Source organism: Eulemur rufifrons, chromosome 9 (genome assembly GCF_041146395.1).
Source record: "Eulemur rufifrons isolate Redbay chromosome 9, OSU_ERuf_1, whole genome shotgun sequence".
NCBI lineage: Eukaryota > Metazoa > Chordata > Mammalia > Primates > Lemuridae > Eulemur > Eulemur rufifrons.
Window position 1 is genome coordinate 11396573 of NC_090991.1, and position 71195 is coordinate 11467767.

The 71195-nt window shown below is 42.6% G+C and overlaps 3 protein-coding genes and 1 pseudogene across 7 annotated transcripts; 1 reads left to right on the forward strand and 3 right to left on the reverse strand.

The window, feature by feature from the left end:
- Positions 1–542: 542 nt before the first annotated feature.
- Positions 543–14042, forward strand: ZFP3 (ZFP3 zinc finger protein). Of its 2 annotated transcripts, XM_069483414.1 has the most exons (4): positions 543–618; positions 5013–5300; positions 6576–6701; positions 9517–14042. In XM_069483414.1, the coding sequence occupies exon 4, from the start codon at positions 9525–9527 to the stop codon at positions 11034–11036; it is 1512 nt and encodes a 503-aa protein (XP_069339515.1). In that variant the 5' UTR covers positions 543–618; positions 5013–5300; positions 6576–6701; positions 9517–9524; the 3' UTR covers positions 11037–14042. The 2 variants fall into 2 exon arrangements, with proteins under 2 accessions (XP_069339515.1, XP_069339516.1); XM_069483415.1 differs by lacking the exon at positions 543–618 and having other exon boundaries at positions 4701–5300.
- Positions 14043–21003: 6961 nt separating this feature from the next.
- Positions 21004–21539, reverse strand: LOC138392558 (large ribosomal subunit protein uL18m pseudogene; annotated as a pseudogene).
- Positions 21540–28041: 6502 nt separating this feature from the next.
- ZNF232 (zinc finger protein 232) lies at positions 28042–32952 on the reverse strand. 4 transcript variants are annotated; one of them, XM_069483419.1, is made up of 4 exons: positions 32915–32952; positions 31488–31775; positions 30971–31124; positions 28042–28850 (listed from the first exon to the last, which is right to left on the reverse strand). In XM_069483419.1, the coding sequence occupies exons 2-4, from the start codon at positions 31752–31754 to the stop codon at positions 28090–28092; spliced, it is 1182 nt and encodes a 393-aa protein (XP_069339520.1). In that variant the 5' UTR covers positions 31755–31775; positions 32915–32952; the 3' UTR covers positions 28042–28089. The 4 variants fall into 4 exon arrangements, with proteins under 4 accessions (XP_069339520.1, XP_069339519.1, XP_069339518.1 ...); XM_069483418.1 differs by having other exon boundaries at positions 31488–31875; positions 32915–32937; XM_069483417.1 differs by having other exon boundaries at positions 28042–28823; positions 31404–31875; positions 32915–32937.
- Positions 32953–50180: 17228 nt separating this feature from the next.
- ZNF594 (zinc finger protein 594) lies at positions 50181–60851 on the reverse strand. The gene is made up of 2 exons (XM_069483098.1): positions 60794–60851; positions 50181–52192 (listed from the first exon to the last, which is right to left on the reverse strand). Exon 2 carries the CDS (start codon positions 52170–52172, stop codon positions 50181–50183), a length of 1992 nt encoding a protein of 663 aa, XP_069339199.1. The 5' UTR covers positions 52173–52192; positions 60794–60851.
- Positions 60852–71195: the final 10344 nt, after the last annotated feature.

The window sequence follows — 71195 nt, forward strand, 5'->3', positions numbered from 1 at the left end:
CTCACAGCAGGTCTCCCTTCGCCACCGCCAACGACCGGCCAATTCCTGGGATCTAGGAGCCTGTGTTTATCAGACTCACGGAGCTGGGGAAAGAGAGTTAGGGAATAAGAGAGATGTAGGTAGGGAGCGTTAAAGGGGTCACGCAAGCTGTCTTAGCAGGAAGACGAAGTGGATTCCCAACTTCTCCAGAGCAATGACTGGGGAGCGACACCAGCGCGCAGAGCGGCCAGTCACGGGGCGGAAGTTCATTCCTGGAGCCGTTCTAGGAAACCTGGAGGACCCAGCTCGTCAATGATCCTGGAGCTGAAGTGGGCATCGCCCAGTACTCAGGGCCATTCCAGGGAGCCGCCTAGGCAGCCGGCGGCTTGGCGAGGCTTGTGTTAGGTTGACGGCCGGCGAAAAGCAAAGCTGGAAAAGGCGAGGAGGCGTTGGCGCGCTGACCGCATGTTCCTTCTACGGAGTACTGCGCGCGCTGATTGGCTGGATTGCTGCCGGGTACCGGAAGTGGCCGATGCCCGTCGCCCGTGACACCGAGACAACAGCTGGCCGGTTCTGTGCGAGCGGCCTAGCAGCGCCGGGAGCCCGAGCGGAGTGAGCGTGGGGCGGTAGCGGTCTGCGGTGAGACCTCATTCCGTCACGGCGAGGGGGAGGAGGGCGCTGGGCTCCCAACTGCCTAGTCCGCGATCCGAGCGGAAACCCTACGTGTAGGCCCGTTCATGACCCGGGTTCGCTGTGTGACCTTGGACTTTATGGCCCCCCTGGGCCTTCATGTTCCCACCTGCACACGGAGTGTGGGGTCTGGACACTGCCAGGGACCGTCCCACCTCCGGTCCAATGCCTGTCAACTGTGGGGTTGAGAGAAGCAGGGACACCCGCTATGGTCCAGACGTGGGGACCGATGGGAGCAGTGGTTTTTCTCAGACATTCCACCCCCTAAGTAAACCGCTGGGACGAAATGGCCGGTAGTGTCAAAAGCTTAAGTCTCCTGTGGCAGATTATACCCTGTGCTGGCCGAAAGAACGTTGGTTTATGAGGGTTAGTTATGGAAAGGAGACAGGTTTAAGCCGCAGAGTTAATAGAACCCTCTTGATTATGGGTACCAGAAGGAAGACAGAGGAAAGGTGGATAACAGTGCCTTAAATAAAATATCATCCAGGTTGGGAGAAGAAACTTATTTTTACAAATAGTTATTGACACCAACTATGTGTTAGACACTGTCCCAGGGTCTTTAGCTACAAAGGTGAATGAAATACCCAGTTAGCCCTCAACAGTACTGAAGATCATTATGTAGATAAGAGAGTTACAAAATTCACTTAACATTTGCCAGGTATTTAAAATGGCGCTAGGCACTGGGAATACCAAGATGAATAGAACATCATCCTTGTTCACGATCTAGAGAAGAAAACAGACATGACAGTGAACTAACAATACAGTGGGGTACTGCTACAAGATGAATATCTATCTGTCTTAGGGCCCAGAGGTCAGGGAAGAAAATGGAGGGGACTACCCATGCTCCAGCTGAGATGTTTGTTAAATGCACAAGGTGGGCAATAGTATTTCAGGAAGTGGGAATGACTCAAAGGGAAAGAAGCTTTAAAGAATAGGAAGTGTTTGAATTGTAGAACACTGAGCATGACTGCAGCTTCCAACAGTTAATGGAGAGTGTGGGACAGGAGATAAGGAAGGGAAACAGGCCTCATCATGAGTACATATGAGTCATGTGAAGAAGTTTTTATTCTATAGGCCTTGGGGAGCAATAAACAGGAAGTGATGTGATGACTATAGTATAGAGAAAGAGGTGAGAAAAGGGCTAGTGAAATGCTGGTTCAGAGAACCTCTTTCCTGCAGATGTTAGTGAAGACTTTGGGGGAGGAGGTGGTCCTTGTACTAGAAAATGAGAATTTTGTAGGATTTTGCCTTTTAGAAGTTAAGGGAAATCATGAGTTAAGATGCTTTTATCTACCCAGGTGTGGTGGCTCTGTGGCTGGAGCCTGTGGTCACAGCTAGTCAGGAGGCTGAGATGGGAGGATCCATCAAGGCCAGGAGTTTGAAACCAGCTAGATATAGTGGGACCCCATCTTTAAAAAAAAAAAAAAAAAAAAGCTTTTATCTGTAAGTAACAGAATCCAACTCAAGCTGGCTTAAAAACGTGCAAGTAAATAAGCTCTCATAATTAGAAGTCAAGAGGTGTAGCTGTTTCAGGACTGAATTCATCCAGTGGCTCTGGGCTCCATTTCCCCTTGATTTTCTCAGCTTTACCTGCCTTCATCCACAAGCTGGTAGTGAGATGGCAGTAGCAAGTCCAGGCAACAATATATAGAAGTCTCGTGGTTCTCTCAGGATGGCAGAAGAAGCTCCAGAAAGCTCCCAGAAGCTCCCAGAAAACTTCCTCAAAATATTGACCCAGATGAAGGCATATGTCCATTTCTGAACGAGGGATTTCTGAATCCTTGCTGTTTTTCAATCAGTCACTTGCAAGGGGGATAGTATTTATTTGACTGGGTTAACTCAGTTGCGGGGTACTGCTGGAGCTCTTGGATGAGGTTAGATTTCTGGCAAAGAGAGTGAGGCCACTGCACACATTTTGCTTGAATACCTCTTAAAATAACTTTGGAAGCTTTGTGTCCTCTTGCAATTGTAAGACATACAAAATGTTTCCGTTTCTCCTTATAAATTTTAATAGTTTAAAAGGATGTTATTTTTGATGTATTAAAATTTTGACATTTCAAAATAAAACCTCACCCCAATTTCCAGATCCCTTCCCTTGGTTCCGTGTGCTTACCGTATTCTTCACCCTCTCTGTAACCTCCATCTGTTAGCATCCCACTTTTCCCTGCCCTGTTCATTTGCATCCCATCTCAGTCATCTCAGCCATGTCCTGGCTAACATTCCGAGTCCTTCACTACCTCAGTCTTCCACCACGCACATCTCCCAGGATTCCCAGGCTGCCAGAAGCATCGCTGGAGAAAGTCAGGAGAGCGTGATGATTGGCTCCTCCTCACACTGTTGGTCTCCAGCATGCTTGTCTCATAAGGAGGTTGTGAGGGTTAAACAAGGTAATATCTATAAATTGCTTAGCACATAGTAAGCGCTCATCCCTACTCTCTACCTCAAAATGTCAGTGCATTCTCGTTTATTTTCTCTCCTTCCATATCTAGCTCAACCTTGTACATTCTACACTGAAGTCACAATGTTCTCTCTGTTTTTCTTACTCCTCCTGTGCTTCCTGGCCTCTGAGGCTTTGCTTGTCCGCTTTCTTCCCAGAATGCTGTAGTGCAGTAGTCTTCAAACAGAATATGTGACAGGGGTACACACATGCTTTCTGTAATGTCTATGGGCAGATTGTTGAGTGGAAATCAATTTCTAGGTATCTGACTTCAGTTTATTTCCTTGCCTATGACTGAACTGCTTGAGAATGCGGCCTACAGGTTTCTCTTTTCTCACCTCCTCTTTCACAATTGCTCTTTTCCTCCTTGATAAAGAAAGACATATTTCTCACCACTCCCTTCTTAATTTTTACTTATTTTAAGTATAGTACATCATTCTGGGGTGGAAAAACCTCTGGAGTGCCATACAAAGGGACAATTTGTTGAAGAAGTGAGTTTCTTGAGCCTTTTGTAACACAAGTCCCAATCTTTGCTTTCAACAAAATTTTAAAAAGACCTAATCAGGCTGTCAGTTAGCTGATAGATCATTTAATAATTCTTAATACAATCACAGTGTGGTTTTTGGCAGATAAGTTCAAAGAATTAAGTGATTTGCTATCACAAGAGATTGCTATAAACTTGGATTTAGGCAATTTGAGCAACACCAGGTCCAGTCACAGTAACTAGTCAGTCTGATAAGCATAACAAAAAGGTGGTTTTTAATTCAGAAAAAGAGTATCTAGTCAATTGTAGTATCTCTGCCCTGTCTGCTTTCAGAACTTTAGGGAATGGGAGGGGTGATCTAGATGGAGGATAGGAAAAAAAGAAGTCAAAGAACTGGCAATATATCTGTAATCCTGCTGTTTGACACGCGTTGATCTGCCTGATAGGCCAGACCTTGGGTAGAGAAAGATATACCACATTAAGAGTGGGATAACTCCTGTCATTAAGAATTTGTAACAGTGGTTTTCAAACCTGGCTGGGCATCAGATTCGCTTGGGACGCTTGTTAAAATACAGATCCCTTGGCCCCCCCACCCCGAGATTCTGAGAGGTTTGAGGTGGGACCTGGAAATTAGTATTTTTAACAAATGTCTTTAATTTAATTCTTATGCACCTAGCCTAGTTCTAGGCCAAGAACCATTATTTAAGAATCGTTCATCTAACTATATCTTCCTGCTATGATTACAGGCCTACTAAGGAATTTCCAGGGTTTTATGTGGCTTCCCATGTAGATTTTCATCTAGGTAGTGGTCCTTTAGAAGTTTTATTTCTCATTGTTAATTAATAGGCACATGGTTTACACATCAGTATTTTGTGAATGAGAGTTTCTGAGCCTGCTCTCCTAAGGTGCATTGAAAAGACATATCCAGGTCTGCAGAGTTGCAGATCCTATTCTGGACCCAGTAGAGGTCTGCCTGTTGTCCCCCATCTGAAGACCAAGAATAGTTAACCCCCTCTCCTTTGGTGGCACCTCCATCTTACCTCTCTCCAGAAACATCTAATTTTAGATTTAGAAAAGTAAAGAAGTGAAAGACAGAAAGATAGAAAATTGTGTTTGGCATTTGAATTTAGGCTATGAGAAATGAAGTGTTTCCACATGAGGATGAGACCTACTGTATGGCCATGGATGTGTGTGTGGGAAAATCAACCAAATGGAGACTGGCTTTGGTTTGTATTTCAGAAGATACCTATAAAGCAGTATTTAACAAATGACATTAATATGTGTCACTGGCAGAATGCGAAGTAAAAGAATGGTCGAGTGGGGTCAGATACAGTTGGGGACTTTCTGAATTTGAGCTTTGAACCAGGTTTTGAAGTGGGGGACAGATACATACCTAATTTCTATTGTATCTTGTTTTACTAGGTGAACAAATTATTTTGCACTTGGTGTGGTACAGATGTAGGTTCTACAAATGCTGACTTTGAAAAGAACTAGATGATGTAAAAGAAGCAACTATAGGAGACATGAGGATGAAAAAGAAAGGCCAGACAGGGTTGGAAGTAGATGGGGACTGAAGTAGCAGCTTGTGGAAGTTGTTTTTGCCTGGGTATTAGAGAGAAATTTATTTAAGGCCGTGCTTCCCAACTGAGATGGTACCACAGATGAAGAAGATAGCTAAATTCTTTACAGCGGATCCTTACAATTATATAGGTATGTATTATCTATTAATATAATTTTCAAAGATTTCAACAAAAAGGAGAAATCTAGCTTTTGGGTTCCCTCCCTTACTCCATGGGAAAATTAGAGAAGATGCCAAGGTGGGGAAAGTTGAAAAGGATTCCAGCTCATTTTGAGAGGTAGCACAAAGAGCTTCCAAGACTCCAGGGTTCCTGTGGGAGATCAGGTTCCTTCCAGGTGTCAGGGGAGGGGGCATTACCAGGGCTGCACTGATGAGTGACTAGAGAGGCCCCAGGGTAGGATGGTAGTAGTGACCAACATCCTGCAGATGACTGGAGGCTGGGCAGAGAAAAAGGGCAGTACAGAGTCACCCCCAAAGTTACCACTTTCCTCTGGCCTTACCACGTGAACCCCAGTCTCTTCTGCCTCTCAGGGTCTTCATTTCTTCAGTAATCTAATCTTTTCTTCTCTTTTAACCCCTCTCTCTCTACTAATACCATTCCTTCTAATATAAACATCTTTAAATCTCTTCCATTAGAGAAAATCCTTGACCTGAGCTCATGTTACTGTCCATCTTGGTTTTCTCCTTTCATCCACTTTTTTTTTGAAAGATGCAGCAAACTTCTGCTTCTAAAATTCCACTGAATCTGTTCTCACAGGTCATGATGACCACTTAATTGTCCCAGTAGACATTTCCCATTATTATCCTACTAGATCTCTCAACTACATTGGATCCTTTTTTTTTTTTTTTTTTGAGACAGAGTATTCTTCTGTTGCCTAGGTTAGAGTGCAGTGGCATCATCATAGCTCACTGCAGCCTCTCACTCCTGGGCTCAAGAGATATTCCTGTCACAACCTCCCAAATATCTGGGACTACAGGCATGTGCCACTACGCCCGGCTACTTTTTCTAGAAAAAGTGGGTTTCACTCTTGCTCAGGCTGGGCTTGAACTCCTGGCCTCAAGTGATCCTCCCACCTTAGCTCATTTGATATTTTTTAATTCCCTCTGCCATTGTTCTGGTGACTTCTATGACAAAGTTCTCGTTCTTCACTAACCATTCTTTCTCTTCTTTGCAGACTTCTCTTCCTCTACTCACCCTTTTATTATCAGGGTCTGAATAGGAAACAGCTCACTCAGATTTATTCACAATGAGATTAATTATAAATAATGTAGATGTGAGCAGGGTATTGAGGAGCCTGGGGCTGGCAACAGTCATCAGCCCTGGGCCAGAAGAAACAAGAGGGAGTAGAGGTTACTGGAACCCAGATGGTAAGACAATGGAATAATTACCATCTCTCAAATCACAGGAAGGAGCCGGGAGAATAAATACCCTGACTGCCTTCCCTCTTCGCCCTGCTTCTGGTCTCCTGCTCGGGCTCCCGTTGGTGGAACACAGCTAGAAGCCTGAGGGCCTGTTGATGAGTTCCATACAGGTTAGCCTTCCGGGGCAGAGAGCAGGGTGAGAAGGGTGGAAAGAAGATGTAGAGGGGAAAATGGAAGATAACTGGAGTACTTTTGAATGTTAGCTTTGACTCCAAGGTTTCTGTCTTCAGTTTCTGATAGTTCTCACACTATACTCATGCTGAGTACTCTCAAGTCTGCATCTCTAGTCTTGACACATTAAACTTTAGACTAATATATTTTGACTGATTGCTTGATACATCTTTGTGGATATCTTGAAACTCATCTTGTTCAAAGCAGAGTTCATCGGTCATCTTCCCTCCTAAACCAGCTCCTCCTCCAGTACTCCCAATCTTGGTGGTGCCATCCTCCATCTTATTACCATTTCCCTCAAATTAAGTGAGATCTGGGCACTTTTTTTTTTGACTCCTTCCTCTTCCTTACATCTGTATCCAGTCACACACCAAGTCTTGCAGAATTTGACCTCTTAAATCTTTGTCCAGTCTGTCTCCTCTTCAGCCCCACTGCTCCTGTTGCTGTAGTTAGAGTGCATCACCACTTGCCTTGATGACTCCTCCAGCCTCCCAACTGATCTGCCTATGGTCAGGCCTACTGCTTTCTAGTTCAGCCACTAAATGGCCACTAGTGTGCATCTACCTGAAATACTAATATGACCATGGACCATGTCACTCCTTGGTTTAAAAACCATGCCATGACTGCATTGTCTAAAAGATGAAATTCCATACCCGTCCATCGCCTCCTTGAGAATCACATTCCACAATTAACACTTTTACTGATGGGAGGGCTATCTTTCTCAGACTTGCTGTGGTACACTGCCCTGGGCAAAGGGCCACTTCAGTGTTAGCACCAGGTTGCTCACCACCCGAACAGAGGTTAGGCTCATTCTCTCAGCATTTGGACACACATCTGTGATGGGACAGCTAAATCTCCAGGGCAGGTGTCTTAGTTAGGAATAGGTTTGACCTCATGGAACTAAACAGAACAGAACAGAACATGATGGCTTAATCAAGGCAAAAGTTTATTTCTCTCTTAGATAAATGAAGTTGAGAGGTAGGCATTCCAGGACTGGTATGGCAGTCTTCATAGACCCAGGTTTCTTCTAGCTCTGTTCTTCAGTCCTAGGGTATGCTGGTATACTCATGGTCCAAGATGGTACTCCAGCTATCAAATCCTGTCCCAGGAACAGCATGGAAGAAGAGAGGGAAAAATTATATCCCCTCATCCATTATTCCCACTAGCACCATGTGCTTTCATTTACATCTCACTGTCTCATTGGCCAGAATTTGATTACATGGTCAATGCCAGGGGCAAAGAAAGCTGGGGACGTGTTTCTTTAGCTAGGCTCATTGCCACAGTAAGTAGATTTATTATTCTGTTGTGAGGAAATGGGGAAGAATAGATATTGGGGTAGACAACTAAAATTCTATGCCACAGCGTGGCCAGGCATGCTCATGCCTGTAACCCCAACACTTTGGAAGGCCGAGATGGGAGAATTGCTTGAGGCCAGGAGTTTGAGACCAGCCTGGGCAGCATAGTGAGACCCTGTTTCTACAAAAACATTTTAAACAATTAGCCAGGCATGGTGGCACCTGCCTGTATGTGCCTATAGTCCTAGCTAGTGGGAAGGCTGAGACAGAAGAATCACTTGAGCCCAGGAGTTCAAGGTTACAGTAAGCTATGAGCAAGCCACTGCACTCCAGCCTGGGTGACAGAGTAAGACCTTATCTCTATTAAAAAAAAGAAAAATCTTTGTTATAGTCTTTTAGAAATTAAAAAAAAGTGTACTCTTTAAGATTTATAAAAGTATTAAGAAAACTGGACATGGTGATGGGCTCCAGTAGTCTCAGGTTCTGGGGAGGCTGAGATGGGAGGATCACCTGACCCCAGGAGTTCAAGTTCAACCTGGGCAACACAGACCCTGTCTTTAAAAATTAAAAAAATTGCAGCTGTAAGTGAAATTAAAAAAAAAAAAATTAAAATTAAATTTTTTTAATTTTTAAAAAAGTATTAAGAAAATTATGTAAAACAGCTGATTACAAAGTTAATATGTAATGATCAACAGCATTGCTATATATAGAAGTAATAACCAGTTATAAAATTTATATTTTATATATTTCACTAAATTTTATATATTTCACTAAATGAAAAGAGATACAGAGATACAATGGACATAAAAACATCAAGAAAAGTTTGGACTACAAAATTATACTAAAATTTATTTGGAAAAATATGAGAATAGACAGGAAATAGCTATAAAAGAATTCAGAGGTAATTTTTTCTAACATATCTTAAAAATTTTAATAAAGCTATAGCTGGTCAAACAGTTTGGTATTAGAGAAGACATAGATCAGTAGAACTGAAAGCAATGCAGAAATTGACCCAGATATATTAATATATGGAAATTTAGATGATGGTATAAGTGGCATTTTAAATCAGTAGGGAAAATAATTATTTAGTAAATGTTAGATACAATTCACAAATGGCCACCATTTTTTCCTAAACTTTTTCTTTACTAACCTTAGTTTTCAACCCAACTGTTAATATTATGGAACTTTTTATCAGCATCTCTTTACCATTCATTTCCTATTTTTCTCTTTAAATCTCTTCCTCTGATAATTTTTCTCACTCTTTTCAGTCAGTATTTGCACTTAGCCTGTCCACCATAATCTAAAATCTGTGTTCTCTTCAGCAGCATCCTGTTGTTTCACTGGATACTAAGACTGATTTTGAGCTATCAGAACTAAGTTAAAGCTCTGTGCTCCTCTAGCGTTAGATTCATTTAAATACGATATAGCCACTTCACATGCTTACCCTTTCTCATTTCAGATTGTGAGATGGGTACTGAGAACAAGGAGGTGATTCCCAAGGAAGAAATTTCTGAAGAATCTGAGTCACATGGGTCAATATTAGAGAAACTTCCAAAAGTGGTTTACCAAAGTCATGAGTTTGGAGCAGGATGTGAAGAAGATATATCAGAGGGACATTTGGGAGAGTCCCCAGAAGAGATTATAGGGCAGATGTCTCCTCAGGAGAAAGACTTTGCATCAGGGTTGATTATTTTTAAGAAATCACCTCCAAATGAGAAAGATCAGGAGAATAATGAGAGCAAAAGAGGCTGCAATCCCAGCCCAAATCTGATTACATATCAGGGAGATACTATAGCAGAGGGAGTTAGTACATTTGCTACCTCTGGCCAGAACTTTGTAGAGAATTTAGAACCTAACAAAACACAGAGAAGTTCTGTGGGAGAAAAGCCTCATACATGTAAAGAATGTGGGAAAGCCTTTAATCAGAACTCACATCTCATCCAGCATATGAGAGTTCATAGTGGAGAAAAACCCTTTGAATGCAAAGAATGTGGAAAGACATTTGGAACTAATTCAAGCCTTCGAAGGCACCTGAGAATTCATGCTGGAGAGAAACCCTTTGCTTGTAATGAATGTGGGAAGGCCTTCATTCAGAGTTCACATCTTATCCACCATTACAGAATTCATACTGGAGAGAGACCCTATAAGTGTGAAGAATGTGGTAAAGCCTTCAGTCAGAATTCAGCCCTTATTCTACACCAGAGAATCCATACTGGGGAGAAACCTTATGAATGTAATGAATGTGGGAAGACCTTTAGGGTTAGTTCACAGCTTATTCAGCATCAGAGAATTCATACTGAAGAAAGATACCATGAATGCAATGAGTGTGGCAAAGCCTTCAAGCATAGCTCAGGCCTTATTAGACACCAGAAAATTCACACTGGAGAAAAACCATACCTGTGTAATGAATGTGGGAAAGGCTTTGGTCAGAGTTCTGAGCTTATCCGGCATCAAAGAATTCATACAGGGGACAAACCCTATGAATGTAATGAATGTGGGAAAACTTTTGGCCAGAATTCAGAGATTATTCGTCATATTAGAATTCATACTGGTGAGAAGCCCTATGTATGTAAGGAATGTGGGAAGGCCTTTAGAGGGAACTCAGAACTTCTTAGACATGAGAGAATTCACACTGGAGAGAAACCTTATGAGTGCTTTGAGTGTGGAAAGGCTTTCAGGCGGACCTCTCACCTTATTGTTCACCAGAGAATTCATACTGGAGAGAAGCCCCATCAATGTAATGAGTGTGCAAGAACCTTTTGGGATAATTCCGAGCTGCTTCTCCACCAGAAAATTCACATTGGAGAGAAACCTTATGAATGTAATGAATGTGATAAAACATTTAGCCAGCATTCCCAGCTTATCATACATCAGAGAATTCACACTGGAGAGAAGCCTTATGAGTGCCAAGAATGTCAGAAGACCTTTAGTCGGAGCTCTCACCTCCTCCGACATCAAAGTGTTCACTGTATGGAATGATCTGCAAGATAGGAAGGCTTTTTGTGGAAAGGCTAAAGTCAGACTTACTCATTTGTTCATAATCTACACCCCAAGTTCTCAAATGAAACGAATGGACAGAATGTCCTCTGTCCTTGCACTGATTTTTATTTAAAGAGTTGGTAGAAGAGGATGAGGCACTTTTATGAATTATTCGTTGAGAAGTTTCAATGTACTGAGTTAAATCATAAAAGCTGTTTCAGGCCTTAATTCTCCTCTGTCCCTCTTTCCTTTCTTCCTTTCTTCTCCCTGAGTGGATCACATAACATTAGGGCTGTGTACCAGCTATCTGTCCTAAATTGTTACTCTTTAGGAAAAGTGGGGGAACAGGATTCCACCACCTCCTAAAAATGACAGAGCTGACTCATTGAATGTTATCCCCTGAAATGTTAGACAGTCATGACTCAGAAGACACACCTCATTCTCCTGTCTACTATTTAGCATTGGGATAATTTAGTAGGCTTTTATTACCCTCCAAATCTTCCAGCTGTACTATCAAGTTCTCTTAGAAGATGGCAGCATTAATGAAGCAGGAAGCTTGGGTCATTTCACATCTGCTAGGCATCTTTATTCATCTGAAGAGGTTGCCATGGAGGAGGAACTGATAGGCAACTTATAGGATTGTAAGCGCAATGGTCTTAGAATCCAGAGGGGCCGATTAGGCAATGTCAGGGGATAAACAATAGAGGCTAGACTACTCAGCATGGGTAGAAGTGGCCCTTTAGTCACTATCCCCACGTCATGGCTGCTCAGACCGACTGTTCCCAATGATTCTGGATTGAGTTTTGGCCCCAGCTCCTGCCACTTGCTGGCAGATCTTGTGTAGCAGAGTGGTTTCACCTCCATCAGGCATGTGGCCACAGTGGTGAGCTGGTTCATCTGACTGGTCAGGGCCTGGCCTTGCCAAAGCCCTTAAGCTGTCATGATGTGGAGCCCATTGCTGGAGGCCCTGGCTGATAGGCCAGGATGTGACAGCCTCTTCTTGGTTTGCTCCTTGGCCTTGAAATTCTTTCTTCAACATCTCTGCCTATATTTCCTGTGTTCTCCTATGTGTTATTTCTTCTTTAAGGAAACACATCCTCCATTTTTCAAGTGTGCATGTTTCTGAGGCAGTGGGTGGCAGCAGGAATCGCACTAAGGGGGTTCCAGCAGGCCTGGGGTCTGGTCTTAGAGCTAAACCTTGAATAAGGCACTTCGCTTGCTGGTCTCTAATGTTCTCATTTGTAAAATGAAGGGAGTTCAGCTAAATTATCTCTGAAGTTTCAACCAGCCCAATAATTCCTTAGTTGCTTTATAAAAGTTTAACTTTACATATCTTTATTCTTTAATCTCTTCTTTGTTACACTAACACTAATCACTAATATTTATTTACTGTGTGTTTACTATATGCCAGGCACAGTGCCAGACAGTTTACATTTTTGTTTTCACAGCATCTGTATGATATGGGTATTCTTTTTTTGAACAGCTTTATTGAGGTATAATTTACATATCATAAATTCGCCTGTTTTAAGTGTTGAGTTGAGTGATTTTTAATTTACGGAGTTGTGCAACCATCAATGATGTGGGTATTCTTACCCCAGTTTAAAAGATGAGGAGGGGCAGAAGGAGGATATTAAGTAATTTACCCATAATCACACAGCTAGTAAGAGCTAGAGCCAAGACTCCAACCCTGGTCTATGCTCTTAAGCACAATGCTGTGCTGTGGAAAGGCAGATTCATTATTAGCTTATTTGAAATCCTTTGCAAATTTTCTATTACTAATTACTACATAGATTAGAACATAATGAAATTTAAGTCATGTCCTTGGAAACATAACTGGTCACAGCCAAATCCACAAAGTGGGTTTATTCTGTACCCCAATATAGGTGTCTTCCAGGCTCAAACCCTTGGTTTGAGAGCAGGGCTATACAAATAAACAGTTCATGGCACGGTTCCGTATCTTTCCAGGTACCTCTGCCTTTAATAGTCAGACTCTTAGCAGGGGAAGTTCTTTGACTTACCTCTTCCTTCAGGGTGATTACAAGTATAGCGTGCTCTCTCATTCTTTTTTTTTCATTGCTCAAGCTCTACTTGAAATTGTACCCGGACCACATCCTTCTCACAAGAAACCTGGATGTCACCGATCGCTTTAACATCTGATTCCTGTATTTGTATACTTTATTTCCACATTTACCTCTTGCCAGCCCTGACAGGGAACTCGGCACCTCTTCAAGCTTCCTCCAAAAGAATCTACTTATACAAACACATCCATGAGTGTACACACTTCACTGAAGATGCTGTGTAAGAGGTAGAGAAGGGTTCACGTTGTACATCCTATTAGACATGGTTTTTTTTTCCTTTAGAAGTCCCTTCTTGGTCAAACAGCCAATGAAGGTTTTTATTCTCCCCTCAGGGCTCAGTGATCTCAGCTCCTTTTCTCTTGCCAGATATCAAAACCATCCCTATTTCCTGTCCCCAGCTTCATCACCTTCTTAAGTCTACCACTACTGAGCAAAAGAAAAAGTCCTTTAATCCACTCACTCAAACATTAGAAGGCAACTTAGTGACCTGTTGTGCCTGAGCACATTCTTAAGAGGGGGGATCTCTCACACCTCATTCCCAGAAGAATATTCCTACATATATAGTGCTTTCCCAGGAGGAATTCTGGTGAATGAAATTATCTGCATCTCCTTAGGTACACTGTACACAAATCCTGTAACCTCATTCCCTGTTCTTTTCCACCTCTCACCCAGTTATCTCAGGAAGATTTCTCTCTTTTTCCTTCTGTTTGCCTCCCTCCCTCTTCACCTTACTTGGGAGTCAGTGTCTGACCATGATTTTGACTGGTAGTCATAATTTTGTGCAAATAGAATACTACCAAGGAAAAGACAATTTATCTTAATTTTAGACTTATTTTTTAAAAAAACCAACAAATCAGCAGGCCTCACAATTTTAAAGTCCTACCTAAATACCCAGAAATATCCTTCAGAATTTTTGAAGCTATACCCATGTACATTTTCCTCCCTAATTAATTTTAACGGTATACTAACATTTTAGGTAAATAAAGCATTTCTTTACAATTTTACTCACATTATGCCTTTCTAATGTTTATTATTCAAACTGCATTGTGTTTCATTATGGTTTTAATGTGACTTTGTATACCAATTTCATCTCCACCCTGTAAGTTCCACCCTCACTCAGTTACCCAAACATGCCATGCTGTTAGCTCCTGGTTTTTTCGTACACTGTTCTCTCTGTATCCTTGATCTTCTGCTTTGCTTCATGAGATGCTTTACCTTTCATAACAGAGTGTTACCTAGTGTGTGTATACACATTTCTCTTCATGATTAACAACTTAATGTAAGATTCTGGATCATCTGTATGGTCCAGTATTTCCTTTTAATCACCTTATTACTGAGATTTCGGGGCTGCTACTGCTGATAATGATTATTGTCTACGATTCAGTTTTTATAAGTGTTCTAAGTGACTCCTGGTCTAGAGCAGGTTCTTAATGCATTTAAATCAGGAATCATTTTTAAGAATCAGTAAATTTCTGACCAGAAAAATGTACATGCAATTTCAGGGAATTCAGGGACCTCCTGAAACCTATCCTCCGGTCCCCATAGTCCTTTACATGTTGCTAAAGGCAAAATTTTACCTTAAAAAAAAAAATTACCAAGTAGCTTCCGCAATAACCTCTTCACCGCATTCCTCAGCTTTTGGAATGAAGCTATGTCAAAACGACCTGCCTGGGTGAACCCCTGGAAATGGCGGGGACAATTCTGGTGACAATCCGGGGAAGCCAGCCTCAGCAATGCAGGTCGCTATCTAGTCATTAACCACTTGCTGAGCGACTGCGGCATGATAGCACCTGTACTAGGCGGGAAGGGTCAGCGCGGAGACTCGTGGGTGGCTGTCATTGCTGCGAAGCAGGAGAGAAAGCTTCAGTATTTTAATTAGCCGGGTAACCATGCGGCGCCACTTGTCCCTGAAGTTCTGAGAGCTGGGATGGGTACGCACAGCAGGGAAGGAGGAAGGCGGCTTGAGGCAGCGGCCAACGGGCCAGAGCCCCTTTTATGAGCTCTGGGATCTGAGCTCTTCCCCTTTCCAAGTCCCTGGGCGTCCTTCCCATGTCCCTTCTCCCAGCCCCCAGAGTCGGCCGCGACTCCAATCCCCACTGCTGTACCAGCTGACAAGAACTCTTATTTTTTTACTTGTTTATAACATGTTTTCAACTGGTGGACCCAACTTTGTTGGCAAAAAGTCACCAAATGCGCTTGGCTGCCCACACAGCCAGGCACCAGGCGGTAGGACACTCTGAGGGAGGCGCCACCCCCGACGCGGGCGGAAGCGTGTCTACTACAGGGGCCTCTCCAGGAAGCCGGGAAGCCCCCTCGTTTGCGCGTGACCCTGCGGCCCGGGGGCGGGGCGCCGCGCGCTGATTACTTGAGTTCCAGCGGGCCTTTTCGCCAGTGACCAATGGGGTTGGGATGCTAAGGGCGGAGGGATTCCCCTGGGCGAGTTCACTGTCGCGTGCGAGGATTCTGAGGCGCCCGCGGAGGCTCCTGTGTCAGCGTGCGGCGCGGCGACGGCCAGGGGCTTTTGCCGTTTTCACCCCGCCTGATGGGATTTGTAGTTTGTGAGGACGTTCCCCATCTCAGGGTGGGATTCATTCAGCCATTCCACGGATATTTATGGAGTCCTTGCCGCGGCCCACCTTCTTCTGGGCATCCAGCCAGGCCTAGTAAGATAATTATTTAATAACTAATTATTACAATTTATTTTTTTTTATTTTTTTTTTAATTTTTTTTAATTTCTTTTTTTATATATTTTTTTTAGCTGTCCATATAATTTCTTTCTATTTTTTAGTAGAGATGGGGTCTCGCTCTTGCTCAGGCTGGTCTTGAACTCCTGAGCTCAAACGATCCGCCCACCTCGGCCTCCCAGAGTGCTAGGATTACAGGCGTGAGCCACCGCGCCCGGCCTACAATTTATTTTTAATGAGAAAGAATGGACAAGGTGCGAAAAGCAGTATTGGCTTCAGAGAGAAAGCACTGTCCTCAGACGGAGGAACTAAGAAGATAGATGTGGAAGTTATGAGTATTGGGGGGCAGCGGAGTTGATAATTTTGACGCCTGTTGCTAAGAGAGAAGGTGGTTATTTGTTGGGAGTGCGCAGAGGTCTGGGAGGGCTCCTGGGCAGATTATCCAGAGAACCATCAAGAAAGCAGAACGCTTTTGTGCCCTGGGTCAGCTGGTTATGTCGGGCATTCTCTAAGCTGGATTGTGGGTGGGGGTGAAGAGGAACTTAAGTCCGTGTAGGCCCTATAATCCACACATCATTCCGTTGACTCTGAAGTGGGGGGAATCCCAGGAGTGTAGACAAGGGAAAGACCCGGGAGATCTTCATGTTCGCAGGTGGAGATAGTGACCTGCATTGCTGAGGCTGGCTTCCTCGGATTGTCACCAGAATTGTCCCCGTCCCTTCTCGCCGGGCTTTTAGTGAGGCCCACCTGCCCGCCCCGCGCCATTTCCAGGGGTTCACCCAGACAGGTCGTTTTGACATAGCTTCATTCCAAAGGCTGAGGAACGCGGGGAAGAGGTTATTGCGGAAGCTACTTGGTAAGAGCTCACACTGGTGAGAAACCTTACTAATGTAGAGTGTAGGAAGACCTTACGATGGAATTCTCACCTCGGAGTTCATTGGAAAATTCACACTGGAGAGGCACTTTGAATACCAATGTGAGAAAAACTCTGGTCAGAGCTCTTACGATCAACTTTAGCATCAGAGCATCCACAGTGCCCAGCGATCTGAGAATTAACTGACTGTAGGACACCCATGCTCACCTGAAACTTTGCTCTGATCTTTCCTCTTCTTCACTGAGGTCAATAATTTTGTTTTGCTCCATGAGGACAGGGCTAACTCTTGTATAAGTGTTCAGCCCAGGGTTGCCACTCAAAAATTAATAAATGAGGCCAGACGCGGTGGCTCACGCCTGTAATCCTAGCACTCTGGGAGGCCGAGGCGGGTGGATCGTTTGAATTCAGGAGTTCGAGACCAGCCTGAGCAAGAGCGAGACCTCGTCTCTACTAAAAATAGAAAGAAATTATCTGGCCAACTAAAATATATATAGAAAAAATTAACCGGGCCTGGTGGCGCATGCCTGTAGTCCCAGCTACTTGGGAGGCTGAGGCAGGAGGATCGCTTAAGCCCAGGAGTTTGAGGTTGCTGTGAGCTAGGCTGATGCCATGGCACTCACTCTAGCCTGGGCAACAAAGCGAGACTCTGTCTCAAAAAAAAAAAAAAAACAATAATAAGTGAATGAAATAAGAGGCAATAAAAGATGAACTGGACATTTCAAAGGTAATTAACTGAAGGTAGCATCATGATGCTTTTTCTGTCCTTTATTTTTCTATGCAAATCCTTCATTCCCTAAAATGATGGTGATGGCATTAAAGGTCTATGTTGCCAACCTGATCTGTGTGACATGTGGGCAAGTAAAATATTGAACAGATGAATCAAAACCTTTCTTTAGTTGAGGGAACTGATCCGCTATACCATTTACTCAAAAACAAGGTAGCCACAGGTTGCTTTAAATACACACCCCTTTTCCTTGCAACATTCAACCCTGGAAAAAAAATCAGACCTTTTGCCTGTATCATCCTCAAAAATCTTAATTTCATAATGGCCTTTATGTCTTGATCTCATTTATGTTTTTCACACATTATTTCCATCTTCCTGGATATAGTTTTTTCTTGATGTGAGCTATCTTAAATGTAAGTAATTATTGGAGTTTGGTGGTCTTATTTTTGCAGATTCATCATCACCACAGGCTTATGTTTTCCTCACATGTATTAATAGGCTCAGGATAATTTTGAAAATTAGTTTTAAAATGGCTTGTTATAAAAGGATTGGATTCTACTGCAAGACAAACCATATGCTGGAAGCCCAGCTGGCTGGAGCAGAGTCCTGTCAGAGCTGGATATTCTGTCCTTTGAATACAGGCACGGCCACTTTAAGTGCTTTTCTGGTTCCCTCTTTGTTTTACCCAGAAGTTTTGCTCAGAATATTTGCCTAGGTACCTCAGAAAAACTTGTCCTTTTTTTTCCTTCCATATTATGTGAACTCATTTACAAGCTAGAAATAAGATCAAATCAGGCAAAAAAAATAGCAATAATGCAGGAAATCCAACTGAATCAAGGAAAAAGTAGTCATTTATTAAGACAGCATACTAAATAACCAGTGCCACTAGCCTGTAAAGACCTTGAGCATGCCCAGAAATCCCCTCAGAATTCAACATGGATTATATTTATCTTGGTTTTTCCCTGAGTTTGTTTCCTCATCCATAAGGGAGGGAAAATACCTACCCTTCAAGGGTGTGGGAATATAGTAATACATAACGAGGTATCTGAAAGTTCAGTACCTGGCTTATATTAGGAGCCTAATAAGTGCAGTTTCTTTTTCTCCTTTATCCATTTTCCTTCTCCTCTGATTTACTCCAAGGATGCTTTCTCACAAGCATTAGAGTTCAAAAAGAGAATAAAAATTACTTCTTACCACTGCCTTGTACTAATTTTTATTTTCTGTTGTGTTTTATCTTAAATGTACATTATTTCATCTACCTTAAGGATGCTAAGTAGCCCTTTTGAGTTGACTTGGGAATTTCATTACCATTTATAATAGTTTCTTTGTCAAGTCTAACCAGTGGACTTAATGAAATTTCTGAATGTAACATGTTTAAAGTCTATTGTAGAAGGCTGCTTCTTCTTCTTCTTCTTCTTCTTTTTTTTTTTTTTTTAACAAAAGGGAATTCCATTGTGTAGTACTTATAGTCTGTAGGTTTCCTGAAAAGTCAACATTTCATTCTACTTCTTATAAAATTTTGCCCTTGTTTCTAAAATAAAATTCCACACCTGGGCCAATAATATCACCTTATGTATTTATTACTGGTTTTAAGCAATTTGATTGTGATAGTGCCTGGGTGTATTTTTCTTCATGTTTCTGCTACTTGAGCTTCTTGGATCTGTGGACTTATGGAAAACTTTCAGCCTAATGTTTTTTTCTGTTTTCCTCCTTTTTACCCCCAGTACTCCAATTATTATACATGTATATTAGGTTGATGATGCTGTCCCATGGCTCACTGATGCTTTGTTTAAAATACTTAAAATTTTTTTTTAAATATCTGTGTTTCATTTTGGATAGTTTCTATCCAGTATATTTTTTATTTCAGACATTTTATTTTTCATCTTTAGAACACAATTTGGGTCTTCTAAGTATCTTGTGTCTCCTTTCATGTTCATGTTTTCCTTTACCTTCTTGACTACATGGAGTATAATATCTGTTTTTAATGTCCTTGTCTACCATAAATTCTATCATCTGTGCCATTTCTGGCTCTGTTTCTATTGATTTTTCTCATTAACAGTCATATTTTCCTGTTTCTTTGCATGCCTTTAATTTTTGATTGGATACCAGAGACTGTAAATTTTATGTTGTTGGGTGTTTTTTTTTTTTCTTAATTCCTTTAAATATTTTTGAGCTTTGTGCTGGGATACAGTTAAGTTACTTGGAAACAGTTTCTTTTGAGGTTTGCTTTTAAGAGGAGCCTTTAGTGATTTGGACCCATCACTGAAGCAATACCCGTCTGAATACTTCACCTGATGCCCTGTGTATTATTAATAAAAGGTTTCTCCACTCTGGTTCTTTAGAACATAAACTATTCACAGACCTGCTACAGCTCCAAGAATTCTACTGACTCCTTTCCAGTGGTTCTTTGCCCAGCCTCAGGTAGCTTCCTCACACAAATGTGCTGATCAGTACTCAGCGGAAGAACTGAGGGAACTTCCTGCAGAGCTCTGGAGACTGCTCTCTGTTCAACTCTCTCCTCTCTGATGCTGTTCTACCTTAGCATCTCTGAATTCTCAAGTCTGTCTCCTCAACTCAGGGAGCCTGCTGGCTGTTTGGGTTCCCCTCCCCACACTGCAGCCTGGAAACTCTCTCCCAATAGTAAGCTAGGCTAATGCTAGGATTCATCTAATTTGTTTCCCTTAGTTCAGGGATCATTGTCCTGCACTGGCTGTTACCCAGTGTCTGAAAATCATTGTTTTATATATTTTGTCTGGATTTTTAGTTATTTAAGGTGGAATGGTAAATCCAGTTCCTTTTACTCCATCATGGTTGGAAGCCGAAGTCTTTTCTCTATTTATAGATTTGTTCACTTGATCTGTAAGTTTTTGTTAATGCTGATCTTGTAGGTAACAGGCCTCTTTCAAGGCTTTCAGTTTTGAAATAAAGACCCTCACTTCTCATTGTTCCATTATGCAATTAAGGTGACAATTTAATTTTATATTGGTCCCTGCACAGTAGAGGTAGTCAAGTCACCAGACCCACCACCCACCTGTCTGGGAAGCAGTGCTGACTACAACAGTGAGTTTGGTTCTCCCTGCCCCGGAATTCAAGTCAGAAATGCAAAAAGCCCCGCTTATTCTTCCTCTTCCTCACAGCTTTGAATAAAGAGCACTATATGCAGAGGCTCTGAAATCATACTTAGGTTCAGATCTTGGCTCTGCCATTTACAAACCATGTGGCCTTGGGCAAATTATTTCATCTCTTTTGGTTTCTTTCTTCATTTGTAACATTGCAATATAAAGCCTACTTCTTTTTTTTTAAGAGTTCATAATACACCTTTATTTTGTAACTTACAAACAACTTTTGTCTTTGAAAAGTTAATTATAATTGGTGACTGCTTTTCTTAGATATGATACTTCTCTCATGTCCAAGAGAGGGGAAGATTTTAGCCCTTGATTTAAAAAAACACACACACAAGGGGAAGGGGTATGACCTTCACTACAAATAATATTGCATTGTGATATTATTGCTATAAACTTCCAAGCTGGTTGTTCTTCCAGATGTTCTTTTGGTGGCTGTAGCAGCTGATAGTTTCATCACATTCAAAACAATTAATGCTTCTATTTTATTCATAGATTCTCTGAGGTTCCTGTAGAACCACACCACCTTGTCATAGCACTCTGTAGTTGTTCATCAATTCTGCGGCTGCCTCCCAAGGAGTTGGTTGGTAGATCATGAAGTTGATTCCTGCCTCTAAGCATCTCTCTGCCAGCACTCATCTTACACTCTCACGAGCCACCACATTTTTGGTACTATAAAGGTGCTTTTTAATAGCTCATTCATGCATGGATGCTGAAACCACAGCTGGCCATTTCGATGCTCAACAAGTGCTTCTATATGATGCTGAGTCCTCATAATTCGCAACCTGTGCCAGAACTCATGAGAAGACCACACTGTCCCTCAACCCTGCTCTTTCCTGGCTACAGCTAACAGCTCCAGATTCCAGGGGTTCTAGTTGGTAAACTCTGGGGCTCAGCTTCATTCTCCTGAGGGTCTACTTCAGGTTTCACTGTCGGCTTGGAACTGGTTGAGAGGGCTGTGAACCTACATTCAGGGTTTGTGCAAAACCAACAACTCCCAGAGCCGAGACCGAAGTGCCATTGCTGACATGCGCTTGGGCAAAGCCTTGCCTCCTTTTCCTCACGGGTGCCTCAGTGGCTGCCAGTCACAGCCATGTTAACTCTGAAACCTACTTCTTAATGTTATTAATGTGACTGAAACACTGTCAGTAATTTTCAGGTACCTGGAAGAAGAGGAGAAAACAAGTCTCCAAGGCAGACTGACTCCCTTAACTCTAAGTCCAACCCTCTGCCATAGGCCAAAGCCTTCCCCTTCTATGTGCTCCCTGGTGTGCAGCTCTCCTTCCTCACCCTACGGCTTATGGTCCACACTGTCTATTGGGCAGCCACTGTGCCACCTCTGGCTTTCCAGGCCCAGGCAGCTGCTCAGGGTCCCCTCAGGTGTGTGCAGAGGCAGGTGCCTGAGAAAGGCCTGCAGAATGGGGCTCTTGGACAGAGCCTAAGGCTCTTGGGAGGGAAACATGGAGCCATTTGCACTCTTTGGCTTGCAGCATAAATAGAAATAGAGTCCAGAGGTAGGGTGGGCTGGTTTCTGCCTGGCAAAGTCTGATCTGCTCCCAAAAGTCCTATTGATCTTGCTGCCATTCGTACCTTTCAAATTTGTCTGCTCTTCTGCATTCCCACGGGCACTCCCTCAGTTTAGGTAACCATATTATGGAGGGTTACTACAACAACCTGCTATTAAGCATTTGTTTTCAGTTTTCCACACTGTAGCTTAAGTGATCTTTCTGAGGTGCACAACTGAACATTTGATGGTGTCACTCCCCATTAATGGCTCCCCACTGCTCTTAAGTTCCAAATCCCTTATATGGCCTACAAAGCCACACCATCAGCTAAACTTCACTTCATCTCTCCAGCCTCATCTAACGCTTCTTTCTTCCTCCCATTTTATATGACAGGTGCACTGAAAAATGTGCCCTCATCTTTCCTGGCTTTTGCATGTGTTGTACCTTCTGCCTGGAAGCTCTCTCCCGATCCTTTCCCTCCATGCCCTTTCTTCTTTGCTGACCCTCCATATCAATAAGCACTGAGCTCGGACTGTACCTTCTCTCAGGTGAGCCCTCACAGCAGCCTGTTGTTGGGACACAGACTCCAGTATATAGTAATTCCCTGTTACCTCTTCCTCCATCTCCCTCCCCTCATTCAACAATAAACTGCTTCAGGGAAAGCACTGTGTCTTTTTCGTTATGATTTGTCCCAGTGTCTGGTACATAACAGGCACTTGGAATTTGCTGAATGGACATAAAAATCTATGAATACATTGATGCATGACAGACAAGAGAGCAGGTAGGGATTTGTGGCTTTCTTCACAAATTAGTGACTTAATTTTCACTTTCCTCCCAATTCACATCTCTTTGCTTATTTGATGCTGCCTAATTTTCATAGGTTGAGGTCCCTGGGAAACATTTTGAAATGGAGTTGTGTGCAGGAAGTTTACTGGGGAATGCTCTTGGGAACACCTGTGAAAGAAAAGAGGCCACAGGATGGTTAAATGGTGATGCAGCTGCAACAGAAGCCTCCACCAACACCACGAGACCTTCAGAGATGGTTCCCATTGAAGCAAGGTGGCCAGGCCTTTGAGCCCACCCCTCTCTCACCCCACCCTCTCCTGGGAGGGAACCTAAGCTTGGCTGAGGCAGCTCCCTTTTAGCCTAAGGCACTTCTTGGGGAGAGACAGTTATCAGCAGGCAGCACTCCTGGAAACTGGGGGATCCTGGCAGTGCACCGCAGCATCCAGTACAATGATTAAGACTTAAGACGTCTCTTCCATATGAAGGCAGGTGGAAGAGACCATTTGCCTTCATATAAACAGGAATGTCAAGGACCTGGTACATAGGAGGTGCTTATCAAATACTTTTTTCTTTCTCTACTTAACCTATCCCCTGGGTGGATTTTAGATTCTAAAACATTCAGACACACTTGAAACACTGCTACCTTTCAGCAATCTCATAATATAAGCTAACATTAAGTACAGACCTGTTCCTGTCATTGGGGTAGGTGTTACTGCATTTAATCTCCATGACTACCTAAGGATGGATACTACTATATTATTTTCCCCTTTTTATAGAGGAGAAAGCTGAGACTCAAGAGAGATTAAATGACTTATCCAATGTGCTACGGGCTGAAATGTGTTCATGCCACAAAATTCATGTTGAAGTCCTAACCCCCCAGTACCTCAGAATGTGACTTTATTTGGAGGTAGGGTCTTTAAAGAGGTAATCAAGTTAAAATGAAGTTATAAGGATGGAATCTAATCCAATATGACCAGTATCCTTATAAGAAGTGGAAATTAAGTCAGAGACATGCACAGAGGAAAGACCATGTGAAGAAACAGGGAGATGATCATATACAAGCCAAGGAGAGAGGGCTCAGAAGAAACCAACCCCGCTGACACCTTGATCTTGGACTTCTAGCCTCCAGAATTATGAAAAAAATAAATGTCTGTTGTGTAAGCCAAGCAATCTGTGGTACTTTATTACAGCAACCCTAGCAAACTCATACACAAGGTCATCACACCTAGTGAGTACTATATTTGAGGTTTGTACTGGCTGTCTCAAGAATCCACATGCTACTGTTTTTTTGTTTTTTTTTTTTGAGACAGTCTCACTCTGTTGCCTGGGCTAGAGTGGTGTCAGCCTAGCTCACAGCAACCTCAAACTCCTGGGCTCCAGTGATCCTTCTGCCTCAGCCTCCCGAGTAGCTGGGACTACAGGCACATGCCACCATGCCCGGCTAATTTTTTTTGTACATATTTTAGTTGTCCAGCTAATTTTCTTTCTGTTTTTAGTAGAGATGGGGTCTCGCTCTTGCTCAGGCTGGTCTTGAACTTCTGAGGTCAAACGATCCACTCACCTAGGCCTCCCAGAGTGTTAGGATTATAGGCGCGAGCCACCGTGGCCGGCCCACATGCTATTGTTAAAATGATTACTGCTGCAAAGATGGTTTCTACCAACTAAAGCACAGTGTGTTCATTAAGTGGAGACTGTATAATGCAAAGATTGCTGCTCAACAAATATCTGCTGAACAGAACAGAAAATGCTCTCTTTTAAGATGTTCAAGGAGAGAACTATTGAGCTCTCTCTACCCCACCCAACCTTCACAGGGCAATTTCTGAAAGGGCTGTCCTAGTCAGTGGCCCCACCCAGGAAACCACGGTGCAGGGGAAGCCTGACAGCAGGAAGATGGGAAGGGAGAGGTTCCTGCTATACCACATGTTCAAACTCCCTGGCTCAGTCTGCAAGTCCCTTCACCAGTGGCTTCCTCCAACAGTCCATATCTTCGTTCCAGGCAGGGCTATCTTGCTTCTTGCTCCTCCCTACATCTGAAATTTTTCTGGAGCCAAAGAAATAGATATTATAGAAAAGTATTCACCTGAAACTGTAAGATCTTATAAATGAAATTATTCTAACTGCACTTATTTCATGACTTTGGTTTTATTATATTAAAAGACTTTGCTCATGATCCCTGAAGAGGAGTCCAGGAATTGACTGAAATTTGCACAAACAATATTTTTCCATTGGGTATAAAAGTGCCTCGCTTACATGTATACTTTGCATTTTCCTTTGATGAGAGAGTTTCCCCCACAGGTGTAGGTGAACAGATAAGAAGCTCTGTACCTTTTAGGCAGAGGATGATCCATATTTCTTATCAACCTCAGTGGTCTCTGCCCTCAAAGCACCTGGGTATCCACTTCCTCCAGACCAGGTCACCAGTATCCACTACAGAGTATTTGTTGTGAAATCTCTATTAAGGGTGTTTATATGGCATCCCTAGGTTGCCCACCAGCAACCAGACCAGGAACATTCAGTTTCTCCTGCTATGGACAGAAGATCATAATCTTGTTAACAGGTTCTTTTGCTTATTCAGCTGCAGAGCTGGGAATATCCTGCTGAGTGAATTCCAAAACGCATGTGAACAAGGCACTTGTACATATAGAAATAGGACGAGATTATTATACAAGTATGGCAGCTGTGACTCCCAGGACTCCCTCAAGAATAAGGAACTAGTTCCTATAACATAATCAAACTAGGCACACAAAACATCTGTTGTCAGAATAGCTTCTTCTGCACTAACAAATACAAAAGGGAAGGTTTTAGGTCAGTATTTTGCCTACAGTATTTTTCTGATTTCAGCTGTCCTTAGAATGGTTAAAGGGCACTGCACAATGATGGCTATTCCTGTAGTGACTGCCAAAAATGCCAGAGCTCTCATCCACACCTTTGACCTCTTGTCCCCATCCTCTGCTTCCCAGAATCCTCCTTTGCCCTTTTTGGGAACTCTACTTTCCTGGTCAACCAGCAGCACTGGGTTGCAGAAATGGGGAGATGTTTTATGGGGTGAAAAGATGACAAATACTCATCATCTTCCCACATTTGTTCTCTCCTCCTGCACAGTAATTTAACTGGCCAAATGCTAGAGGTGTTTTCCAGCTCCCTAGAAGACAGATGTGGCCATGAAATTGAGTTCTCCCCAAAGGGCTGGGCCACCTCCCATGACACTTAATGGAAGGGAAATCACTTGTCCTTGTGACTATTACTTCAATTTTCCTGTGAGTTAGAATATGCATATGGTAATGATCCAGCTTCAAGCCTATGGACAAAAACAACATCCTAGCCTAGGGGATGGAGCAGTAAGATAAAAAGCACATGGGCTCCTGAAATATCTGGTGAAACCAAACTGGGTTGCCTCCTTGACCAGGTCTTGGCAAACTTTTCTGCAAAGGGTTAGATAGTATAATAAATATTTTAGGCTTTGCAGACCACATACAGTCTCTGTCACATATTCTTTTTTCACAATACTTCAATAATGTAAAAACCATTTTTAGCTTGTGGGCCATACAACAAGAGGCCTTGAGCTAGATCTGAATTTGGATGGCTGACCACCCGCTTACCTCTGGACATTTATGTGAGCGAGAAATAAACTAGTATGTCAGAGTCAGGAGTCTTCTCTGAGGAGGTAACATTTAAATAGAGATCTAGATAAAGGAAGTGACTTATGTAACTATCTAGGAGGAAAGCATGGAAGCAGGGGGTGGAGAACTAAGACAGGTCTCCAGTGGAAATGAACTTAAAATGTGCACCAGTTATCAATTTAGTGCCTCCTATCTCCAAATCCACCCTTCTTTGTCCTACTTTATGATACTGGAGCTGGACCTGTAAACATTCCCTCTTTGCCAGGTGGTACAATGTTAGGCTTTGCCAGTAAAGGGCACTGGAAGGACAAAGCAAAGGGGCTTCTTCCTAGTTCTGGCTGTTGCTGTCTTACTCCTACAGCGTAGCTGCCAGTGGTGTGCGGGAGAGCCAGTGGCACTCACCCTCTAGTGAGTTTCACTGGCACCTTAACCAGTGGCTTCCTGCTGTCAGCCGTGGCCTGCAGCACCTCAGTGAACTTCACCATCCAGTGGGCCAATAGCCAATGTTGTGTTGGTAAATATTTAATAACTAGCTCAAAAACAAAAAAATCTGATTTGTTGCATTTGCTGACTTCCATGGTGTGAATACTTCCACTGCGGCTAATTTCAATGCAGATTTGAGAACAGATGTACAAAACTGGCTCTTGCAAGCCTATACAGATTAACTATGGTACATCACTGGAACAATCACATCCTGTCCAATCTTGAGGTCTGAATTTCAATACTGGTCGGGGTCAGGGGTACCCTCTTCTAAGTCTGCTTCTTCCTTGAGAATTCTCCCTCAGCCCTAGTAGCTATTTCTATATTCCTTAGAGATCTCTTTACCTCCTTTAGCAGAGAATCTCTTTTTATTATTTAACACTTCTTTATATTAAACTTTCCCTGTTCAAATTATTAGTGTGATTTCTGTGTCCTGCCTGGATACTTGCAGATATGACCCTGTCCAAGGAGGTAGACCAGTATGGGTCTGAGAAAGGGCTACAATCAGAGACCCATTCACAATAAATACTAATATAACTACCACTGCCTGAGCAGCTGCTTTGTGCCAGGCCCAGAACTCTTTTTTTTTTTTTTTTGAGACAGAGTCTTGCTCTGTTGCCCAGGCTAGAGTACCGTGGCATCAAGCTCACAGCAACCTTAAACTCCTGGGCTTAAGCAATCCTTCTGCCTCAGCCTCCCAAGTAGCTGGGATTACAGGCATGCGCCACCATGCCCGGCTAATTTTTTCTATATATATTTTTCGCTATCCAGCTAATTTCTTTCTATTTTTAGCTGAGATGGTGTCTCAAACTTGCTCAGGCCAGTCTCGAACTCCTGACCTTGAGCGATCCACCCGCCTCGGCCTCCCAGAGTGCTAGGATTACAGGCATGAGCCACCGTGCCCAGCCCAGGCCCAGAGCTCTAATGAAGCATCACCAGACCTATCTTATTGGTGGGCAAACTGGGCAGCTCAGAATCCTGCTCAAGGTCATGCTAGAAAGAAGAACAGTACAATCTGGCTCTTATTTGCAGCCAAAGGCAACCTAATTGATACAGTCATCTTAAAGAACAGGAAGTGATGATCTGCAGGTGGGACTAAACAGTTTTTCCTAAATCAAGAAAGACACAGGAAAAACCTTAAGGTGCTGATAACTCTTATGGGATCTAGTCCTAAAGAATATTAGACAAATGTACAAGTCTGTCTGGAAATGTTCTCACCTTCAATACAATGGGAAGGCTCTTTTTTGGTATGAGCCCTCTGGTGTCTAATAAGCTCTGAACTCCATCTGTAAGCTTTCCCACATCCCTTGCATACAAAAGGTTTCTCTCCGCTGTGAATTCTCAGATGCTGACTTAGATATGAGCTTTGACTGAAGGCCTTCCCACACTCATTACATTCATAAGGCTTCTCTCCTGAATGAATCCTCTGATGTTGAACAAGATGAGCACCCCACCTGAAGGCCTTCCCGCATTCATTACATTCATAGGGTTTCTCTCCTGTATGAATTCGCTGATGCTGAATGAGGTTTGAGCTCTGATTGAAAGTTTTCCCACAATCACTACACTTATAGGGTTTCTCTCCAGAATGAATTCTCTGGTGAATTACAAGGTGTGAGTTATAAATGAAGGCTTTACCACATTCACTACATTCATGGTCTTTCTTCCCTGTGGGAGTTTTCTTATGGGTGACAACCATCTGTCTGAAACTTTTCCCCTGCGCAGGGGACCGCCTCAGTCTCTCTGCTTTGGGATTTCTCTGCTGCTGGTCTAAGGTACCCTCAACTTCAGAGGTAGCTTCAAATGTAGAGGTGTTGGTGGCGAGTTTTTCTGAGGACACCTGAGATTCCACTTCAGTAATGGGCAGTTGTGGCAATGATCCCTTGTCCTTGGGCTCCGGACCATCTTCTGTAACAACTGATGGAAAATGTAAACATTCCTGTTCTGGATGTATGGAGAAATGACATTTAGATTAGAATTTACATTTCTGAAGTGAAAATAAAAGCTTAGACAATATTCACTAGATAAATGATAAAGACTAGTATATCTATTTACTTAGATATTACCAATGGTTATCTCTTGGTGATGGGAATGTATAAGAGAGAGGGTTTCTTTTTTCCTTCCCCTGCTTATCTGTTTTTTTTTCTAATTTTTCCATAATGGAACACTAAATAAGTGTTATTGAAAAAATAAAAGTTTCAAAGCAGGATCCTGTTAGGATTCACTCCTGAAAAATAAGACAAAATCTCATGTTTTCAAGAAATTGGGGAGTGGTCAACTGATGTTGTGAAGGAAGGGAAAAATAAGAAAGGAGAATCATTAGGGTTAGGGAAAAGTGATGTTTCTAAAGGCAGAAGGACTGTGTTCCTCCTGGCTCTGTAACCTTTACCTCTTCCCATTCATTTCCCCACCGCATAAATGGACAGCTACTGAAGCAGAGCCTCCCACAGCTACTTCCTTTATCGAAAGAAGGCGTGCCAGCTCCCTGCCTCCTATCTGCTTTGGGCTCTGTCTTTCCCTTTGCCCTGCTCCTTAAAAAAGGAAGAAAAGAGTGCTTTGCCTTTTTGTTTTTAAATGTCTGTAAGACAGTTTATGTTTTATTTGTCTGTAACAATCTCTATAGTCTAAGGAGAACAAAAAGCAATTGCTTTAAGCTAACTCAAGATCATTTGATTTAAAAAATACATTTTTTTTTCCAGGTTAAATGCTGTGGTTAAAGAAGTCTGAAATATGCTTGCTATAAAAAAAACCACACAATAGCTAGCTGCTTTTTAAAAGTAAAGTATCAAGTTGATAAACGAATAGAGGCTTACTAAACAGAAGTAAAGGAGACAAGAAAAAGTCTGGAAAAATGAGGAAAGGAGAGCTTGGTGGTAAAAACATACTTCTGAGACAAACTCTAAGATTAGTCTGCATTTCTAGTTTTCCCCATTTTGCTACTAACAAGAATTCTACTTTTCGGCCGGGCGCGGTGGCTCACGCCTGTAATCCTAGCACTCTGGGAGGCCGAGGTGGGCGGATCGTTTGAGCTCAGGAGTTCGAGACCAGCCTGAGCAAGAGTGAGACCCCATCTCTACTAAAAATAGAAAGAAGTTATATGGACAGTTAAAAATATATATAGAAAAAATTAGCCGGGCATGGTGGCGCATGCCTGTAGTCCCAGCTACTCGGGAGGCTGAGACAGGAGGATCGCTTGAGCTCAGGAGTTTGAGGTTGCTGTGAGCTAGGCTAACGCCACGGCACTCACTCTAGCCTGGGCAACAGAGTGAGACTCTGTCTCAAAAAAAAAAAAAAAAAAAAAGAATTCTACTTTTCAAATGCTTTTGTTTGATGGTGGGGTTGTGGTATAAAACCAATTAGTAAATACACTCTTCCTGATTAGAAACATATGCATATTACATGTTCACCACAGTTCATATTACAGAGGTCAGCAAGGACAGTTCACTGTCCTGAATCTCTAGGTCAATTGTCTCTAAGTCTAGTGTTTGCCACTGGGACAGAGGAGAGGATGTTTGTGGGGATGTATGCAGGCTGAGAAGGAAGTTTTTGCAGTAAATCTGAAGGGTAGAAGGTATTAATAAATGCACACGTAAGAGGGTTTCAAATATGGCTATTTAGACTGCGGGGGCCGGGGGGAGATGGTAGATAAAGATGATGACAGGCTGTGTCTTACGTAGGACTGCATTATGGCTTAAAAGTGTTTTGGGAGGGATGGGGAAATTAAAGGAAAGGATCTCAATGCTGGCCTCTAAGCTCAAAGCTGAGCTATTACAAACCAGAAGTCAAAAGCAGTGGAGATAATGAAGCAGATATTATGTCAGTTTAATTTATATAAGTTTTTAGTTTAATCCTTGAGCTATCTCATGAGGTAGGTTATTCTTACTCCTAATTTTACAGGTGATAAAACAGGAAAAACCTCTAACCTAAGAGATAAGAATAGGAAGACCAAGATGATGATAAAAAAACATTTGGGCACCTACTATTTGCCCTTTATAGGTAGTAGGTTCTGTACCCTTTATATTCCCTCTTCCTCCTCTCCCTCCCCACAGAATCCTGCTCCTCACCACTCTCTGGGAAAGGCTGGGTCTCCTGAAATTCACACTTGAGCTGCGTCTCCTTAGGCTGGAGCTGGATGCTCAGTGCCTCCTGGGCTGCTCCCAGAGGTGCCTTCTTCTCCCACGGCTCTTCCTGTGTAGGTCCACGTGCAGGGCCCGGGACCTGGAGGTGATCAGGCACCACTCGGTTTATGTGGGACCAAAGCTTCCAAGGAGACTTTAGAGAGCCTCCTCAAAGTCAGCACAGGGGAAGGAAGAGGAACTAGAGTCTCTTTCTCATTCAGGGCTTGAGGGCAGAAAAGACAGAGACAGAAACATATACTAACTACTCTACCTGGCCCAAGAGAGGTTTGACCTTGGCAACTCCCCCTATTGCTGCCCCTCTGTCCAGCCTGAAGGTCATTGATCTGGCTCCCAAAACAGATCAAATCCCCCTTCCCACCTGCGGTCCTGGTTCAAGTCCTTTCTCTAAATCCTCCAGCACAGTCACAGCCTCCTCTCCACTCTTAGGGTGATGTCCCCGCACCCAGGACTGGAGCTCCTCAGGTAGGATGGTCAGGAATTGTTCCAGCACCAGTAACTCCAGGATCTGCTCCTTGGTGTGTCTCTCTGGCCTCAGCCACTCACAGCAGAGTACCCGTAGTCGGCTCAGGGCCTCCCGGGGACCAGGAGTCTCTTGGTAACAGAGTTGCCTGAAGCGCTGGCGAAAGATCTCTTGACTGGTAGAGTGGTTCCTAGGTAGCCTGGTCTCATACTCCCAAGACTGCCCCTCTTCCTTTGGCTCCATCATCATAATCTCTTGTTCCTGTGTATCCTGAAGGGCCAGAGTTTTAGCTGCTGTTAGTGATACAGCCATCCCAGTCTGGACTAGCTCCGTAGAAGGCCCATACCAGCTCAAATCTTTCAGGGGCACCCTGTAACATAAGAAGAAATCATTCTTCTTTTTTCATTCATAAAACACATACTTAGCATCTACAAAGACTCAAATTCCATAATATACCCTCTTATTCCCTCTTTCTCCTCTGCCCCTACCCAGAATCCTGCCCCACTATGTCACAGCTTTTCAGATACTTGCAGTCTGGTAGAGACAGGGCCGTAAAGTGGTTTTCTATAGATAATAAATGCTGTAACAGGAAAAAACAGCAGGAAAAAAAATTCTGGGGGCCCATACGAAGAAACGACTATTGGAAAGAAACCAGTTTGAAGCAAAACTTGTTTCCAGATTCGGAGCCCAGAGCTGAGCTGCTTTCAGACGAGGTGGCCCTGCTGGGAAGACAGCCTCCTCCCAGATGGCCCATTCACCCTTTTTCAAATTTCTGAAGTAGTGGCTGCAGCGAAATAAAAATGTAAACCCCTTCTAAGGGGCTGGATCTTACTCAGACGCCTCGGATTTGTAGAAGGGCCCTGTTACGGGGCTGCTACGAGCAAGACTTGGTCTCTGGTACAGTGTCAGCGCCAGGGAAATCTAACAGGGAAGGAGGTGGGACACGCTCAGAGGCCATTAAAGGAGCGCAAATGGGGACCGCTGGCCGAGGACAAAGGAGGCGCGAAGACAAACGTGAGAGGCACCCGTGTCTCCGAGGGCGATGCCCCGGCTGCGCCAGCCCCCCGCTGAACTTCTACCCCGGCCCCGGGCAGGTGCCCACCCGAAAGCCCTGGGGAGAGGGTTGTCGTCCAGGCCAGTTACAACTCCCCACCAAACACCATTCACTCTTCCCCCTGGGATCTCGAGAAAAGAGAAGAGAGGCACCGAGGTCCCTAGCCCTCCACAGCACGTGACGTACGTGACGCACCGCAGGCAGCGGAGCGCGGGTACCCGGCTGGCCCAAATCCCTCTCCACACAAGCTGCGGCGCCGCCTGCGAGTCCTGAGCAGGACTCCGCTGCCTGCCGCGACCGGCAAATGCAGCCGGGCTCTCAGCTGCACCTCGCGGCTACCGCCGGCAAGACTCACCTCAAAGCATCGGGAGGTTCCATGGGGCACCACCGCGAGCTGCGCCGCTGCCAGTACCCTACCCTAGTCGCAGGTTTGCGCCTGCGCCTGCGCGTGCCGCAGCCTCAGCCTCCCACTCCCAGAAGCCTCCGCGTTGCCGGCTGCAGCTCGCGGACTCCGCTCAGACTTGTGGTCGCCGCTGAGAGACAGGATGGCAGGAGCCGGCTTCTGGCTCGGACTTGAACCTAGTACAAGCGAGTGAGCCTCCTCTACGGGTGGACTTCAGTCGACCTGGTCTCTGGGATTTGCAGTCCTTGGGCAGGTGGAGGCAGGGCCGGTGAGAGCGGGTTACTTGACCATGTCGGGCGGGCGTCGCTTCTCTGTGGGATTGTACCTTAAGGACAGTGCTGGTTGACGGAAATGTCAGGGAAATTCTATCTAGTCTTGGGCATGGCCTTTTGCAACACTTCCTCCTTTAGGTTCTATTTTCCAGTTATCTCTTCCCAGATCTTATGAAAGGGTCGTCACAGCCGAAGAAGACGTTCCCCTCACGGGGAAAATATTTCCCAACCACCGGCCTACCCTTGTCCATTGGTAAATAAAAAGCAATTCCTAGAGCATAGGGGGAGGGGAGGAGAAAAAGAATTCTAGGGTTTCATTTTATTGGGGTGGGGGAAACTATTGCCATCCTTGTTTTCCAAAGATAATAGAGAAATATAAGTTCGAGGAAAGGTAAGGTAACCATTATGAGAATAGAAAAGTACAGTAGAACGTCCAAATTAATAAGGGAAAAAATAGAATGCAGTAGAATTTGAGCAAACCAGTAAAAATAAGAAAGAAGCAGCCACTTGATTGAACCAGTAAAAGTGATATTGTCAAAAAAATAAAAAAGAAAGAAAGAAAGAAAAAGAAGCCACTTGGATCGAAAGGAAATGAAAAGCAAAATTACAAACTACATAGAAGGCAACGGAAAGAACACTTCATGCTAAAACCTGTGAGACCGTAGCAACAGCCATACTTGAACATGTATAGCCTTCATTACCTCCTTTATTAATGGATAAAGATATAAAAGAATTTAAAGTTAAGGAACTTAAAAAGCATAGTAAAATAAGCCAAAAGAAACAAGGAAGAGTGAATTAAAGCTAAAAACTATAATTCATGAAATAGAAAAAAAATGGTTGGAGGGATAAAATCAAATGCTGATTCTTTTGAAAAGAATATTAAACTGTTTAGAGCCTGATTAAGGAAAAGAAATAAAAATTAACAAGAGTAAGAATGGGAAATAAAACATAACCACAGAATCAGAAGAGATTAAAACGATTAGAGACTATTACATTCAACTTTAGGGTAGCATATTTGAAAACCTAGATGAAATGGATGATTTTCTAGCAAAATATAAATTACCAAAATTGCATGCACCATCCTAAATGTTTATAAAACAACCCTGACTCAGGCAAAAGATCTCAAGGAAGTGCTACAGAGGATTTACATTTTAATGTAACATGAAGCACTACTTTCAGGAAAATAAATTTCTAAATGGGAATCATTAAAATATTTAGTGACCAAATTTTTTTTTTTTTTTTTTTTTTTTTTTGAGACAGAGTCTCACTCTGTTGCCCAGGCTAGAGTGAGTGCCGTGGCGTCAGCCTAGCTCACAGCAACCTCAAACTCCTGGACTCAAGCGATCCTCCTGTCTCAGCCTCCCGAGTAGCTGGGACTACAGGCATGCACCACCATGCCCGGCTAATTTTTTCTATATATATTTTTAGCTGTCCATATAATTTCTTTCTATTTTTAGTAGAGATGGGGTCTCGCTCTTGCTCAGGCTGGTCTCGAACTCCTGAGCTCAAACGATCCGCCCACCTCGGCCTCCCAGAGAGCTAGGATTACAGGCGTGAGCCACCGCGCCCGGCCGTGACCAAGTTTAATTTGAAAATAAATGGATACTTTGTCCAAGCAAAATATAATTTAACCTGAGTTTTTTCCTGCAACATATAGTTTATATCTACAGGGGAAGAAAAGCAAGAAAGAAAACGACCTATACTACCTCTTGTGATGAATATAATTTTCAATAAAAAGACTAGACAATTACAAACTTGGACATCCATTCAAGCATTTATGAACAAAAATATATATGTAAGTCTAAGTCTGGGTTGGGGGATGAAGTGAAAAAAAAGTAGCTTCCTGCTTTGAGGAAGGTAAAAGGCTAGGTAGTTGGGAATGTGAAGAAAACAAGAGTACATAAAAGATTTACAGTACAATAATGGCTTCTGGTAAGTTGTGGCATTGGAGAATCAAAGCACTTTAGCTTGTTCATTCAAACAAATCATGCTTCAATGTTTGAATTTTTCTCATAATGAACAAAATAATTGTTTTTAAAAAAGTGCTAAGGCATTCCCCGTTTAAGAACTGAGTGTGTGCCTGACAACTTGTCAGACATGTTATCTGTATTTACAGAAAAAATGAGCAGTTTCAGTAGTAGGGACCTCGGAGTGCTACAGGGGATCGGAAGGGCTTCAGATAGAGAACTGGGCCTTAAAGGGTTAGCACAATGCTGTGGCTATTTAGGGACAGTAATTAGACCAGATCTTGAGCTAGGGGGTTTCATGAAATCAGAGACAAGTAAGTTAGTAGGGGACCAGATGAAAGAAGGTATTGAGTCCCAAGCCAAGGCCTTTTACTTTAGGTAATAGGCAGCCACTGGCTCTTTTTTTGGATGTGAGTTTACATATGTTTCTGTGGGAAAGATGATGAAAGCATTGTTTTAGGAAAATGAAATAGTGGTATATGTGATGGATTAGAAAGGTAAACAGTTTCAAGGCTACTATAATGTAATACCAAGGCTCAGAGGAGCCTTGTCATACCTTTACTCTCAGGATTTAAAGGTACTGCCAGGCCGGGCGCGGTGGCTCACGCCTGTAATCCTAGCACTCTGGGAGGCCGAGGTGGGCGGATCGTTTGAGCTCAGGAGTTCGAGACCAGCCTGAGCAAGAGCGAGACCCCATCTCTACTAAAAATAGAAAGAAATTATATGGACAGCTAAAATATATATATAGAAAAAATTAGCCGGGCATGGTGGTGCATGCCTGTAGTCCCAGCTACTTGGGAGGCTGAGACAGGAGGATCGCTTGAGCTCAGGAGTTTGAGGTTGCTGTGAGCTAGGCTGACGCCACGGCACTCACTCTAGCCTGGGCAACAGAGTGAGACTCTGTCTCAAAAAAAAAAAAAAAAAAGGTACTGCCAGATCTGACCTGGAGATTCTCTATTCCCTCTTCTTGATCGCACATATACAAAAATGGCCAGTGGATACCTTTCAGAGGTAATCAGGAAAAACCAATTTTACCCAAGATTCTAAACGAACTCCAGAGACAGAGACAACAGTCCTTCCAAACTTGTCCTCTGTTGTTCAAGGCCCTCTTCACCATAAGGCTTAACTCATGCCCAATGATACGGCACAGGGTCATAGTGTCACATACTTTAACAGAATTTTATGTATGTCTTCTAATCTCATCAGCCTCAAAGGTAAGGAAAAAGTCCCTCCAAATCTTTATTTCATCAGAGATTCAGAAGTTGGAAGCTGAAATGATTTGCACTCTGGCTTCAGCTAATGGACATCAGCATATTTGCCTGCTCTATTATTCAACATCCTCAACTGCTACATTCAAACTCATCCTGCTTCAGGGAAGAGATGGTTTGGAAGAAGGGAGCTAGATAAGGAGTAGATTTAGCAAGGAATATCACTGGTGTGCTTGGTGAAGGATTTGTTAGAGTGTTAGGGGAGGGAACCCAGTGGGTTGAGGAAGAGGGAGAATGAATTGGAGAAGATGAATGCAGAGTGCAGACAACTCTTTAAATAAAAATTTGGCTACAAAGGGAGATGACATAGGGAAAAAAATGGAGTCAAGGGAAGTGAGGTTGAATTTTTTTTTTTTTTTTTAGGACAAAAGATATTTGAACAAATTTGTTCTGTAAAATTTGGATTCAGTCAAAAGGCCGCACTTAAGGACCTAGAAGGCCACAGGTTCCCACCCCTGGGACTTTGTCCCAGAAGGACATCCATCCTAGAATTCAGGCTATCATACCATCTTACTATTCCCCTGGCACATTTCATATTAAGGATAAGAAGATAGGAGGAAAGCTATTAGATTCCTGTGCTGCTAAATAGGACATGGAAGGACACCAATTTGTGATGATGTTAGGTGCAAATTCTATTTGCAAGATTTTCCTGTGGTGTGGAATCTCTGATGATAAAGTAAGGTGTGAAATGTAATTAAAGGCTTATCCCTGTCAAGTTTCTGATTTATCATGTGGAAAGCATTTAGAAAGGACATATCGGTACATGACCCAAGGCCAAGTACTCTAAACTGAACCAGATGAAAATTGCTCTTAGAAAGCTTAGAATTTTCCAAGTAGCTATGATAGCTAACAGTGGATACAACAGTATTTTAAAACAAGTTTGTATGTATGTATATGTGTGTGTGTGTGTGTGTGTGTGTGACATCTTTATCATTACTGTCTTCATAGGGTTATGATCCTGTGTGGTTTCTCTGATGCTGAGTCAGTCCTGAGCTGTGACTGAAAGTTTTCCACACTTACTACATTCATGAACTTTCTCTCCAGTATGAATTTTATGATGCTCAGACCTAACAAGATCTGAGCTCCATATTAATGCTTTTCCACATTTGCTATATTCATAGAGTTTTTCTCCACTATGAGTTTTATGATGTCTTATAAGGTCTGAGCTCTGATTAAAGGTCTTTGAACATTTATCACATTTATATGGTTTCTTTCCACTGTGAATTCTTTGATGCTAAAAAGTTGTGAGCTCCCTCTAAAGGCTTTCCCAAATTGATAAGGCCTCTCACCCGTCTGGATTCTCTGATGTTGTAAGGACTGAGTTCCGTTCCGACTGAAGGCCTTTCCATGTTCACTGCATTTGTAAGCTTCTTCTCTGATGTGAATTGTTTGATGTTTAATAAGATCTGAGCTGCCTTGGAAGGTTTTTCCACATTCATTATATTCATAAGTTTTCTTTTTCTTATGAATTGTGTGCTGTCCATTAAGGTCTGAATCTGAACTGAAGGTATTCTCATACTTGAGTTTCTCTTCCGTAAGAAGTCTCTGATGTTTAAGAAAACTATGTGGCCAGTGAAGGCTTTACCACATTCAGTTCATTAATAGGGTTTTTCTCTACTAGTATTCTTTGATGCTGAATAAGGAGGGAACTCTGCCTGAAGGCTTTCCCACATTCACTGCATTCATAGAGTTTCTCCCTATGGATGATGAAATTCTCTGGTGGGTAACAAGATGTAAGCTTTGAACACTTTTCCACAGTCATTACATTCATAGAGTGTCTCCCCACTGTGAATTCTGTGATGTATAACAAGATCTTAGCTCTGATTGAAAGCCTTTCCACATTCATTACATATATATGGCTTCCTCCACTGTGAATTCTCTGGTGAAGAATAATGTTTTAGCTTCCCCTGAAAACTTTTGCACATTGATTGCATTTATAGGGATTCTCCTCACTGTGAATTTGCTGAGTGGAATCAGTTGAATGAGACTGAGGCTCTGATTGAAGTCTTTGCCACAGTCATTGCAAACATAAGGTTTCCTTCCTGTGTGAATTCTTTGATGTATAACCAGATTTGAACTTCTATTGAAAACCTTTCCACATTTATTACATATATAGGTTCTCTATAAGGCATGGATTTGCTGATGCCAAGCAAGTCCAGACTTCTCTTTGAAACTCTGGCCACATGCCTTGCACCTATAGGTTCTTTCTTCTTCAGGCACTCTCTGGTGTGTAACAAATGGGCTCAGATCACAAATTCTTACTTTCTTATTACTTTCAAGTTTTCCCTTGCCTATAAGGGTTTTCTTAAGAGTAATGCTTACTTGGCTGAACACTTTATCTTCAAACGGGGATTGTTGCAGTCCAGCCTCTGATGAGTTTAACTGTTCACTCACATTTAGGCTGTTCTCACATTCACTGGGTCCTAAGAATTTAAAACCTTGGGGCATTTGTTTTGAGTGTCCTGAGATTTCTGTTTCTTCAGAAATTTACGGCTTTAGCTTCCATTCCTTCTTCTCAGTTTTCATTACCTGAAACACAAATTAAAAGTATAAATGGTTACTTCCTCACGCTAAGAGAAAAGAAATTCTTAGAAGGGGAGGCAGATAATCAGAGTAAAACATTTCTATGTTTGCACTGAGTTTCTGAATTCTCAAAAGTGGTTTGACAATCAGGAAAAGAGAAAAGTTTCTAAACCAAACTTTGGTCTATAAGAACAGTTCCCAAACTTGTCTGATCATCAGAAACACATGGAAGAGCTACTGAATCAAAAGGAGTCCACTTCTCTCTGCAGACTTTCTGTTTATTACCTCAGCGCCTGGATCTTGAAATTTCATTTATTCAAAAGACCAGCACTGGATAAACTAGAATCTCCTAGGTCCAGTCCCAAAATCTTAGAAAAGAGAATCAGTTGTCCTTGTTTAGTTCTAATCAATGGTGGCAAGGAAGGTATTGGAATTGTGGGGACAGGGGTCACACAGGATAAACTTGGCTGCTGGGGGCCCACCTCTGTAGGTGAGAAGGACAGTTAGCAGCCTAGATACTTCAAAAGTTGTTTATTATTAATACATCATTTTTGCCTAGAGGTGAGACTCTTATTACAATTTTGTCTTCTTAGACGTTTAGTGGATATAATGAATACTGTATATAAGGGAAGAGTGGCAAGTAGGTTTTATCTCAAGTGTCAACCATGAGAGATTGAAAGGAGTTAACTTAAAGCAACACATTGAAGATTCTGATGCCGTCTCTGGACTCAACAATAACTGTGATGGATTACTTAAGTCTGCCATGGGTGTGTGGGGGAGTATAGAGAGTAGTGGAGGTAAAGGAAGGATGGGATGGGCTTCTCATGTAATAGCTATGTCTACATAGAAGTAAAATAAAGATGCCAGTAGAACTTGGAAAACAGATTACTCTTTAATGATACACTAGTAAGTATCAACACATAATGGCTGACATGTGGAAGTAACCCAAAAAGGTAAGGGGATCCTGGAGCCCTTACGTCCAATCAAGGTAACCAGGACCTGGTTTCAGAGGGACATGACTGGCATATGATTATAACCCAGACAGGGGAACCCAATCAACTGTATTAAACCCCACTGAAAAAACACTAGGCTGCAATCTAGAAAAGATGGAGTAAAAATGTGCTTGTGCCTCTAGCACTGATTCGAGAGGAGAATGCTCACCCCAGTTAAGGGGGCTGTTCTGACCCTGGCAGACACCCAAGAGCAAGTGGATCTACCAGAATGATCAGAGCTGGATGACATTTGCACTAATATTACCCAGATAACTCCTCTGCTTTGCTTCTATGCCTACCAAGCAATTTTCTGATTAGAATTTAGCTTCCTCTATAGATTTTCCTAGCAAGAAAATGTGTTGGCTGCCCATTCAATTTCTGAACCAATTGTCAGTTATATTTTTCCCTGGTTTTGACATCATTCTCTTGTGATTTATATAGTATTAAGTCTATTTCCCTGGCCTATTTCTGGTACGTTGACAAAATAAAATGTCTGGACCTGGAAAGTGGCAAAACAGACCCTAAAACCTAGTATTATAAGGCGCAGGTGAAGAGCCAGCTGACCTTCCTGGACAAAATCTATATCCTATTACTCAGGGAATCTGTGAATGTTTCCTCTTAGAAACCAGATTATTTCTAAATTAACAATTCCAAAACTGGCATGCTTTTCTAATGTTATCTCTGCCAATGCCTGGACCCAAGCTACTACCTTTACATTATTCTTGATTAATTTCCCCACTGTATTGGGTTGAATAGTGTTCCCCCAAATTCCTGTCTATCTGGAATCTGTGAATTTGACCTTATTTGGAAATAGGGTCTTTGTAAATATAATCAAGTTAAGATGAGGTCATACTGAATTAGGGTGGGCCCTAAATCCAATATGTGTCCTTATAAGTGGGAAATTTAGACATGCAGGGAAGATGTTCATACGAAGATGGAGGCAGAGATTGGAGTTATGCCACCATGAGCCAAGGAATACCTCGGGCTATCAGAAGCTGGAAGAGGCAAGGAAAGATCCTTCCTTATAGGCTTTGGAGGAAGTGTGGCCCTGCTAATACCTTGATTTCAGACTTCTAGCCTCCATGACTATGAGGGAATAAATTTCAGTTGTTTTAAGCCATGCAGAATGTAGTAATTTGTTACAGCAGCCCTAAGAAACTAATACACCTATTAAGAGTCCAATTAATTTTTCAGAAAAAAGGTCAGTCTTTCTGTTTCTCTCATTTGCCACTGACATCACCCTTGTGATGTTCTGGATTTCACTAGATTATCATAAGAGAGTGGAGCAAGATAGTTAAGAACATGGGCTCTGGACATACACTGACTGGGTCTGTCTCTACCATTTACTTGCTGTATGACCTTTGGTTATATAAACTTACTGTGCCTCCATTTCCCCACCTGTAAAATGTGGACAAGAATAGTACATAAGAGAGATTTTGTGAGGATGAAATGAGTTGATACATGTAAAGTGCCTAGAATAACACCGGGCTCAGAATAACCACCTAACATTCAATAAATGATGGGTATTTTAAGTTTCGTTACTTGATTAATAATCTTGAAACCAAGATTTTCCTGTCCAATTTGAACTAGACAATACTGTTAGTTGTAAATCACTTTTATCATGTTAATTACTGCTCAAAAACCTTTCATTCTATTTATTACTGTATCAAATCTAGCTTTATTTATTTTGAAAAATTTCCATAATCTGGTTCCAACCTAGTCATCTAAAATTATTTTTATTTACTCCCTAAGGGCAAAGGTTTTTGTGCACTGTTGTATTCCAGTGCCTAGAACAGTATTCGGCATATCATATTTACTCAATAATTATTTATTAAATGAATGAATACAACTCAATGCAAAACTGCTGTTCCAAATATACCATGTTGGATCTAGCCAAATCCAACTCTGCTTTCCAAGTCCAAATCAGGTTCTACCTCCATTAGAAGGCCTTCTGAGAAACAGTATAGTGAAATGGTTAAGAGCACAAACTCTGGAACCAGACTGTTTTTTTTTTTTTTTTTTTTTTTTTTGAGATAGGGTCTCACTCTGTCACCCAGGCTGAAGTGCAGTGGCCTGATCATAGATCACTGCAATCTCCAACTCTTGGGCTCAAGTGATCCTTCCACCTCAGCCTCCTGAGAAGTTAGGACTACAGGCACGCACCACCATGCCCAGCTAATTAAAAAAAATTTTTTTTTTTTGTAGAGACAGGGTCTTGCTGTGTTGCCCAGGCTGGTCTTGAACTTCTGGCTTCAGGTGATTCTCCTGCCTTGGCCTCCCAAAATCCTGGGGTTACAGGTTTGAGCCACTGTGCCTGGTGTGGAACCAGACAACTATCTTATGTAAAATTTTGGCTCTGTCACTCTCTAACTATGAAACCTTGGACACATATCTTCTCAGTGCCACACCTATTTCATAAGGTTTCTACCTTTATAGGGTTTTCACCTGCTTCATAGGGTTGATAAGGATTAAATGAATTAATATAAAACATTTAAAATGGTGCCTGCCACATAGTAAGTGCTAGCTCAGTGTTAGGGTATAAATAAGTACATAAAATATGATATACAAAATTTAACTTTTAGTTATACACTGTCATATTTTTTCCCCACCTCAAGATCATTTAACTCTTTTCTCCTCTTTTTATTTCCAGTCAATTGTTCTTATAAAATCTCTCTTTTATCTGGTCTTTCTTTTCAACTCCTACATTATAAATCAGGAGTCTATTGTCCTCTATTTGGGGACTATTTTAAGAGTCTCAAAAGTGTTCTGTTTCCTGCTTTCCTCTAATTTTATCTATTTACCTGTCTCTTACCACATTAACACTGTGTTAGTCACTGATTTAAAGCAAAAACATTCTGGATTCTGGGAGCAGTCTAAGATCTAGGCCTCCAATTGTTACAAATGACAGCTCTTTTTATCACATAACAGATTTTAGATTGGTATTATGGTCGGTACTGTATTAGATAAGTGCAGGCATATATCCCTGTATTCACTATGGGACTTCCAATCACAGAGAACATAGGGAAGAGGAGGTAAGGGGAGGATATATATTGAAGAGCATGAAGAAGGGAAAAGGTAGAAGCAGAAGGAGAAAATAAAGTCAGTCTCAGAGAACTGACTGAAAAATTACTGATATTAATTACTATTAATAATCTATTGATTAACTATTAAGAGGTCTAGGCTCTTGCCAACTGCCACCCCCTAACTCCTCCACCACTGCTAAGCCTAAGTGCACTAGGCCCAGGTTCCAACTGAGGTATACTATACAAACCAAGCCTGATTTCATGCAGCACACTTCAGTCGCACATGCAAAAAGAAGAGACACAGGATTTTTAGGGCAGAAACTACTTGATACTATACTGGTGGATACATGTCATACATTTTTTTCAAACCCACAGAACGTACAATACCAAAAGTGAACCCTAATGTAAACTACGGACTTTGGGTGATTATGATGTGCCCGTGCTGTTTCATCAGTTGTAACAAACATACCACTCTGGTGGGGATAATGGGGGAGGCTATGCATGTGCGCGGCCAGAGGTATATGGGAAATTTCTGTACTTTCCTCTCCATTTTGCTGTGAACCTAAAACTGCTCTAAAAAAAATAAAGTCTTTAAAAATGAAAATGAAATAAAAAGAAGGGGGACACTATGAACCAAATGAACTATGTGACTCCAAAATTCATAGGCTGAAGCGCTAACTCCCAATGTGATAATTGGAGATAGAGCCTTTGGGAGGTAATTAGTTTAGATGATGTCATGAGGGCAGGGCTCTCATGATGTGATTAGTGTCCTATCAGAAGAGACACCAGAGAGCTTAAGGGGCTCTCTCTACCATGTGAGGACACAGAGAGAAGGTGACCAGGGCACTCTCATTAGAGCCTGACCATGCTGGCACCCTGATTACAGATTTCAGCTTTCAAAACTGTGAGGAAATAAATTTCTGTTGTTTCCCACCTAGTTGATGGTATTTTGCTATTGCAGCCTGAGCTAGGACAGAGAACTGTGTGGGGTGGGGGAGAAGAGTAGCCTTTAGGCAGTAAGATCCCATGTCCAAGGGGTAAAGCTAAAAGTTCTGGAAGGAGCCAGCAAGGCATCAGGATGTCTCGTCTTATTTGCTACAGGCATCTTTTTGGGGTGGGGAGGGGGGTGATGAGGGTGGGTAGAAGGAAAGGGACTTGGGCAGTGAGGCTCTAGCTTTTTATTGAGGAGTTATTTCAAAACAGGGAACAGAGGCAGCTCTGTATCTCAGAGGAATTTATTTGTCTGTGATGCCTGCTCACAACTAAAGAAGCCACCACCCTGACCCTCATCCAATCCAGGAGAAATTTCGTTTTGTGAAGGTCAAAAGGTCACCATGAATAACTTTTGAGTCGCTGAAGGCACTCCCTACCCAGCAAGCGCCGTTCTCCTTCACAGTCCTGCATTGTGCTCTGCTTGCAGAGATCGCCGTTGTTAGGATGTGTGTTTTAGTGAGTGCAGGTTTTGGGAAACATTTCTCCAGACGAAGATTAGGACAGAGAGCTGTTTATCGGCAGAAAAAGGGACAACATAAAAGTGAAGGAGGTAAAGAATGTTGGCAAAGAGAAACAAGCATTCAGGCTTTATATTTAGGGGATGTAAAGGTTTATGGTTTATGGCTATAGCCAAATTAACGGGGCACTGCGAACTCCTGCGCTGGCATCTTCTCTTCTTAGCGGCAGGTTTATAACACAAGCGGCGGTGGGATGTCAGAGTTGGCTCCCCGGCCTTTCCTTGGAGACAGGATTATCGCTGGAGATGTGATTCTGCCCTCCTGATATGGCTGAGACCTGAAGTTCGCACCCTGCTGCTCACTCAGGAACTCCAAGGCAGCCTCTTAAAAGCGGTTTTAAAAGAGAAAGGTTTACATTTCCTTTCCGTCTGTTCAGCTCTTTTCCGTTGTTGTGAAAAACAGACCTGAGAAACAGAGCTCCCCACGAGGTACCTGTTAGCGAGAGTGCTCATAGGCTTGATCTTGAGCTGTTACTGGGGAAATTGTGGGATTAGATATTTTCCTGTTATTTTTGCAAGGCCGCCCTTTCAACCTTGTGCGTGAATTGGCAGTCCAGCCTCCTGGGGACAGTGCCAGAGCATCCCGCGCACTGATACACAAGTTCTTGAAGGACCAGGCTAGAGAGAGCCATCTGCCTGGGGTGGCGCCCAAGGGCCTCAAAGCCGCAGGGCCAGGACGGCGCAAGGCACAGGGACCAGGCCAGACGAGGCACCTAGCGCCTTGGCCAGACCCGTGGACCCAGGCACCGAGCTCCGCACGTACGGCCAGTGTGGGTGCTCGTCCTCAGTCTCCCCGTCACTCAGCGCCACCTCAACAGCTGCACTCATTGTGCCCCTACCCCAACTAGTCATGAGGACCCGCAGGAGGCCCTGGGACATGTGCACCGCGAGGACTTCCCACCCCTGCCTACGTCCAGGGGCTACATTGAGGAATAGCCACCGAGTGGAGTCCTCCTCTCTTCCTAGACAAGCAGGGAAGGGGGCACTTCCGGCCCACGTGAGCCGCCATCTAGGCTGATGTCTGAGGCTCGGGCTTCTACCCGGAGTCACTGAGCCGGCCAAGATGAGAAAGACCAGTCCCTGTCCAGAAAGAGCTGAGCCTAGAAGGGGTGAGCGACAGGTACGTTACAGTTCTCGTGCTATGCTGGCTGCGGCCCATGAGAGCACTAAACCCCGACTGCGTGTACGTCACGAAAGGCGACCAGATACGTGAGGCCTGACAGAATCCCGAGATGCAAGACTGCTGCGCTAAGACTGATTTGGAGGCGGGCAGGCCTGGATTTGAATTCGTTTCCTCACTTACTAGTTGCGGGTCTTTGGGCAAAGTACTTTGCCTTTCTAGACCTTAGTTTCCTATTCTATAGAACGGGGTTAACAGTAGCACCTACCAATTAAGGCTGAAGTAAAGAATACAAGAGAAAATGGGGGCCGGGCGCGGTGGCTCACGCCTGTAATCCTAGCACTCTGGGAGGCCGAGGCGGGTGGATTGCTCAAGGTCAGGAGTTCGAGACCAGCCTGAGCGAGACCCCGTCTCTACTAAAAATAGAAAGACATTATATGGACAACTAAAAATCTATATAGAAAAAATTAGCCGGGCATGGTGGCGCATGCCTGTAGTCCCAGCTACTCGGGAGGCTGAGGCAGTAGGATCGCTTAAGCCGAGGAGTCTGAGGTTGCTGTGAGCTAAGCAGACGCCACGGCACTCACTCTAGCCTGGGCAACAAAGTGAGACTCTGTCTCAACAAAAAAAAAAAAAAAAAAAAAAGAGAAAATGGGTGTTGAGTGCTTATCACAGGATCCAACACATAGGAAGTACTAAACAGTAATGGACCTAGGTAAGGAGGGAGCATTCCTGACAGAGGGAACAGCGCGTGGAACGGCCATAGGGCAAGAGGGCGGTGCCTCGGTCCTCAGAGAACTGCAGAGTTCAGGGGTAAATACTGCATGCATTAGGAAGGAAAAGTAAGCACTTAGCAGAAAGCCCTCCCCAGCTAGCTCAGATTCCCCACTGTAGTATAATATTCCTCTCCTTTGTGGCACTTATGGTTTTAATTTTATTAATAAGTCTATTAATAAGTTGTCTTTCCTCTACTAGTGTAAGTTCCAGCAGGGCAGAGACTGTTGTCTAATGCTCACTCCACTTTGTAGCACTCAGTGCCTGACACATATTAAAATCTCAATATTTGTGGAATATGTGGATAAATGGGGCCAGATCAGAATACATATGTCACATTAAGGACTTCTGACTTCAGGCTGAAGTTACTGGGAAACCATTGTGGAAGTTTAGAGAGTAGGTGGCACTGTCAGATTTGTTCTAATGATCATTCAGGCTGCCGTGTAAGAGAAGGGTTGGAAGCAGGGAGGCATGTTAGGAGGCTGTGGTAATAGTACAAGCAAGGGATGATGGTGGCCTCACTCTAAGGGCATCAAAAATCAAGAAAAGTGGACTAAAGTGGCAGATTATTGTTTAACATTGACTTCTTCTACCATACTCACATGCTGTCTCCCCCAAGGTTGGTAGTAATAGTCTTGTATCCCATGAAACGTTTATATGAAACCTCTCCTAACCCACATTCCAATCACCCCTATTCCTCAAAGAGATTATCAGACTCTGATTTTCTCTCAGTTTTGGCTCTCCTACAGTTTGGTTCGTTAGCTACTTAAAGTCTCATGAAGGCAGATTTATCATACCTTCAGGCTCTTTTCTCAAAGTCCTAAAGTAGATTGCTCCCTAACAGGTAGATCCTATTCTGCAGAATTCATGTTTACAAGTTGGACACTGTATCTTAACTTCTGCTACCCATCAAAGCTTTGATTTCATGAATTGTCTGCTTATCTATTAACTGTTTCGGTGAGGGGCTTCCTTATCCCCCACTGGACTGTAAATTCCTCCAAGAACAATGACTGTCTTTCTTTAGCCACATGTAATTATGGCCCCGGCACACATTAAGCAGTCAATAAGTATTTCTTGAATAACTTTTATTTCAACATTCAAAGTTGAAAACATTTCCATACTGTAACAAAAATTTCCCTCTGCATTCAAAAATCCAATAACCTCAGTTTGATTCAAGCTCTATCAGGAATGAAATAGTTAGTTTTCAATCTGAGATCTTCAAGTAATAGTTAATATTTCAAAAAGCCCAAGGCAAATGATATATTTTCCCACAAGAGGGATAAAAAGACTAATGAAAATGTTGTTTTGCTTTTGGCTAGAATGTTAGTATCTAAGTCTGGTCATGTCATGCCAATACATGCATCTGAATAGCAAAAAAATAAGGAGCTAACTATTCTTTTTAATAGATGCAGTTTGGTAAACATAATTATTTAAAATTACAAGACACAGGGGAGTAAAAAAGAGGGCCCTGGTGTTTAGCAAGTTGAAACCACTTCCTTAAATTACCTTCAAGTCCCTCCAAGTATCCTGCTTATCCTTATAAACATCAACTCTCACTGCACAGCACTGTAAAGACAGGTAAAGGAATTAGAGATAGGCTTTTTGGAACAAATTCTCAATTCCTTTCTTTTATAAAATTGGAATGCTAAAATGTTCTAGCTAGCCAAAGGTTTTGATTAGTTAGAATCTGGGATAATTAAAAAATGTTAAGTATCTTTTATTTCTGAGCCAAGTGTTATAACTGATAACTATTTTGAATTCCTTTTGCTCCCCAAATATATGTAGAGATCTTCTCACTTAAAAAAGATTATGAATTTACGTGTGATTGATTACTAAAGAGCTAAACCTTTGAGTTAGGTGATGGGGGTGAGCAGGCTTCTGGAGCCCCTGCACCATATCCATCACAAGCAGTCAGCTTTCAGGAATGGTGTGAATGGGCTTTTCCACTTTAAGACATCCCACTGCTGTTCCAATGCCACTCTGGAGAAGCCAGAGCCCCTGGTAGCCCCCAGTGCTTAGAACTAGGTTCTATTCTTTATGCCAGCCACAAGACACCACTCTATGTTATACATCTTATATTTTGCTTGTAAGTACTTCCTCTTTTGTTTAAAAACAGTTAAAGCTCTAGCTGTCCTTTGATGTGTCAACAGTAAATTCTGGTTTTCTCATTTAAACCTCACAATTACCCTACGAGGTAGATTATTTTATCATCATTTTATCAATGAGGAAAATAAGGATCAGTGGGGGTAAGTAGTTTGCTCCAGGTCCAATACATATGGCACTTGTACACATGGACTCAAACCTATGACTGATTGTTTCTAAAGTCTCTGCTCCCTGCATCACACCAGATTGCCTCTCTTGAAGCAGGTCATCAAACTAACGGTTTCTGTCAGACTCTGGATTCCCCTTGGGATGTGCTGTCACTGCCCACATCACACTGAAATGCTTGCTTAAATGGCCCCCCAGCATTCTATATATCTATCAGCAAGGTTTCTCAACTGTGGCACTATTGACACATGGGCCAGATAATTCTTTGTTGTAGAGGGCTGTGAATGGTAAGATATTTAGCAACATCCTTGGTCATTAGAGGCCAGTAGTCTCCTCCCAGTTGTGAAAACAAAAATAGCTCCAGACATTGCCAAACGTCTCCCAGGGGGAAAAAAATCACTCCAGTTGAGAACCACTTAACCTCTCTGTGCATCTCACAAGTACTGTCACTCAGGAAAGATAAGAGTTTGAAATTCTGCTTGTCTTACATTGTCCCATTTGGTAACTTTCTTATCTGATTACTCATGTAAATTAATATACAACCTGTCATTAGTTCAGAGTATATATTTGATGACTGTATCTGATTGTACAGATAGGCTCGGCAGGGCTTAATTACCAGTATCAGTTACCAGATTAAATTATGACTGGCTTCTCTCCAGAGTTCTATTCAGACTCTCCAATTCTCCAGTGAACCGTCCTGGTTCAAGGTAAAACCACGCTCTCTAACCAGCTGACCTTTCAAAGGAGAGGCTTTCTTCTAATACCTGACGCATGTCACCTAAATGCTTGCTGTGGCACTCAGTCTAATTCTGTTCCCAATATCCCCTGTTCTCTTACCTCTTGATCTTCCATTTCCTGATACTACTTGTGGTCACCACTCTTTCTCTGGGGAACACCTCACTTGTCTCTTGTATCCTTGCTTTCAGCTATCCTATAGTCAAGTCATTTTTATTATTTGTTTCTTCTCAATTCATGGATCATTGTAATTTGCATTATCATGGATGCATGGACATATTTTTGTAAAGAAGAAAGGGGACTATGTATAAAATATTTACTTAAGGGGAAGAATTCATCCCAGAGAAAGATTTTAATAACCCTATAGTATTTAAAGCAGATTTATACTTGTTACTGGACTAGGAAGTCAAGATTGAAATGAGTCCTTCCATGAAGAATTTCGTTTTGGGGTTGCTGCCAAAGTGATTTCTAATGTTTTTTAATAATGATAGAAATCCCTGAAAACATTCTCAAGTAATTATATCCTTGGGGGCCATACTAGAGTATCATCGGCTCTGAGCCAGAAAAAAAAGGTGACTATGTCCAAGGGCTTTTTGCTTTTCCACTTCATTACATTTATATGTTTTTTTATCCAGTAGGATTTTTCTATGTTTTCCTACCTTTAAATAGTTTATCCAACAATAAAATTTTTCTGTAGTGCAATAAGATGTGGTCTCTATCAGGTGTTTTCCTCTTTTTACTACATTCACTAGGTTTCTGATACCTATCAGAATAAGTCTTGTTTGAAGACTTTCTCACATTCCTCAAATTCCTTTCCAGTGTGAAGTTTCTGGTGTTTAAGAAAAGCTGTGCGTCCACTGAAGGACTTCTCACAGTTGCTGCATTCAAAGGGTTTCTCTCCAGTGTGAATTCTCTGATGACTAATAAGGTGTGAGTTCTGACTGAAGGCCTTCCCACATTCAGGGCATTTATAGGGTTTCTCTCCAGTATGAATACGATAGTGCTTAATAAGATCTGAGCTGCTCCTAAAAGATTTCCCACATTTATTGCATACATAAGGTTTTTCTCCACTGTGAGTTCTATGATGTCTCATAAGGTCTGAGCTCTGATTGAAAGTTTTCCCACATTCTTTACATTCATATGGTTTCTCTCCTGTATGAGTTTCCTGATGTCTGATGAAGTCTGAGCTGCCGCAGAAAGTTCTACCACACTGATTATACCTAAAAGTATTCTCTTCCTGGTGAATATTCTGCTCTTCCCTAAGCTCCCCATTCTTGCTGAAGGTTTTCTCACATTCTTCAAATTTCTCTCCAGTATGAAGTCTCTGATGTTTGAGAAAAGCTGTGCGCCAAATGAAGGCTTTTCCACATTCCTTACATTCATGGGGCTTTTCACCACTGTGGATTCTCCGATGTTGAGTAAGGAGGGAACGCTGCCTGAAGGCTTTCCCACATTCATTGCACTGATAAGGCTTCTCTCCAGTATGAATTTTCTGGTGTGTAACAAGGTGTGACCTCTGGCTAAAGGCTTTCCCACATGCATTACATTCATAGGGTTTCTCTCCAGTATGAATCATCCAATGCCGAATGAGATCTGAACTTCCCCGGAAAGTTTTTCCACACTCAGTACATTCATAAGGTTTTTCTTCCCTAGGAATTTTCTGTTGTTTGATAAGTTCCAAGTCAGAAGTGCAAGCTTTTTCACATTCAAGTTCCTTTCCAGTATGTAGTGTCTGATGTTTAAGAAAAGCTGTGCGCCCACTGAAGGATTTCCCACATTCGTGACATTCATAGGGTTTCTCTCCACTGTGGAGTCTCTGGTGTTCGGTAAGGCGAGAACGCTGCCTGAAGGCTTTTTCACATTCATTACACTTGAAGGGTTTCTCTCCAGTATGAATTCTCTGATGTGTGACAAGGTGTGAACTTTGACTGAATGTTTGTCCACAGTCATAACATTCATAGGGTTTCTCTCCAGTGTGAATTCTGTGATGTATAATAAGATCTGAGCTTTGATTGAAGGCCTTCCCACATTCATTGCATACATATGGCTTCCCTCCACTGTGGATTCTCTGGTGTAGGACAAGGTTTGAGCTTCCCTTAAAGGCCTTCCCACACTCTTTACATTCATAGGGATTCTCACCACTGTGAATTCTCTTATGTCTAACCAGGTTAGAACTTTGATTGAAGTCTTTTCCACATTCCTGACATGTATAAGGTTTTTTTCCTGTATGAATTCTCTGGTGTATAGTAAGATTGGAACTTTGATTAAAATTTTTCCCACATTCATTACATACATATGGTTTCTTTCCTGTGTGAATTCTCTGATGTATGATCAGGTTTGAGCTCCGACTGAAGGTTTTTCCACATTCCTTACATTCATAGGTCTTATTTATATTATGCACTTTCTGATGTTCATTAAATTCTGACTTCTCTTTGAAGCTTTGTCCACAGACCGCATATCTATCAGATCTTTCTCCTGCAGGAAGTATTTTTTCTCCCTCATTATATCCATGGCCTCTCTTTCGTGTAGTGGCTTTCTTGGGGATGAGATTAATTTCACTGATACCTCTCTGTTGGGAAGGGAGATGGCTCACCGCATCCTCTAAGGGGCTTACCCAATGCCTCAATAACTTGTCCTCAGGATCACTGGTTTCAACTGACTCACATTCCTGAGAGATCTGTCTTTGGAGTCTTTCTGCTGCTGCCCTCGCTGAATCTTTTTCTTCAGAAATTTCCATCTTTGACTTCCATTCCTTCATCTTATTCCTGGTCTCAGAATCTGAAATGATAAGTAGGTCACTCAATAATTCCACAAATACAAATATTACCCCTTCACTATACTGGGAAGTCTAAGAGGGAGGAACAAAGAACTTAGAGGAGAACATTTCCCCACCAGAGCTGAGATTCATACCTTATCAGAGAGACTGTGGCTACCCTAGGAACCTGTGCTACCACACACCCTGTTGGTGGGGAAGAAACTTGCTAGGCATGAAGGGTGGTGGATTAATTCACTGGAGAAGATGGGCAGTCTGGAGCTGGTTCACAGGAAGTAGCCTGTTGGATAGGGGAGGAACTTGCTGGATGTTGTGGCTTGGCCAGAACTGGTTCACAGGAAGCAGCCCACTATGGTGAAGGCTTCCCACAAGTTGATCTGCTAGCAGCTGTTCCAATAAATAAATAACTAAAATAAAGATAAATAAAAACTAGACCAGTATACTGGTACTAGGAAGAGAAGTTCTTTTCTCTTCCTATGGCCATGCATTGTCCTTACAGTATCCTCTACTGAAAAAGTCTAAATCTTATGCCAGCTGGCAAATGAGAAATGTTTAAAGGGTCCAGCTGCAGTAACATAAGCAATTTGGAGTTGAGAACTAATAAATTAATAACTGGCATCTATTCCTCCCAATATACCATGATAGTTAAGCAAATCTGAAACTATGCCTCAGAATGAAAATGTTTGGCTGTCATTTCAATAGAAATCAATTCTCCTTTTCTCAGACCTTTGTTTTTTGGTATTCTGATGGAATTTGCCTCCTTTTATATGGTAATTGTATATCCTCTCCGGCAGTTGGAAGACAGATGAGATTATTGTTTTTAGGTGTCCATATTGCCAAATCCCTGTCCTTGCCCAATCATTAAAAACACATTTCTGAATTCCTTGGGAAAGTCATCTCACTTCGGTCCTGCTAATAGGCACTCTTTAGTCAGTAATTTTCTTTTTTTTTTTTTTTTTTTTTTGTTGAGACAGAGTCTCACTTTGTTGCCCAGGCTAGAGTGAGTGCCGTGGCGTCAGCTTAGCTCACAGCAACCTCAGACTCCTCGGCTTAAGCGATCCTACTGCCTCAGCCTCCCGAGTAGCTGGGACTACAGGCATGCGCCACTATGCCCAGCTAATTTTTTTCTATATAGATTTTTAGTTGTCCATATAATGTCTTTCTATTTTTAGTAGAGACGGGGTCTCGCTCAGGCTGGTCTCGAACTCCTGACCTTGAGCAATCCACCCGCCTCGGCCTCCCAGAGTGCTAGGATTACAGGCGTGAGCCACCGCGCCCGGCCAAGTCAGTAATTTTCTCACAGTGAATGAGTGGCCACACAGCATAGTGATTAACAGCATGGACTACAGGGCAAACTGCCTGGGTTTGAATCTTGGCTCCACTGTTTAAGGACTGTGTGACCTCAGTCAAGTCACTGGAGTTCTCAGTGCCTCAGTTTCTTTATCTATAAAATAAAGATAATGATAGTACTTAACTGACAGAGTTGTTATGAGAGTAAAATATATATAAATATATGTAAAACATTTAGACCAACGCTTGGCATACAGAAAGCACTATATGTGTCATCTGCTGTTGTTATTATTATTATTAATCTTTACCCTTGAAGCCCAAGAGTTATCATTAAGTAATCTGTCCCTGACACAAACCTTATCCATGCTGGATTTCATTTAAATAACATTCAAATCAACTACTTGGAAAAATTGGCTTTGTTATCATAATTTTCTCTTAAAGTGCTTTTTTTTTTTTTTTGGTTTGATATATGTTGTTCAAAATTCAGAAACAGATTATTATTTAAAAGATGCTAAAGGCTGTCAGATTTATTACAAAGAACTTATGATCCAAAGGGTTTTATTGTATCATATTGATCTCTTGGAAACAAAAAGATGAAGGGAGATATGCCTCTATATTTAATGAGAGGGTGTTTGTGGCAGCAAATGTATATAAAGGCTTTGAAGTACCCTGGCTCAATTTCCTCTGCCTCTTCCCACAGTACTTTTTTTTTTTTTTTTTTTTTTGTTGAGACAGAGTCTCACTTTGTTGCCCAGGCTAGAGTGAGTGCCGTGGCGTCAGCTTAGCTCACAGCAACCTCAAACTCCTCGGCTTAAGCGATCCTACTGCCTCAGCCTCCCGAGTAGCTGGGACTACAGGCATGCGCCACTATGCCCGGCTAATTTTTTCTATATAGATTTTTAGTTGTCCATATAATGTCTTTCTATTTTTAGTAGAGACGGGGTCTCGCTCAGGCTGGTCTCGAACTCCTGACCTTGAGCGATCCACCCGCCTCGGCCTCCCAGAGTGCTAGGATTACAGGCGTGAGCCACCGCGCCCGGCCCACAGTACTTTTTAATAGAGAGCCTGCTTCATTCATTGTTGAACAGTAGTCATTAAGATAAATCTGTGGGACATATGGTTGAAAATAATTTTTTTAAAAGGAAAGCAGAAAACATGAGCAACAGATTAGAAACATACATCCATGAGGAACACAAAGGAATTAATAGGAAGCATTCAGCCAAGAGTTTCTCATTATCTCAAAGAAATTATAGACAAAATCACTCTTAAAAGCTTAAAGAAGAGATAGAAGGGTTTAAAACATATAGATTATAAAACAATAAAAAGAAGTGAGAAATAATTTGGCAGAACTAAGGAAAGAAATGGAGGAGCAAATGAAAAGCATTATGTAGCTGAAATTCACATAAGAAACAACAAAAATAATCACTACAAGGTCACAGTTAGTCCTGGAAAAATCATATAAAACGAAATGGATATAAATGTGATTACAGAGAAAAACCAGTAGCTACAGAAAGATAATCAAATACACACAGTTAGTGTTCCTAAAGAGAAAAGAGGCTAGGCGTGGTGGCTCATGCCTATAATCCCAGCACTTTGAGAAGCCAATGTGGGAGAATCACTTGAGATCAGGAGTTCAAGACCAGCCTGAGCAACATAGTGAGACCCCATCTCTACAAAAAATAGAAAAATCAGCTGGGTGTGGTGCGTACCTGTAGTCTAGCTACTTGGGAGGCTGAGGCAGGAGGATCACTTGAGCCCAAGAGTTTGAGGCTACAGTGAGCTATGATGATGCCACTGCACTCTAGCCTAGCAACAAAGCAAGACACCATCTCAAAACAAAACAAAAACAAGGGAGAGAGAGAGAGACAAAAGAACAAACAGGAAAAAAAAAAATACAATATGTAACGGAAAAAAATGTTGCTGAAATAAAGATTCTAATCTATTGGAAGGTTACACTGTAGCTCATAAAAAGTTGATATATAACAGTCAAACCAAGACATATCCTGATGAAGTAACTAAATTTCAGGAATAAATGAACAGATGGGGATCTAGGCAGAGAAGGAAGTAATGTGCAAGAGAGAAATTTCAGGTTGACTTTACTCTTCCCCACAGTTACACTCCACACCAGAATGTAGTAGTGCCTTAAAGTTCTGAGGAGAAACAAGGGTGAGCTGATAATTTTTTCTACCCAGCAAAGTATTTCCTCACATTAAAAGCAACAGGCAAACATTTTCAGGTATGTAGAAACTCAGGGACTATGACACTCACGAGTCCTTTTTGAAAAGAAGTATTGCAATGAGAATAGCCAATGAAGAAGTGAATTAAAATGAACACTCAGGAAATCAAGATGACATTATAAAAGAATGGATGGTCTGAGGAAAAAAAACAAACTTTTTCCTCTGCTCTTACATCATAATTAATACGTAAGACTTCTGTGACCAAATGTGTGGGTTTTTCCCCACACACCAAGCAATCAGTTCTGTAGTCAATGGCAGCTAGATGTCCTCCAACTCAATTTCAACACTATCTACCTGGAGATAGTGTCAGATCCCACAGGTTGAGGGCTCAGTCCCCAAGACTGCCCCCAATCACCACTTCTGATGCCAGTAGCAAGTCCCAGGTTATTTTACCTGTACTTCTGATGGATCAGCTATAAACTGAGGTTCCCATGAACCCCTCCTTGGGTTTAATTAATTTGCCAGAGTGGCTCACAGAACTTAGGGAAACACATTTACTGGTTCACTATAAAGGATATTACAAAGGATACAGATAAAGAGATGCATAGGGTAAGGAATGTGGCAAGGGGTGTGGAGCTTCCATGCTCTCTTTTGATGTGCCACTGTCTAGCAACTTCCATGTGTTCAGCTATCCAGAAGCTCTCCAAACCCTGTCTTTCTGGGTTTTGATGGAGGCTTCATTAAGCATAATTAATTAAACCATTGGCCATTGGTGATCAGCTTAACCTTCAGCCCCTCTTCCCTCTCCAGAGGTTGGGAGGTGGGGCTGAAAGTCTCAACTCTCTGATCCTGCCTTGATCTTAAGGATGACCAGCTCCCACCCTGAAGCTACCTGGGGGTCCCCAGCCACCAGTCAATGCATTAGCATACAAAAAACATCCCTTTGGAGATTCCAAGGATTTTAGGAGTTGTATATGCCAGGAAATGGGGACAAAGACCAAGTATATATTTCACAGTATTACAGATGGTAAACTCTGCATCAATTTAAATGTAGAACTAAGGTTAAACAATTGGAAATTATGGTTATAGAACAGAGAGTAAATGCTTTAAACCATGACAATGTAAAAATAATTATATTATAAAAGTTATCTGTGAGGAGGAGAGGTAGTGGGAGTAAGTATAAATTGAGCTAATTTATTTATCTTTCAGGAGGGACTCAGCAGATACTATCTAAAGTAAAAATGTGTAATTTTTAAAATGATTCCAAATCTTTAATGTTTTCATAACCTTTTTAATCATAATTTTAGGGGAAGTATCTAACACTGTTTCTATAATGTTTTTTGTTTATCACAAAAATTCTACATGCTTATTATAGGAAAAATAAAAAATAGAGTAAAGCACAGAGAAGAAAATAATAATCACCCATAATCTCATCATCCACCACCCAAAGATAACCACCGCTTGTGTTTTGTTGTATTGGTGTATGTTCTTCCAGTCTTATTTCTGGGTATATATTCATATATTTTTTTCTAATAAAAAAATGGAATCACGTTTTATGTACTTTTTTTGTCTTCTTTGCCTACTTGTGATATTGGAACAGGACCCTGGAAATATTTCTCTTTTGCCAGCTGGCTTTGTCACTAAAGGGCACTGGACGAGCACTGTAAGGGCTTAATGAGACAAAGGGCTTCTCTTCCTGGTACTAGTGAACTGTTCTGTTTTTGGTGGAGTCACCATATCAATATATGGGAGGCTTGATGGCTCTCTGTGGACCAGCTCTGGCCCAGTGTGTTTTCCACCACCCAGCACTGGATCCTGGCTGGTACAGATACAAAGTTATCATTTCATTTTAGATCTAAAACAAAGAGAAGATGATAATAAGAAGAGTAGTAAGGGTTCTAGAAAAGGGAAACAAAAAATTATTTGATAATTGTGCTAGAAGGACTCCTCTTTCTATCATTAGGATTGACCTTTGCCACAAGCGCAGTTTTGGCAAACTTAGTTCCACATAGCTCGGTACAGATGAGTGGTCACATTGCTCAAATTTTTCCTCTCATTCCATAGGTGAAAGGAACAGAGAGTAATTTAAGGAAATCCTCTCCTCAGAGGACATCCAGGGCAGAAGGGTATGGCATGGGAAACACTGGCTTGATCAGAGGTGAGTCCTCCTCTACAATCTAACCCAGCTGAACTCAGAGTTTCTGGGAAAAGGGCCTCAGTGTTTCATGCCATTCATTGATTTATTCACCTAACAAACATTAAGTGAGCACCTACCATGTTCCAGACATTGTACTAGATATTGGGAATACAAACATGAACATAAGATATGGTCCCAGCCCTCTGGGAACTTACAGTTTAATGGAGGAGACATATATATGTAGATGGTTAATAACAAGATAATGTGACTAGTACTACGAATGAGGTTAGCATTGTCTGCTATAGGAGAACCTAGAAGTCAACAGAACATGGTAACTGCAAGTGGGAGAAGAGAGGAGTCAAGAATGACTCAGTTTTCTGACTTAGGAAATGGGTGGGATATGGTGCTATTAATGAAGTCAGCGGCCGGGCGCGGTGGCTCACGCCTGTAATCCTAGCACTCTGGGAGGCCGAGGTGGGCGGATCGTTTGAGCTCAGGAGTTCAAGAGCAGCCTGAGCAAGAGCGAGACCCCATCTCTACTAAAAATAGAAAGAAATTATATGGACAGCTAAAAATATATATAGAAAAAATTAGCCGGGCATGGTGGTGCATGCCTGTAGTCCCAGCTACTCGGGAGGCTGAGACAGGAGGATTGCTTGAGTTCAGGAGTTTGAGGTTGCTGTGAGCTAGGCTGACGCCACGGCACTCACTCTAGCCTGGGCAACAGAGTGAGACTCTGTCTCAAAAAAAAAAAAAAAAATGAAGTCAGGGTCAGAGGAGGAAGAGTAGGTTTGAAGGTTTGAAGATGAGCTCAGTTTTGGTCATCTCTTGGTTTCTTTTTCTTTTCTTTTCTTTTTTTTTTTTTTGAGACAGAGTCTTGCTCTTTTGTCTAGAACTACAGGCATGTGCCACCATGCCCAGCTAATTTTTTATTTTTTGTACAAATGGGGTCTTGCTATGTTGCCCAGGCTGGTCTTGAACTCCTGAACCAAAGTGATCCTCCCACCACAACCTCAGAAAGTGCTGGGATTACAGGTGTGAGCCACCATGCCCGGCCTGGTTTTCCTTCTTCAATATATTGACTCAATCTACTTCTCTGTATCCCAGCTAGCAATAGCTCATTTAGGTCCTCCTTACTGTCTCCAATAAGATTACTGCTGTAGTTTCCTAACGGATATCTCAGCTTTCAGCTGACCCTCCAGTCCGTTTTCCATAAAGCAGTCAGAAAGAACAGTCTTTTAAAAAAATAAGTCAGATTGTGTCATTCTCCTGCTTTACCCCTTCACTGGCTCCCCTTTGCATTCATGAGAAAGTCTCAACCTCTTAGCCTGGTTTACAAGGCACTTTGTGATTTGACCATTACTGCACCAGCTTCATCTTTGACAATCTTGTAATCTGGGCTTCAGTCATGTGCTGCAGCCATAAACGCATCATAGGTTCTCTCACCTCTTGGCCTTTGTATTTGCTATAGCCTCAATCTGAAAAGCCCTTCCTTTTTCTTTTAGTCTAGTTATTTCAAATTGCCTTTTAGGCCTCAGCTTAGAAACTACCTCCTTCAGGAAAAGGTCCGCACCCATCCCATCCTTTCGAGGTCATGCTGTTCCTGTGAGGAACCCTTAACCCACCTAATTGACACTGTCTGTAATCGCCACTTCAAGGACAGGGACTCTGTCATCCTCATTATTGTATTCTAACCACCTGGCCCTAGTAGGGGCTCAATCCAGATGTGCTGGAAGCTTAAAATACAAAGTGACTTTGAAAGATTTAATATCAAAATCAAAAAATACTTTGTAAATAGCATTATATTGATTACTTATAAAAACAATATTTGGGATATATTGGGTTAAACAAATTATTACAATAAAAAAAATAAATAAATATTACAGAATGGAAGAGGGGAAATAAGGTGAGGATGAAGAAATTGCAAAGATAGGGTAATGTGAGGTGACTTTTACCACATGGTCTCACACATTTTTAAAGTGAGAGGCAAGATTATCTGCTGAGACCAAGCATATGTGAGAAGTTGAAGAGATTTAAAAAGAGAAGGGAAGATGTAAATATTTGCTATTGACTGTCTATTGGGTGGTTATTGAGCAGGAACTTCTGTTTCAGGAATTTAAGATGCTGCAGGGTGTGGCTGTGAAAGAATCACGAAAGCATGCTGGGCACCGGGCCTGCACTCCGTGGGATCTCGGCCAGGAGTGGATGCTGGATGAGGAGGCAGAGTTGGGCTCACTGGGTGAGGGATCTGTCTCCTAATTTAGAATCCATATACTCTGAGTTTGGCTTGAAAAATAAAAAACTAGAGAAGTTTTTAAAGAGCTTGGTTGGCTTAGAGATTCCCAGTTGCTCTGACTCTTAGAGACAAGATGATTTTGCTCTTTGGTAAAAGATAACTAGCCCAATCTGTGGAGCTGGAAACTGACGGCTCCTTGACCCTCCCTGAGCCTGCACTATCTCTGTCTTTCTATTCCTATTAGAAACCAAGAGGCCGGGCGTGGTGGCTCACACCTGTAATCCTAACTCAGGGAGGCTGAGGCGGGAGGATTGCTTGAGGTCAGGAGTTCGAGACCAGCCTCAGCAAGAGCGAGACCCTGTCTCTGCTAAAAATAGAAAGAAATTAGCTGGGCAACTAAAATAGAAAAAATTAGCCAGGCATGGTGGCACACATCTGTAGTCCCAGCTACTCGGGAGGCTGAGGCAGGAGGATCATTTGAGCCCAGGAGTTCAAGGCTGCAGTGAGCTATGATCACACCACTGTACTCCAGCCTGGGCAATAGAGCGAGACCCTGTCTCTTAAAAAAAAAAAAGAAAGAAAGAAAAGCAAAACCAGGCAGGATTGGTGCTATCCTAGATAGGGGGGTAAGGATAAGAAGGAGGCATTAAGGATGACATCCAAGTTTCTAACTTGAGCTGACGAAGTTGGGTAGTTGGAGTAAAAGAGTTGGGGTGAGGGAGAGGAAGTGATGAATTACATTTCAGACATGTTATGTTTGAGGTACCTGTGGGGCATCCGGGAAGAAATGTCCAGGAGGCTGATGGATAAACAGGTCAGGAGCCCAGGAGGAAAATCTAGAATGAAGACACAGATTTTGGAATCATCAGCATAGAGGTAATGTCTGAAGCAGAAAAGTGACATTGGTGATTACGAATTAAGAGGCAGCTTGGAGTCCTGAACAGAACAAGGCTATGGAAGCACAAGCAGAACCAAGTTAGAATTCTGGCTTCTTAATCTCCCTCAACCATCACTTCATCAATCATAAAACAGAAATAATATCACTTATTCCAAAGTGTTATTGTATAGATTCAGTAAGACAATACACAATATACTTTGTTCAGTGTTGGAACAGTTCCTGGAAAATAGTGGGTGTTCAGTTTAAAAAAAAACATTGAATAACTGAATAGTAGTTAACTCACTGCCCTCTTTCCTTTGACTAAATAATCCCTGAAATTCTTTTCTCCCTTGGCTTCTGCAATGCACGAGACCACTCCACTTCTCCCTTACTGTTTTTACCCTTTCAGCGTTCCCCTTCTATTAAATGTCAGCGTTACTAAGGCTCAGCGGGGTCCCCTTTTTACGTTTCATATCTCATGACCATCACTTCTTGCTTTAGTTATCAGGTTTGTGCAGAATGAATCACAAATCTAAAACTCCTATTCCTCACCCACATTTTACTCTACATTCACAATAGTTCTCTAGTCCAAGTCTGACAGTATGAATCAAATGGATAAAAGGGAACACACTATTTTTACTTCTAAGCTTATTCCTCTATCTACTATCCATTTCTATCCAAAGGAGCAGTTTTCACTTAACGAATATTTATCATGAGCCTACTGCCATTGATCGAATGTTTGTGTCCCCTGAAAATTCATATGCTGAAGTCTAATCTCAAATGTGATGGTATTAGCAGGTGAGGCCTTTGAGAAGTGATTAGGTTCTGAGGGCAGAGGCCTCATGAATGAGATTAGTGCCCAAATGAAAGAGGCTCCGAGAGCTCGTTCTGCCATGTGAGGACACAGTGAAAAGGTGACTGTCCATGAACAAGGAAGTAGGCCCTTACCAGACACTGAATCTGCTGGCACCTTGATCTTGGATTTCTCACCCTGAAAACCTGTGAGATATAAATTTCCGTGGTTTCTAAGCCACCCAGTCTATGGTACTTTTGTTATAGCAGCCCAAACAGACTAAGACATGTACAATGTCCAGGCACTGTTCTAGGCCCTGCCCTCATGGGTCTTGTATTCTAGAGCAGCTGTCTCCAATCTTTTTGGCACCAGGGACCGGTTTCAAGGAAGACAATTTTTCCACTGACTGGAGGTGGGGAGGGGAGGGAGGTGGAGCTCAGGCAGTCATGTGAGCGGTGGGGAGCAACTGTAAATACAGGTGAAGCTTGGCTTGCTTGCACACCACTCACCTCCTGCTATGTGGCCCCCGACCCCCCGTTCCTAAGTTTCATGGAAGACAATTTTTCCACGGATAGGGGGCTGCAGGGGCAACAGTGCTCTGCAGCCCGGTCCCTAACAGGCCATGGACTGCTACCAGTCCATGGTCCAGGGGTTGGGGACCACAGGTCTAGAGGTTTTTAAGACAGAAACACAGTAGTTTAGTGCTCTTTAAAATATAATCCATACACCAGCAACATCAGCATCACCCAGAATCTTGGTAAAAATGCAAATTCTCAAGCACTATCCCAGAGCCACTGAGTCAGTGTATGTGGGGGTGGGGCCCAGCAAGCTGTGTTTAACAAACTTTCCAGGTGATTCTTATGGACACTTAAAATTTGTGAAGCACTGCTGCAGTCATCTTTTGACTCTTCCGTCTTCATCCTTTCTGTCTAACCTACTGCCTAACTCTGAAAACTACTCCTTTGGGTCTCTCCAACTCCATCTTAATCCATAATCTTTCCACCTCATGCTTGGATTGCTAGAAAATGTCTTAACATGTTTTTTTGGCTCCAGATGATGTTGATAACACTGCCAGATGAAATAATTTTCTAAAACACTGGTCTCACTGATAGCAATGGCCAAAAACCTACAAGAAATTTTCTATCCCCTACTAAAGGTAATATTAGCTTTCCTTTCACTTACAGAGCTGTATTAGTTTCCTAGGGCTGCTATAACAAAGGACTACAAATTGGGTAGCTTAAAACAATAGAAATTTATTCGATCACTGTTCTGAGGCTAGAAATCTCAGATCAAGGTGTAGGCAGTATTGCTTCTTTCTGCAGGCTCTGAGGGATAATCTGTTCCATGCCTCTCTGCTCGCTTCTGGCAACAGCTGGCAATACTTGGCTTTCCTTGTTTTGTAGACCCATCAGTCCAATCTGTCTCCATCTTCATATAGCATTTTCCTTGTGTCTGTCTCTTCACATGGCCATTTATAATGACACCAGTCATATTGTTTTCTTTTTTTAAGACAGGGTCTTGCTCTGTCGCCCAGGCTGGAGTGCAGTGGCCTGATCATAGCTCATGACAACTTGGAATACCTGGGCTCAGGTGATCCTTCCACCTCAGCCTTCCAAGTAGCTGGAATTACAGGGGCATACCACCATGCCTTGCTAATATTAAAAAAATATTTTTTTTGTAGAGACAGGGTCTTGCTCTTGCTCAGTCTGGTCTCAAACTTCTGGCCTCAAGCGATCCTCCTGCCTTGGCCTCCCAAAGTACTAGGATTAAAGGTGTGAACCACTGTGCCCAGCCTGACACTAGTCATATCGAATTAGGGGCCCACTCTACTCCAGTATGACCTCATCTTAACTAATTATATCTGCAATGATCCTATTTCCAAATATGATCACATTCTGAGGTACTGGGGGTTAGGACTTCAACAGACCTTTTTTGGGGGACACAATTAAACCCATAACAATAGTCCCACTTTTGTGTACCATTCACCTAAGAGCAAATCTCAGCTCTAGTGTTCTCATAACCTTCCCATATACTATGCTTCTTCCCATTCTGTACCTCTGCCCATGACTCTCCTAGTTGTAATGCCCTTCCTACTCTCCTTCACCTACATCTGGAATTGAAAACTCAAATAGCTGCAAAAGGCATGGCAGTTAATGAGTGCAGCAAACTAGATGATAAATGACAACTGATACTTTGCTTCAGTATCAGGGAGATGATGGAGATTAGCAGGGAATGAGGACCTGGAAATTTTATTCTGAGTCTGAAGGAGGGAGCTGCCACCGAACCCCTGATAATTGCGCCATTCGAGTATGTAGGCCTTGGTTGGCCACATCTTTTGATGTTTCAAAAGATGCTGGAAAACTAGATTTTTTGTGAGTGTGTGTTAGAGAAATTTCTGGATTTTAAAATGTTGGCCACTAATTCCAATAAAAGCAAACAGTATAAGCCAAGAAAATGTGTCTATAGGCCGAGTGGTGTGTGTGTAGCTCACTACTGTAATCCTAGCACTTTGGGAGGCCGAGGAGGGAGGATTGCTTGAGGCCAGGAGTTTGAGACCAGCCTGAGCAAGACCGAGACTCTATCTTTATAAAAAATAAAAAAATTAGCCAGGCATGGTGGTGCATACCGGTAGTCCCAGCTACTCAGAAGACTGAGGCAGGAGAATCACTTGATCACTTGAGCCCAGGAGTTCAAGGTTACAGTGAACTATGATAACACCACTGCATTCCAGCCTGGGCAACAGAGCAAGACCCTGTCTCAAAAAAAAAAAAAAAAAGGAGAAGCAGACAACTTCTTTTGCTGTTTAATCCTCAGATGTTATCTACTTTGTCTAAACTCCAGCTACATTTATTGTCTATAAATAAATTTCTGCCCCTATTCTAGATCTTATCCCTCCAGCTTTCTTGGCCACTCAAAAGCAGAATCTTTTTAGCTGAGTATGGTGGTGCACACCTATAGTCCCAGCTAATACTCACAAACTTCCAAAAAATGGATGGGAGAGAACATTTCTCCCACTCATTCTATGAGGCTAGTAGTATCCTGATACCCAAACCAAAAAAGATATCACAAGAAAAAAAACTACAGACCAACATTCTTCATGAATATAAGTGCAAAAATCCTCCACAAAGTACCTGTAAATCAAATTCATCAACATGTGAAATGAATCATAGAGTATGACCAAGTGAAATTTATCCCAGGGATGCAACTTTGGTTCAACATCTGAATATCAGTTAGTGTGATACACCATATCAATAAGATAAAGAACAAAAAACACAGAATTATCTCAATAGTTAGAGAGAAAACATTTGACAAAATCCAACACTCTTTCATCATAGAAGCATGACAAAGTAGGAATGAAAAGGAACTTTTTCAATGTGATAAAGGACAGCTAAGAAAAACGGTTTTTAGGCTGTGTGTGGTAGCCCATGCCTGTAATCCTAGCAATGTGGGAGGCTGAGACAGGAGGATCGTTTGAGGCCAGGAGTTTGAGACCAGCCTGAGCAATAGCAAGACCCTTGTCTTTTATTGCTAACAGAAAAATTAGCCAGGCTACTTGGGAGGCTGAGGCAGGAGGATTGCTTGAGCCCAGGAGTTTGAGATGGCAGTAAGCTATGATGAGGCCACTGTACTCCATCCTGGGCAACAAAGCAAGACCCTGTCTCAGACTGTCTCAAAACAAAACAAAACAAAACAAACAAACAAAAAAACAAGTAAAGGAAAAAAAAAAAAAGAAAAGAAAAAATATGTCTACAGTCAAAGCTGAAAGCTGGCCCAGGGGCCATTATTTTTCAATTTACATGAATACTTCCCACTATTTCATGCCCAGTTCAATTAGTGCCTTTTAACCATTTCAGTCCTTTTAAATTCACATTCATGTGCATGCATTAGGTGATGCTAAACAAAGATAGAGTCCATCTTTGTTCTAGAGGAAGACTCTCACACACACGAAATAAGGTATGAATTAGAAATAAGCCTATGAATGAGATGCTAAATAAGCGCAGAAGAAAAGCTTTATAGGAGATAGATGCAGGGAGGTGGCAATCCTGGAAGCCTTCCCAGAGGAAATGACTTTTGAAGCTGCTTATAAAAGGATAAGCAGAGCTTTACAAAGAAGAGACCAGCCTACCTAAGTCCCTCCCTTCACTTAACTCTAATAGTACGTATATTTTAGATCCCGTAGTAGAACATGTCTGAAGCATACAGTTCATTGCTGTGGTTTAATCTAGTCTCCCAGGCGAGGCTCTCAGTCACTGCTGGAACGTAGAAACCAGACCTTGGTTGTATGTACAAAAGCGCTTGGCACAGCGTTGGGCAAGGAATAGGGCCAATTTATGCCTGACAGTTGATTCTGGGCCCGGGGTGATGCAGTTTGCAGTACCCACAGGAGGGAACTGAGACAAGTGTAGGGGACATGGCAAGGGGTGGGCCGGGGGCCGGGCATGCCGAGACCTAGAAGAGGGCCAAGGGCACAGAAGGCCCAGGCCTGCGCACCATGCGCCTGCGTTCTCCTGAGGCCCCAGCTTGTCACTACCCTGGGGAAGCAGGTGTCCGGCGCCTGCCTCCGAAGATCTGCTCCCCTCTCTGCTTCCCGGAGTGACGCAGGCGCAGGGGCCCCCAACTCTGCGAACGCAGTGGGGTCTCACCTCCAGGCCACCCCCAGCCTCCCGCTCGGTCAGGGCTCCCTCCACGGCAGCCATCGCGCGGCCAGTGCTCTTCGGGGGCTTCGTCACCATCTCTGATCCCGCAGCCGCGGCCGAGCGGCCACTTCCGGAGTGCTCCCGGCAACAGCGGTCGCCCCGCCCCGTCCTGCCGACCCCCAACTGCATCCGCCAATCCGTGCGCACCTCCCCAGCCATCTCCCACCTAAGGGAGGTCAGGTGTCTCCTCTGCGCAGACTCGGCCGGGGCACTCAGCTCCGGCCCGGCGTCTGACTCCTGGAGAGTCCCGCGCCGCGCAGGTTGGGGAACCTGCCGGCGCGAGCGCAATGTGAGCGAGGTTACCACCGAGACACCGAGTAATTCCGGGGTCCTAGACTCGCCCAGGCCAGGATTTGGCCCTGTCTGGTTCGGGGTGGACGATCTCTTCAAGTGATTCTACATTTTTTCCTTGCCTTTTAAATCTTTTTCTTTTCTTTTCTTTTAAACCTTGCATGCATTTGTAATCTCATTCATAGATGCTTTTTTTTTTTAATTTCAAAATATTAAGGAGGTACAAATGTTTTCTTAATAGTTTACATGGGTCGCTTTTGTAATGCTTGGGTCCTGCCTATAGGGGTGCCCATCACCCAAATAGTGTTCATTGTACCCATTAGGTAGGTTTTTGCCCCTCCCCTCCTCCGCCTCCTCCCAGTTGATTTCCACTGAGTTTTACTTCCTTCTGTGCACATGTGTGCTCATGGTTAGTTCTAATTTAATAGTTGAGTAAATGTGGTGTTTGTTTTTCCATTCTTGAGATACTTCACTTAAGAGTATGATCTCCAGTTCCATCCAGATTGTTGCAAAAGGTATTAATTCATCTTTTTTATGGCTGAGTAGTACTCCATGGTATACATATACCTCATTTTATTAATCCACTCATGAATTGATGGGCACTTGCGTTGATGCCACATCTTTGAAATTGTGAATTATGCTGCAATAAACATTTGAGTGCACGTGTCTTTTTGGTGAAAAGTCTTCTTTTCCTTTGGGTAGATACCCAATAGTGAGATTGCTGGATCGAATGGTAGGTCTAATTTCAGTTCTCTGACGAATCTCCACACTGTTTTCCGTAAGGGTTGTACTAATTTGCAGTCCCATCAACAGTGTATAAGTGTTCCTTTCTCTCTGCATCCACGCCAGCATTTATTGTTTTTGGACTTTTTAATAAAAGCCACTGTAACTGCGGTAAGGTTATATCTCATTGTAGTTTTAATTTGCATTTCCCTGATGATTAATGATGTTGAGCATTTTTTTCATATGTTTATTGGCCATTGTCTTTTTTTTTTTTTTTTTTTTTTGAGACAGACTCTTGCTCTGTTTCCCAGGCTAGAATAAGTGCCGTGGTGTCAGCCTAGCTCACAGCAACCTCAAATTCCTGGGCTCAAGCAATCCTTCTGCCTCAGCCTCCCGAGTAGCTGGGACTACAGGAATGTACCACCATGCCCGGCTAATTTTTTCTATATGTATTTTTAGTTGTTCAGATAATTTCTTTCTATTTTTAGTAGAGACGGAGTCTCACTCTTGCTCACGCTGGTCTCAAACTCCTGAGCTCAAACGATCCGCCTGCTTCAGCCTCTCAGAGTGCTAGGATTACAGGTGTGAGCCACCGTGCCCGGCCTTTTTTTTTTTTTTTTTTTTTGAGACAGAGTCTCACTCTGTTGCCCAGGCTAGAGTGAGTGCCGTGGCGTCAGCCTAGCTCACAGCAACCTCAAACTCCTGAGCTCAAGGGATCCTCCTGTCTCAGCCTCCCAAGTAGCTGGGACTACAGGCATGCACCACCATGCCCGGCTAATTTTTTCTATATATATTTTTAGCTGTCCATATAATTTCTTTCTATTTTTAGTAGAGCTGGGGTCTCGCTCTTGCTCAGGCTGGTCTCAAACTCCTGAGCTCAAACAATCTGCCCACCTCGGCCTCCCAGAGTGCTAGGATTACAGGCGTGAGCCACCGCGCCCGGCCCTTTTTTTTTTTGCCAGAAAAAACAAGACAGCTCTTTGGACAGGTATAGGAATAAGAAAAACCAAAGTATTTTTCCTACTCTCTGCTCTCTTGTACGGCCACTGAACACAACACTTCTGACACCAGATGTGTGGGGTTTACACCAAGCAATTCTCTAGCAGACACTAGCTGGGTATCCCTTAATTCAATTAAATTCTGACACTCTCTACCCAGAGATAGTGTCAGATCCCACAGTCTTACATGACTACCCCCTACTTCTGATGCCAATTGCAAGCCCCAAGTTGTGACCCATGCTTCCGACTGACTGGGTATAAATTAGGGTCCCCATGATCCCCTCTTGGGATTTGGTAGAATGGCTTGCAGAACTCAGGGAAACACTTTACTTAATGTGTACCCATTTATTATAAAAAATATACCAGGCTTGGTGGCTCACACTTGTAATCCCAGCACTTTGGGAGACTGAGGTGGGAGGATTGCTTGAGGCCAGGAGGTTGAGACCAGCTTGAGCAAGACTGGGATCCCATCTCTACAAAAAAACAGAAAAATAGCTGGGCATAGTGGCACACCCCTGTAGTCTCAGCTATTCAGGAGGCTGAGGCAGGAGGATTGCTTAAGCCCAGGTATTTGAGGTTGCAGTGAGCAATGATGATGCCACTGCACTCTAGCCTAGGCAACAAAGCAAGACCCTGTCTCAGATAATAAAACAAAAGAATATTACAAAGGACATAGATAAATAACCAGATGAAAGAGATGGATGGGATAAAGTATGTGGGAAGGGATGTGGAGCTTCCATGCCCTCTTTGCATGCCACCCTTCAGGATCCTCCATGTGTTCAGCTATCCAGAAGCTCCCAGAACTCAATCTTTCTGGGTTTTTGTGGAGGCTTCGTTACATTGGCATGATTTATTAAATCATTAGCCATTGTTGATCAACTCAACCTTCAGCCCTCTTCCTATCTTTGGAGGTTGTGGGATGAGGCTGAAAGTACCAGCCCTGCAATCATGCCTTTGTCTTTCTGGTGACTAGCCCCCATCCTGAAATTATCTAGGGGCCCCTAACCGTGTCTTGATGACTTGTTATGTAGCCATCTTGTAGCATACAAAAGACTCTCATCACTCCAGAGATTCTGGGGGTTTTAGGAGTGGTACACTGGGAAACAAGACTAAGACCAAAAATATATTTCACAGTATCACAACAGGCAAAGTAGCAAATGTCTACTATGGCAGGCTGCAGGGGGAGAGCACTGCAGGCAGTGGGAAGTACATGTAGAAGGCAGCTGACAACATGTCTGAGAAACCGAAGGCCAGGGTTGGGTAGACTGCAAGAGAGAAGGCAGAGTGGCATCAGATGAGCTTGGAAAGGCTGGGCCATACCCCAGAGAGTCTGGAAAGCCATATGTAGAATTTTTTACTTTATCCTAAGGGCAACAGACACCTAATAGAGGTTAAACTGGGGCAGAGTATATGGGTAGGAAGGGAAGCCACTATCTGATGGCAACTGCGTGAGAGACCTCAAGTCAGAACTGTCCAGCTCCTTTTGAATTCCTGATGATAGAAATGGTGGGAAATGATAAAATGGTTGTTTTTATTTTAAGCTAGTAAATTTTAGAGTGATTTGTTATGTAGCCACAGATAACCAAAACATGAAGCATCTACCATGAATCATCTTTGTATTCATTCTCTCTTACATTGGTGACCAGTTCAACTCGACCATATTCTCCTTTGTCAATGGCTTTGCTTGATTCAGCATTTCCCCTTCACTTCATGAAATCCTCCTGTTGGAAGATTTGCAATTTTACTTTGTAATAAATTTTTATTGTGTAGCATTTGTATTTTATTATAGGATGTTTGTATTTCCCAAGGGACAACGATGTTAACTAGATCAGTGGGGATAGAGGTGAATAATATTAAATGGTGAGAGATGTTTGCAAGTGGACTAATTTTATATATGGAAATTGGTGGATGAATATTTTCATGTCTTGATGGCTTTTCCCTACCCCAGTTGATAACTGTGAATTAGATAATGAATATTTGAAAACTGAGGACCCCTCTCAGTAATCATCCTTAGGGAAGGGCTGTTTTGATGATGATAAAGGGAGACTTAAATCCGTTCATTGTCAGTGCAGTAATTTTAGGTTGCCTTTGCTTGAAATAATCTTTTTTTTTTTTTTTTTTGAGACAGAGTCTCGCTCTGTTGCCTGGGCTAGAGTGCTGTGGCATCAGCCTAGCTCACAGCAACCTCAAACTCCTGGGCTTAAGCAATCCTTCTGCCTCAGCCTCCCGAGTAGCTGGGACTACAGGCATGTGCCACCACACCCAGCTAATTTTTCTATATAGATATATTTAGCTGTCCATATAATTTCTTTCTAGTTTTAGTAGAGACGGGTTCTCACTCTTGCTCAGGCTGGTCTCGAACTCCTGACCTCGAGTATCCTCCCGCCTCGGCCTCCCAGAGTGCTAGGATTACAGGCATGAGCCACTGCGCCCGGCCTGCTTGAAATAATCTTAAGTCACCATGGCTTCATTGTCATAGTTATTAATATTTAAGAATCATGGAGATGGAAGGGACTCTGAAGATTATAGCTTTCTAACTTTTTTTCTGAGCTTAATTAACTTTCCTTCTTCCCTTCTGCTTTCTCTCCTTCTCTTTCCCTTCTTCCTGAAATATTTATTGGGCTCCTATATGTGCTAGGCATTGAGGATACAAAAGTGATCAAAAACAGATATTAAAAAAAGGTCCTGAATGTTGTTTTCCTCAGCAGCAGCAAATATTTATTGAGCAGCTACTATGCCCTATTATTTTTTTCTGCATGCAGTTAAAAAAAAAACACTTTCATCTTGTA

Excerpts from the sequence above, each read along its gene's own strand:
- ZFP3 (XM_069483414.1), top strand. The coding sequence starts at position 9,525 with ATGGGTACTGAGAACAAGGAGGTGATTCCCAAGGAAGAAATTTCTGAA.
- ZNF232 (XM_069483416.1), bottom strand. The coding sequence starts at position 32,937 with ATGGAACCTCCCGATGCTTTGAG. Across the intron at positions 31,876-32,914 it reads GAACCTCCCGATGCTTTGAG|GGTGCCCCTGAAAGATTTGA; the intron begins GTGAGTCTTGCC and ends CTTATGTTACAG. Across the intron at positions 28,851-30,970 it reads CCAGCCTTTCCCAGAGAGTG|AACAGGAATGTTTACATTTT; the intron begins GTGAGGAGCAGG and ends CCATACATCCAG.
- ZNF594 (XM_069483098.1), bottom strand. The coding sequence starts at position 52,172 with ATGAAGGAATGGAAGTCAAAGATGGAAATTTCTGAAGAAAAAGATTCA.